This window comes from Homarus americanus, unplaced genomic scaffold (genome assembly GCF_018991925.1).
Source record: "Homarus americanus isolate GMGI-L3 unplaced genomic scaffold, GMGI_Hamer_2.0 scaffold25013, whole genome shotgun sequence".
Classification (NCBI taxonomy): Eukaryota; Metazoa; Arthropoda; class Malacostraca; order Decapoda; family Nephropidae; genus Homarus; species Homarus americanus.
Window position 1 is genome coordinate 8730782 of NW_024722158.1, and position 72089 is coordinate 8802870.

The window sequence follows — 72089 nt, forward strand, 5'->3', positions numbered from 1 at the left end:
AGCTGTTATTGCGCTTATTTACTGATGTAAGTTGAGTAGTTCAAGGCTGATAGACGGACCTGGCGCTTGAGTGAAACGGGAATATTAGATGTTACCTATAAGCTGTGTCTTGAGAAAAAAATACCCCCTTTTAATACCGAAGCTGAGACCATCCAGATTAAAGTAGTGAAGGATTGGTAAACATTAATTGGTACTTCACAATATATTAGTTCGACTCCTGATGATGAAAACAAGTGAAGGTGGTGAGCGATAGATTAATTTCCAACACTTAACACATTGATCTCTTCTCTGTACAGTTTCCTCGACGGCTTTACATCATCAGTGACAATAAGGTTCTTTCATAGGCTCTTTAATGATGAGTACAGATTTCAACATAGGAGCGTGTGGTCCAGGGTGCTCAAAGATGACATGATGCTGCTTATGGAGTTGTGTGTGTGTGTGTGAGAGAGAGAGAGAGAGGTGTGTGTGTGTGTGTGTGTGAGAGAGAGAGAGAGAGGTGTGTGTGTGTGTGTGTGTGTGTGTCCAGTAGGCTTTAATATGTCTTTATAGGACAAAAATATTACAGACGTCATATTAACAGTGAACCATTAAGGTGACTCCCCACTCCATGTATATATTTTCACGCTAACCTAACCTAACCAAACACTCCCCTCAGGTAACATCAGGTGAGACAGATTAGGGTGCCAAATATTCAGGTGATTCCATTAACATTCTCATAAATGCTTTGTTTTTGTAGTGCACATAGCTCTCAGTTCCCGGGTATGGTCTCATGAACTAGGTCGCCCGCCACCAGCCTCACTGACTTTTAAACCTTCCCGACCTTCACATAATTTTCCTGTAGAGTTTATGGTAGTAAAATAAATCCGGGTTATCGAGAAGGCTGAGTCTTGCTTCACCGAGTCGTGAGATATTTGTAACGTCGTATACCGTGTGTGTGTGTGTGTGTGGCGTCCTGCTCCTACCGGCGGCCCCTGGTATTGTAAACTCCTAGTGCTGGTCCCTTGTATTGTAAACCAACGTACTGTCCTCTGGTTTTATTGTTTTTGCTTTCTATTTTACTTTCTATAAACTAAAAATCTAAAAAAAGGGAAAATATCGGTTTAGTTTTGATTTACACAAAAAGTAAAACAAATAATAATCCGGCAACTCACTTTTCTTGTTTATGTTGATGACGTCACGGCGTCATCCACGCTCCTGTAGAAACTGTTTTATGTAAATTTAATTGTGAACAAGTGTTTGTATGGTCATGATTTATTGTTAAGAAAATAATGTAGCACCTCATATGTAGCAACTCATATGTAGCACCTCATATGTAGCACCTCATATGTAGCACCTCATTCGAAACACTCACTCGCAACAACCTCACTCACAACACCTCACCACAACACCTCACATGTAGCACTCACTGCAACACCTCACTCACAACCTCAATCACAACAACTCACTAGCATCTCACTCACAACACCTCAATCACAACACCTCAATCACAACGCCTCACATGTAGCATCTCACTCACAACACCTCAATCACAACAACTCACATGTAGCACCTCACTCGCAACACCTCACTCACAACACCTCAATCGCAACAACTCACATGTAGCACCTCACTCGCAACACCTCACTCACAACACCTCAATCACAACAACTCACATGTAGCACCTCACTCGCAACACCTCACTCACAAGACCTCACATGTAGCACCTCACTCGCAACACCTCACTCACAACACCTCACTCACAACACCTCACATGTAGCACCTCACTCGCAACATCCATAAGAACATAAGAATGGAGGAAACTGCAGCGGGCCTATTGGTTCATACTGGGTAGTCCCGTTTACACCCAACCCCTATCGCTCACATATCCACCCAACTTGTTCCACTCGTCCACTACTCTATCTCCAAGCCAGTGTTTACCTATTTCGCGCCTAAATCTAAATTTGTCTAATTTAAAATCATTGTTACGAGTTCGCTGCTGGTTGGATAGTTTTGAGTACCTTTGTAATGTCCCCTTTGTTTAGCCCTTACTTCCATTTATACACCTCGATCATATCGCCCCTCGCTCTACTTCTCTCGAGGGAGTGCAAATTAAGATGCTTTAACCTGTCTCTGCACTCAAGGTTCCTAATGCCCGGGATTAGTCTTGTTATTCTCCTCTGAATTCTTTCCAAGGATTCTATATCCATTCTGTAGCATGGTGACCAGAAATAACTGCGTAATCCAAGTGAGGTCTCACAAGCGCAAGATATAGTTTTAGGATGACCTCGCTAGTCTTGCAACTAACACTCCTTTGTATGAACCCAAGTCCCACTCACAATGCCTCGCTCACAACACCTCACATGTAGCACCTCACTCGCAACACCTCACTCACAACACCTCACATGAAACACCTCACTCACAACACCTCTCTCACTGTGTAAAGTCCCATGTTGACACTAACTTTTTTGTCTCCCGGGTGTGTTTGTGACAGTGAGAGCCCCAGCCAATATTTACATCCTATACGTGTTGATGTTATTCACCCCTCACGATACTTGATTACTCTTGCTGCCGCTCTGTCAAGGATGGAAACATGTCCTGAAAAAAAAAAAAAACAGACTCCGGGTCATCTCAACTTTTTCTTTTCTGTTCACCTGTTGATTAAATACTCTGATGCTACGTGAGATGCAGGGGTAGGTTAGGTTAGGTTAGCTTTATGTTAGGTTAGCGTTATATTAGATAAGATTTATGTTATGTTACGTTATGTTAGGTTAGGTTAGGTTAGATTAGCTTCGCCATGTTAGGTTAATTATGGTTTGGTTAGGTTAGCGTTATGTTTGGTTAAGTTAGGTTAGCTTTAGGATAGTTAATCTTAAGGTGAAATAACCAGGGAGTTTATTCTTCATGTGCATCTTTAAAACTCTCCCTATGAAGATGCTGGAGGAGGAGGTGCTGAAGGAGATGCTGGTGGAGGAGGAGGTGCTGAAGGAGGAGGTGCTGGTGGAGGAGGTTCTGAAGGAGGAGGTGCTGGTGGAGGAGGTGCTGAAGGAGGAGGTGGTGCTGGAGGAGGAGGCGCTGGTGGAGGAGGAGGCGCTGGTGGAGGAGGAGGTGGTGCTGGAGGAGGTGGTTCTGGTTATGTTAGGTTAGATTAGGTTACATTAAGGCAGGTTAGGTTAAGTTAATAGGTTATGTTAATTAAGTTAGATTAAGTTACATTGACAGGTTAGTTTACGTTAGCTTACATTAAGACAGGTTAGTTAGGTTAATTTGGTTAGATTAGATTACGTTAACTTAGGTTAGTTAGGTTTGGTTAGAATATATTAATTAGGTTAGGTTAGTTAGGTTAGGTAAGATTATGTTAATTAGGTTAGGTTAGATTTGCGTTAGAGCGGTCAATCTTCAGGTGATGTTAAAATACCCCAAAATAAATCAGATATAAAACTTCCAATAAAAGGTAATATTTTACGATGAATTTACAGAGTTAATAAAAAATAAGTGAACAGAAACCCACAAGAGCCACTAGGATGGGCCTCAGGTGTGTTGATATTGGTTTTGTTGTGAGCGATGCTGCTGAAAAAAGAATCACCCGGCCCGGCACGCTTCCTTTTTTCTTTCCCAGGACCAATAAGAAACTCGAGCGCGGAGATAAATCTTGGGAGCCAGTTATTGGTGTCAATACTGGGGAATAAAAGTGAGGTCGGCCTCTCAATATGCAGCGGGAGGTGTGTTGGGAGGGAGAGAGGGGGTGGTTGGGAGGGAGAGAGGGGAGGGAGAGAGGGGGTAGTGGGGAGGGAGAGAGGGGGTAGTGGGGGAGGGAGAGGGGGGGTAGTGGGGGTGTGGAGAGGGCGGCACTAAGATAAAGAGTAGAGCTGGGAGCTTCATTTCCCTCCTTTATGTATTCTTCACAGCTAACACTCCGATAGCCCTCCAGGGACTCTCGTGTTTCCTCCCTGGTGCTGCTTTTTGGGGGAGAGATATTCACCCAGTAGTCTGACGATACTTTACTCCTACTACTATTACTACTTACTATTACTACTTCAACAATAACTACTACTACTTCTACTACTTTTTTCTAATGTGGCCCCCAGCCTCTCTTTATAGCTACACCTTCCCCACCATTTTATTACCTTAATATCCTAATGCAAAAGTAACTACTACTATTACGACTACTACTACTACTACTACAACTACTACTATTACGACTACTACTACTACTACAACTACTACTATTACGACTACTACTACTACTAAAAAAAAAAAAAAAAAAAACGTGGCCTCCAGCCTCCCCCAATAGCCACACCTTCGCCACCATTTATTTACCTTAATATTAAATATCCTAATACATAAGAAACTATCCTATCTGTGTTAAATTAGTTGAGCCGCAGATCCATGCGGCATTCAGTGACTGTAGCCTCATAGTCGATATCTGCAGCAGTTGTCGGAGTAGGGGCAGAAGCTCTCGTTCCCCTGAGGCAGAGCAAAGCCGACCGAAGGAGAGAGAAGGACAGTCGACATCTCATCCAGGCTGTGACATAACTTCTGGGCTGCTGCTTCTGTTCGGAGATCAGCTCCGCGAGTCTGGCGTAGAAACATCTTGCACTTGGGCCCATCCCCCCAGAGGTTGTGAACACTAGAGGAGTGAAGCTGCCTTGATCAACATTTTGAATTCTCTCCCCATATGCCCTTCTCTTGTCGTTCTCGTTCCTCCTATGTGCAGCATCAAGAGCTAGGTTACGGTGACAAGCGGCCATGGGATCAAAAATCCTGATGTCGAAGAAAGCTCGCTGTCCCCGCGTCCAGAATCCTCGAGCACTGACGTCCACGCGGGCTTCGTTAGATGTGTTTGAAGTCCTGTGTTGGAAGATCTCGCCATCCAATGGAAGGAGAGTCGGTTCTACCATGACGTCCCGGCAGATTTCCTTCAACATATTTGCTGTGAGATCCCTTACCTCGTCATACCTCATGCATATAAGCCCCCCTTCTTGCAAACCATGGCGTGATCGCCATCATAAAGAATAGCCACACACGCATTGGGAGGGCAAACCATCTACTGGCCAACCGTACTTGCCTTAGAGCAATGGCATCTATAGGGTCTTGTTTGTTAAGGCTGGAAACCATTTGCCCTTATCGGTAACGTAGTTAGCCAGTTCGAGCGCCCACACTCCTGCGCCTACTACTACTACTACTACTACTATTACTGCTGCTACAAAATTAATGATGATGATGATAATAATGGTAGCGATGAATTTAATAGGGAGTTTTGAACATGGGGCGTATTTCTCTGACGTAAGACACCAAACGCACGACATATTAACTTGGGAGGTGTCAGGTCATCAATGGGATAAATCTAAAATTAGTTATATATTCAAACACGCTTTAAAAACTACTTCGCAAAATCTAATGTGGAAGTTTGTCAATAACTCTCTCTCTCTCTCTCTCTCTCTCTCTCTCTCTCTCTCTCTCTCTCTCTCTCTCTCTCTCTCTCTCTCTCTCTCTCTCTCTCTCTCTCTCTCTCTATCTAATTATCTATTATCTATCTATCTATCTTGTCTGTATATACTATCTTTCTCTCATGTCTCTCATATCTCTATTTACTCTTTCTCTCTCTCTCTCTTCTGTCTCTATCTACTCTCTATTCACTCTATCTCTATCTTTCTACTTTATCAACACACTCTCTCTCTCTCCCACCATTAACACACACCACCAACCTCTCTCACGTAATACCAATGACAACAAAACATCACTAATATACCTATGTGATCCTGTTAAGCATCAACACCCAGGGCAAAGATAGTATTAGTCGCAGCTGAAGACATTTGTGCTCTAAGTGAATTATTTAAATGTATGTTGATATGTTAATTTTATCGATTTGTAGAGTTTAAATTTTTTGGGGTATTTTTGTATATTATTATTATTTTTTTCGATCTGACTACAGGGTGTATGACCTGGCCACGGGGGTGTATCATCTGGCCACGGGGTGTACGATAAGGCCATGGGGTGTACGACTTGGCCATGGGGATTACGACCTGGCCACGGGGTGAACTCCATGGCCACAGGGTGTACGACTTGGCAATGGGGTGTACGATAAAGATATTGGGTGCACGACTTATGCATGGGGTGTACGACTTGGCCATGGGATTACAACCTGGCCATGGGTGTACCATCTGGCCACGGGGTGTACGAGACTTGGCAATGGGGTGCATCGCCTGGGTGAGACAGCAGTGACATGGGTGAGGACAGTGACATGGATGAGGACAGTGACATGAGGAGGACAGTGACATGGGTGAGAATAGTGACATGGTGAGGACAGTGACATGAATGAGGACAGTGACATGGGTGAGGACAGACATGGGTGAGAACAGTGACATGAATGAGGACAGTGACATGAGTGAGGACAGTGACATGGGTGAGGACAGTGACATGGGTGAGGACAGACATGAATGAGGGCAGTGACATGAGTGAGGAGAGGACATGGGTGAGGACAGTGACATGAATGAGGACAGTGACATGAGGAGAGAGGACATGGGTGAGGACAGTGACATGGGTGAGGACAGCGACATGAGTGAGAAGAGAGTGACATGGGTGGAGGACAGTGACATGAGTGAGGAGAGTGACATGGGTGGAGGACAGTGACATGAGTGAGGAGAGTGACATGGGTGAGGACAGTGACACGAGTGAGAACAGTGACATGAGTGAGGAAGACAGTGACATGGGTGAGGACAGTGACATGGAGTGAGGAGAGTGACATGGGTGAGGACAGTGACATGATTGGAGGAGAGAGTGACATGGTGAGGACAGTGACATGAGGAGAAGAGTGACATGAGGAGGACAGTGACATGAGTGAGAACAGTTACATGAGTGAGGACAGTGACATGAGGAGGAGAGTGACATGGGTGAGACAGTGACATGGGTGAGGACAGTGACATGGGTGAGGACAGTGACATGAGTGAGAAGAGTGACATGAGTGAGGGCAGTGACATGAGTGAGAATAGTGACATGAGTGAGGACAGTAACATTTGTGATGGTGACGGTAACACTAATGGTGCTGACAGTAACAGCTGTGATGCTGATAGTAACCTTATGGTGCAAAAAGTAACAGTTATGGTGCTGACAGTAAGTTATGGTGCTGGCAATGAGTTATGACGCTGATATTAACAGTTATAGTGTTGTCAGCAAGTCATGGTGCTGACAGCGACAGTTATGTGTGCTGACAGCGACAGTTATGATGCTGGCAGTAGTAGTTGGGGGTGCTGACAGTGACGGTGCTGACATATGACGAGCTTATGTTGTGTTTTTGTGTGTACAGTGTGTGTTTATATCAGTAAATGTGGGTGCCTATGTATGTATGCATGTTTGTATATGAGCATACGTGTACATGTAACGTATGTCTGTGTGTATGTAAATAAATGTGTGTGTATGAGTATGTGTATTATATATGTATGTCTATCGGTATATGGCGATTATATTAAATATCTGTCTAGCTATATATCTTGTAGTCACCAGTTGGGTTTAAATATCCCGCCAAAATCACCGTCACATGATTGGTTTTTAAAGTTGCCAGATTTGTCAAGAAAATAATTCATTTAGTCGTTCAGTGGCAGAAGGTGAAGGACGTACAGAACCGCGTGTGCATTTTTTTTTGTCTCACAACTCATTGACGGATCATACTTATGGAGCCGTGAGGAAGACTGTGGTTGATACTGGTAGTGAGAGACGACACAAGGAATGAGAAAATTGTTTGTAGACAAGACCTGGTGGATGCTGGCGGCAAGTGACAACACCAGGTTAGGAGGAGAGTCGAGCTCGGTGTTTAAATCCCCTCTTTGTGATGTTTGTGTATAGTATTAGGTCACAGTTATTTTATGAATGAATGTTGGTGAAAGTTTTGTGTTACGATATTTCGAATATCAATAATGGAGGGTAAAAAGGCATAGCGTAAGCCTGGATTTAGCAAAGGAAGAATTTCGAAACTAGCAGTTTGGTACAGCTCACCCAAAAGTTCGATAACTCTCCCAGCCAGCTATTGCTGCGCTGCCTGCTTCAGATATTTGAAACTGTCTCAGTACCAACCAGAACACGAAACCCATACGAATGAATCTAAAGGTTCGAAGTAACAGACTCAAGTTCATACATCTGAAGCAGGCAGTGCACCAACAGCTGGCTGGAAGAGTTATCGAACTTTTTGGGTGAGACTGTACTCCTCCCCGTCCTTAGTGGTTGTTCAACTGCGTGTAAAAATGACAACAACTTTCATATGGCCTAAGGAATTTTTCATAGAGGATATAGAATACTAAAATTAGAGTGATGAACCCCGAGATTCAGACTCGTGAACCCAAAGCAGTAGACACTGATACGTTATTCTGTCCATAAATGCTTCGGATTCAAGAGTCTGAATCTCGGGGTTCATGGTTCGCGACAGGACTTTTTTGGGTGACTGTACACATAAATATGAACACCGGATCACGTGAAATTAGTATTCATCGCAGCTTATTTTACCTTACGATTAATAATAATAATAAAAATTGTTGTTGCCCCTCGTGAAACGAGGATGGCTGGCGTAAATTTGTTTAAGGTGTAGAAGCTGTCGCCAACACAACAACCACACCCTAAGTTAACGAGCTGCAGCCTGCATGACCCAGTGTCAAGGAATAGTTCGAGAAGACCGGACAACTCACCTACTGCACTGGCTAACCATTACCCTGGAATACGATCAGCAAATCGATTAACATCTAGGTTCCCAATTACTGCTGGGTAAAAAGAGGCAAAAGGCGTAAAATAACTTGCCCCATGGTTTCACCCTGCCCGGGGATCGAACTCTGTCCGCTCGCTTGCGAGGGGAGCACACTGAACATTGCACCACGTGACTGATATCTTAATAAAAACTTCTAAGATTATTTATTGTATTGAGGAGTGGTGAGCAAGTTAATGTTTTAAGTTTTAGATCACCCGAAGGTAAGACACCCTAGTTTATTTCACCTGAAGATAAACCACCCTAAGGGAGCCACGAATTACCCAAAAGTACCCAAAAGTACCCAAAAGCACCCAAATGTCAGTATAGTACAATCAGTAATCTTAACGAATATCTGTTATACATACACAAAACATGTCTAATAATATTTTAGTGTAATTTTGTAAAAATAATTTGTAAGATGAAATAATAAACAGCGAAAAACCTTTCAGTATTGGCGAACGCTAAATTCCAAAGAGCTCGTGAACAAGGGAGATAACTCAGATCCATCGGATGCACTTCGCTAACCTAACCTAACCTAACCTAACCTAACCTAACGAAAAGTAAATCCTACGGCTATATGTAAATACCCCAAAAATAACAGAAACATCGGTAATTATATTCCATTTTGGATAGGTGACTCTTTGGAATTTAGCGTTTTTCGCTGTTTATTATTTCATTATTTTGACTACATTTCAATGAAAACATTATTAATCAGGTTTTATTGATGTAAAACATATATTCGTTAAGATTTTACCCTGATTTAATATACTTTTGGGTACTTTTGGGTACTTTTGGGTAATTCGTTGGACCGCCACCCTAACGCTACTGGGAAAGGTCAGATTATTATGGAGAGTAGGTTAGCGTCAAGGTCGTTAATCTTCAGGTGAAATAAGTTGTGGGTCTAATCTTCAGGTGATCCTAAAAATCATGTTTCATTATCGGCAAGAGGGATGCCGGGGTACTTAAATACCAACTGGTGTTAAGATTGTTTGCACCTTTTAACACGTAATACTGGGTGATCTAAAAGTCCCTATACACCTGCAGTAATTAAAAATCCTGTAATATAGTTGTTCCTTGTTATACCTACAATGTGTTTTACCTTGTTCTACTTAGAGCAAATATTGAAAATGGCCAGAGTAAATGTTGGTAGATGATACCATTTGTAATAGTTACTGTAAGTAGAACAAATTGTATAGTAATGTAGGTGTAACAAGGAACAATTGTTAAATGTTTTAGGGGCACATGGACTTTTCGATCACCCTACATTACTGTATATATAATTAATTCGTCAGGGTTTAATATGTTTACACAAGCAAAGGGTTTTATCGTCATCACAGGTCAGCGTCTTTATTATGAATTTTCAAAAGTCGTTTGCGGTAGAAGCCAAGACCGAGTGACCTGGCAGGACCGTGCTATAAGACCAAGTGACCTGGCAGGACCGTGCTATAAGACCAAGTGACCTGGCAGGCCGTGTTATAAGACGCTGAGTCCTGGCAGGGCCAAGCTATAAGACCAAATGACCTGGCAGGGCCGTGCTATAAGACCAAGTGACCTGGCAGGGCCGTGCTATAAGACCAAAGTGACCTGGCAGGGCCGTGCTATAAGACCAAGTGACCTGGCAGGAAGTGCTATAAGACCAAGTGACCTGGCAGGGCCGTGCTATAAGACCTAGGGGAACCTGGCAGGGCCGTGCTATAAGACCAAGTGACCTGGCAGGGTAGTGCTATAAGACCAAGTGACCTGGCAGGACGTGCTATAAGACCAAGTGACCTGGCAGGACCGTGCTATAAGACCAAGTGACCTGGCAGGACGTGCTATAAGACAAGTGACCTGGCAGGGACGTGCTATAAGACCGTGACCTGGCAGGGACGTGCTATAAGACCAAGTGACCTGGCAGGGTAGTGCTATAAGACCAAGTGACGGCAGGCCGTGCTATAAGACCGTGACCTGGCAGGACCGTGCTATAAGACCGAGGGACCTGGCAGGGCCGTGCTATAAGCCAAGTGACCTGGCAGGGCAGTGCTATAAGACCAAGTGACCTGGCAGGACCGTGCTATAAGACCTAGGGACCTGGCAGGGCCGTGCTATAAGACCAAGTGACCTGGCAGGGCCGTGCTATAAGATCAGGCGAACTGGCAGGGACGTGCTATAAGACCAAGTGACCTGGCAGGACCGTGCTATAAGACCAAGTGACCTGGCAGGACGTGCTATAAGACCAAGTGACCTGGCAGGACCGTGCTATAAGACCAAGTGACCTGGCAGGGACGTGCTATAAGACCAAGTGACCTGGCAGGGTAGTGCTATAAGACCGTGACCTGGCAGGGACGTGCTATAAGACCGAGATGACCGCAGGGCCAAAAGAGATCAAGTGACCTGGCAGGACCGTGCTATAAGACCAAGTGACCTGGCAGGTAGTGCTATAAGACCAAGTGACCTGGCAGGACGTGCTATAAGACCAAGTGACTGGCAGGGCCAAGCATAAGACCAAGTGACCTGGCAGGACGTGCTATAAGACCAAGTGACCTGGCAGGGACGTGCTATAAGACCAAGTGACCTGGCAGGGTAGTGCTATAAGACCAAGTGACCTGGCAGGGACGTGCTATAAGACCAAGTGACCTGGCAGGGACGTGCTATAAGACCAAGTGACCTGGCAGGACCGTGCTATAAGACCAAGTGACCTGGCAGGGACGTGCTATAAGACCAAGTGACCTGGCAGGACCCTAAGACCAGTGACCTGGCAGGACCGTGCTATAAGACCAAGTGACCTGGCAGGGACGTGCTATAAGACCAAGTGACCTGGCGGACGTGCTATAAGACCAGTGACCTGGCAGGACCGTGCTATAAGACCAAGTGACCTGGCAGGACATTGCTATAAGACCAAGTGACCTGGCAGGGACGTGCTATAAGACCAAGTGACCTGGCAGGGCCGTGCTATAAGACCAGTGACCTGGCAGGACCGTGCTATAAGACCAAGTGACCTGGCAGGGCCGTGCTATAAGACCAAGTGACCTGGCAGGACGTGCTATAAGACCAAGTGACCTGGCAGGGCGTGCTATAAACCAAGTGACCTGGCAGGGCCGTGCTATAAGACCAAGTGACCTGGCAGGGACGTGCTATAAGACCAAGTGACCTGGCAGGGGCGCTATAAGACCAAGTGACCTGGCAGGGCGTGCTATAAGACCAGTGACCTGGCAGGGCGTGCTATAAACCAAGTGACCTGCAGGGACGTGCTATAAGACCAAGTGACCTGGCAGGACGTGCTATAAGACCGTGACCTGGCAGGGCCGTGCTATAAGACCAGAAGTGACCTGGCAGGGCCGTGCTATAAGACCAGTGACCTGGCAGGGTAGTGCTATAAGACCAAGTGACCTGGCAGGGACGTGCTATAAGACCAAGTGACCTGGCAGGGCCGTGCTATAAGACCAAGTGACCTGGCAGGGACGTGCTATAAGACCAGAGTGACCTGGCAGGGCCGTGCTATAAGACCAAGTGACCTGGCAGGACCGTGCTATAAGACCAAGTGACCTGGCAGGGCGTGCTATAGACCAAGGTGACCTGGCAGGGCCGTGCTATAAGACCAAGTGACCTGGCAGGACCGTGCTATAAACCAGTGACCTGGCAGGGACGTGCTATAAGACCAAGTGACCTGGCAGGGACGTGCTAAGACCAAGTGACCTGGCAGGGCCGTGCTATAAGACCAAGTGACCTGGCAGGACCGTGCTATAAGACCAAGTGACCTGGCAGGACCGTGCTATAAGACCAAGTGACCTGGCAGGGCCGTGCTATAAGACCAAGTGACCTGGCAGGGCCGTGCTATAAGACCAAGTGACCTGGCAGGGACGTGCTATAAGACCAAATGACCTGGCAGGGCCGTGCTATAAGACCAAGTGACCTGGCAGGGACCGTGCTATAAGACCAAGTGACCTGGCAGGGCGTGCTATAAGACCAAGTGACCTGGCAGGGCCGTGCTATAAGACCAAGTGACCTGGCAGGGGCCGTATAAGACCAAGTGACCTGGCAGGGCGTGCTATGTATAAGACCAAGTGACCTGGCAGGGCTATAAGAAGACCAAGGACGGCAGGGCCGTGCTATAAGACCAAGTGACCTGGCAGGACCGTGCTATAAGACCAAGTGACCTGGCAGGGCTGCACAAGAAGACCAAGTGACCTGGCAGGACCGTGCTATAAGACTGGAGGACCTTGGCAGGCCGTGCTATAAGACCAAGTGACCTGGCAGGGCTGCGCTATAAGACCAAGTGACCTGGCAGGACCGTGCTATAAGACCAAATGACCTGGCAGGGCGTGCTATAAGACCAAGTGACCTGGCAGGGCCGTGCTATAAGACCAAGGACGGCAGGCTATAAGCAGGACAAGTGACGCGGCAGGGCTAAAAGAGAAGACCAAGTGACCTGGCAGGACTGTGCTATAAGACCAAGTGACCTGGCAGGACCGTGCTATAAGACCAAGTGAGACCTGGCAGGGCTGCATATAAGACCGCGGAATGGCAGGGCCGTGCTATAAGACTGGCGGTGCAGGCCGTGGCTATAAGACCGAGGACGGCAGGCCGTGCTATAAGACCAAGTGACTGGCAGGCCGGGTATAAGACCAAGTGACCTGGCAGGACCGTGCTATAAGACCGTGACCTGGCAGGGCCGCTATAAGACCAAGTGACCTGGCAGGGCCGTGCTATAAGACCGGAAGTGTGGCAGGCCGTGCTATAAGACCCGAGGACCTGGCAGGGCCGTGCTATAAGACCGTGACCTGGCAGGGCCATAAGATAAGACCTGGATGGCAGGGCCAAGATAAGACGGCGGACCTGGCAGGCCGTGCTATAAGACCAAGTGACTGCAGGGCCATGTTATAAGACCAAGACCTGGCAGTACTGTGCTATAAGACCAAGTGACCTGGCAGTACTGTGCTATAAGACCAAGTGACCTGGCAGTACTGTGCTATAAGACCGAGTGACCTGGCAGGGCCGTGTAAGACCAAGTGACCTGGCAGTACTGCGTATAAGACCAAGTGACCTGGCAGTACTGTGCTATAAGACCAAGTGACCTGGCAGTACTGTGCTATAAGACCAAGTGACCTGGCAGTACTGTGCTATAAGACCAAGTGACCTGCAGAGACGTGCTATAAGAGAATTGAATATACAGGACAGGGGTGGGGGAGTAAGGGTGATACCGGGACGCAAGTGTCGTGTAGCGCTGTTGTGACACGGGCACCTGTGTGTCTGTCGGGGGGCAGCCTCTCCCGGAAATAGTCTACTACTCTAGTGTATTCTTGGCATTGAATATTATACGGAGCACCTGAAGCTTAGACACTCCAGCTTATTTCACCTGATGATTAAACACCCTAACGTTGCGTGGAGGTTATGTTATGCTTTGTTATGGTTGGTTCGATACGGTTAGGTTAGGTTAGATGAGGTTAGGTTATGCTAGATGAGGTTAGGTTAGGGTGTTGAATCATCTCGTGAAATAAACTGGGGTGTCTAATCTTCAGGTGATCCGTCTAGTGTACTGTATACTAGGTATTAATTATGAAAAGTTAGACTCATTAAAAGACGTCAATCTCAGTGGTGGTGAACACATAGTAGTGATTCCTCCCAGCTCACACACCCCAGTTATTAACCCTCGACGTTCAGCTGGTTACCAACCCTCTATAAGGTGTTAACAGAACCAACGGGGACTGTGATGTTTACATGTGTGTGGAATATGACTGAAGTAATGGTGGATGACAGGTACCCGGGTTGTCTTGGCTTTAAGGAAGGGGAGGGAAGGTTGGGGGGCATCCAGGAAGCAGCGGTGCGTGTGATTTAGGAGGATGGTGATGAGGTGTGTATGGTGATGGATTGTGTATGGTGATGAGTGTGTTTTGATGTTAGTGTATGGCAATAAGTGTGTTGTTGTGATAATGGTGATTAGTTGTATCTGTCTCACCTTCTGCCTGTCTGTCTGTCTGTTTTATTCTTTCGCTCTATCTATCTGTCTCTCACTGGGGTTGAGTTAAATATCAGTGATAAACAAAAGCAAAAGTTAACCAGAATATGTTTACATCCACGTCATCTTTTCCCAGGATGAACTAGAGTTACTAGACTAAACAAAACCTTCATCCTGGTTAAAAAAAAAGTCCACGTGTAATAGCCATGTGTTGTTGGTAGTAATGAAAGTTTGTTGTGCTGTCAGCTGATGCTCGCCTCCCTGAACACCTGAGTAACATCTGCTTTACATTTATTTACATTTTAATTCACGAGTCCTGCTTGGCAATCTGTTGAACGTCCAGCGAGACTCAGAGTGTTCCTTCTTATACGTCAGAATGTACACTGTAGCCAGAGCGTTCGGATATGATAACTGTGAAAATCAATGCTGTGCAAATGCTGACTAATGAAGGGGTGGACAGTGAAAGAAGTGTGTAAATATGACTGTGATAAAAGACAGAGTAGAGAGTACGAGGAGGAGGATGATGATGCTGGCGTGAGGGAGATAATGAAGATTATTATTTTATTTTATTGCATCAATGGCCAAAGGTGTACGACTGTCTCTCCTGAAGGCGTCTCCTGTAATCAGCATTAAGAGGAACGTTATTAAACTAGGTACTTTATATACTTAGTTGATGGGAGTTTCTCAGAGCAGATGCTGTGGTTGTGAAGGTGTTGTAGGCTGTAGAGGTTGTATATCATAAAGGTGAGGGTGTTGTTGGTTGTAGAGGTTGTACATGGTGGGAGCTGATAGTGTTGTAGGTTGTAGAGGTTGTACAAAGAAATATGGATATATTCCTATTTTAACTATTTCATTGTGTGCGCGTGGTGTATGAAGCATGGCCGTGTAGGGAGGAGGAAGAGGGTGATAAATACCCGTGCATCATCCAACACTTCCTGCAACAAACACACAACATAAACCCAACCAAGGAGAAAGTTTTGTTTGTAGAGAATGAGAAATAGATTGAGAAAGTGCGGTGCTTCAAGATGTCCCCCTGAGCAAGTAGAGTATGAAACGAGCAACTTTCACTGAAGCACCGAGGAGGAGGAGGGAAGGGGGAGGTGATGGATGTTGATGCAGGTTACCGAGGAGAGGAGCAGGAGGGGAGGCGAGGTGACGTGATAAGTTGATGCAGGTTACCGAGGAGAGGGAGCAGGAGGGGGGAGGGGAGGTGAGGATAAGTTGATGCAGGTTACAGAGGAGAGGGAGCAGGAGGGGGAGGGAGGTGACGGACAAGTTGATGCAGGTTACCGAGGAGAGGGAGCAGGAGGGAGGAGGTGACGTGATAAGTTGATGCATGTTACGAGGAGAGGGAGCAGGAGGGGGAGGAGGATGACTAAGTTGATGCAGGTTACGAGGAGGGGGAGCAGGAGGGGGAGGGTGACGTGATAAGTTGATGCAGGTCCGAGGAGAGGAGCAGGAGGGAGGCGAGGTGACGTGATAAGTTGATGCAGGTTACTGAGGAGAGGGAGCAGGAGGGGGAGACGAGGTGACGTGATAAGTTGATGCAGGTTACCGAGGAGAGGGAGCAGGAGGGGAGACGAGGTGACGGATGTTGATGCAGGTTACCGAGGAGAGGGAGCAGGAGGGGGAGGGAGGTGACGTGATAAGTTGATGCAGGTTACGAGAGGGCAGGAGGGGAGGAGGTGACGATAAGTTGATGCAGGTTACCGAGGAGAGGGAGCAGGAGGGGGGGAGGGGAGGTGATGTGATAAGTTGATGCAGGTTGAGGAGAGGGAGGAGGAGGGGGAGGGAGGTGACGGATAAGTTGATGCAGGTTACCAAGGAGAGGGAGGAGGAGGGGGAGGAGAGGTGACGTGATAAGTTGATGCAGGTTACCGAGGAGAGGAGCAGGAGGGGGAGGCGAGGTGACATGATAAGTTGATGCAGGTTATAAGACAGTTCTCTTGTAGTCTGGACCAACACAAACATCACCCACTCATGGACGGACGGAATGGTAAGGTTGGGAAGTGTTTTTTTCCTCTTACTATTTAAGAATGTTCCTTCTTACCCAAACAAGCGGCTCGAGAAAAAACAAACTTGGAGTAACTTTTCGTAATGTGTTTGGGAAGTGTTTTAAGTGTGTGTGATGGTATTTTGTTGGTAATTCTTTGTTGGATAAAGCTGACGAGGATATTTCTACACTTTTTTGTTTGTTTGTTTACTTTTACTGATGCTGTTTTCATATTTGGATCACGTGAAGATTAGCCACCCCAGCTTATTTCACTTGATAATTAAACATCCTAATGCTAATTTAACCTGGCCAAACCTAACCTGGCCAAACCTGGCCTAACCTAACCTAACCTAACCTGGCCAAACATAATCACACAATCTAACTTCAACCAATCTAACCCAACCCAACCTAGCCTAACTTAACGTACTGTACCTACCTGACCCCACCCCACCCCACCCCACCCCACCTCACCCCACTCCCCACTCACTCCACCCCCCTCTCAACACAGACCAGCTTAACGACATGATACAATATACAGGATAACTCGTTGTTCTGGGTCGTGTTTCACCCAATTAATGCGACGACTGACGTGATAATGTGTCCTGAACGGCGGCAGTGTGAGCATAGAGTGCCACGTGACGTCACCTACAGCTACAGCTAATACAACAATAACAACAACAGTAACAGCTAATACAACAACAGCAACAGCTAATACAACAACAGCTACAGCTAATACAACAACAGCAACAGCAAATACAACGACAGCAACAGCTAATACAACAACAGCAACAGCTAATACAACGACAGCAACAGCTAATACAACAACAGCAACAGCTAATACAACAACAGCAACAGCTAGTACAACAATAACAACAAATACAACAACAGCAACAACAGCAACAGCAGCAACATCTAATACAACAACAACACTAACAAATACAACAACAACAGCTAATGCAACAAGAACAATAACAAATACAACAACAACAGCTAATGTAACAAGAACAATAATAAAAAATACAACAACAGTAACAGCTAATACAGCAACAACAATAGCAAATACAACATTAACAGCTAATACAACAACAACAACAACAACAAATATAACAACAGCAACAACAGCCAATGCAACAACAACAACAAATACAACATTAACAACAACAAATACAACGTTATTAACAACAACAGCAAATACAACATCATTAACATCAACAAATACAACATTATAATCATTAACATTAACAGCGACAAAAATACAGCAACAATAATATTTACAAGAGTACTAAAACAACAACAAAAACAGTAAATACCAAAAAATACAAAAACAAATAGAATACAACAACAACATCGATTTGCTTTATTCTGACGTCATCACGCTATAGCTAAAGGATTATAAATGTTGGTTACGTCACTTATTACTACAGTATAAGTATCTTGAAGTTGCTAAGGATGATTCAGTAGTACGCTATATGTACTTATAAGTAATAGAGCTCACTTAACAGCTCACTAGATAGAAATATAAGTTCCTTAGGACGTTTTATCGATGTTTTAATTGGTGTTATTTAGGACCCCAGTCACTAAGATATTAATAACGTTGAAATACTTAAGAGGCATCATTATAAGTACGGTAACTATAAGTGCTTTAGGTGCATATCATCATCCCATAAGTGATTACAAGTAGTTTAGGCTACTTAGAACAGCGAAATGAGTACTTATAAACTACTTAAGACGTGTGAACCGTCAGCATATTGTAGTAATTATAAGTTTTACTGTGTATATATTTTTTATGCTCTTATATTCAAGGATGACGCAAACAGTATGGCTTGAGATGGTGTCGTCCGTCCTGGGATAAAAATAACAAGCGATATATTTCTCCCAGGAAGGACAACTCAGCCAGGCTACACAATAAGTATCTATATGTTTGAGGTGGTGTCGTTCGTTCTGGGATAAAAATAACAAGCGATATATTTCTCCCAGGAAGCACGACTACCAGCCAAGGTACACAACACGCCCGAGGTGACGGAAGCTCGTCAGTTTTCAGAGTTTCGAACACAAGAAACTTTACCCTGGAGTATTCTTTTACTATTGTCGGGGCTGGATGTTGCTGGTGAGTGTTGGGGAGGAGGTTGGTGTTGGTGGGTGATGTTGGAGAAGGTGTTGGTGGGTATTGGGGAAAGGTTGGTGTTGGTGGGTGATGTTGGAGAAGGTGTTGGTGGGTATTGGGGAAGGAGGTTGGTGTTGGTGGGTGATGTTGGAGAGAAGGTGTTGGTGGGTATTGGGGAGGAGGTTGGTGTTGGTGGGTGATGTTGGAGAAGGTGTTGGTGGGTATTGGGGAGGAGGTTGGTGTTGGTGGGTGATGTTGGAGAAGGTGTTGGTGGGTATTGGGGAGGAGGTTGGTGTTGGTGGGTGATGTTGGAGAAGGTGTTGGTGGGTATTGGGGAGGAGGTTGGTGATGTTGGAGGTTGTCTAGGGCCATTGTGTTCTGTGTGTCCCGCCTGATGCTGCCTATGTTGTGGTACACACACTCTCTCTCTCTCTCTCTCTCATGTAACACAGTGAATGCTGGAACTCAAAGTATACCGTATGCCTCCTACGTCATTTGTTGCTATATCCGTCATTTCATGTTTTACAACTGTTAATTCAGTTCACAAAGTGTCATATATTGGCCCTCATACATCACCACCAACCTTTGGGCCTGAAAATACTGTAATAATAATAACATCAAAAGCTTTATTGACAAGACTAACACAGATAGTTCATGAACATATTTACCTTCAGTAAATAGGATTATTATAATATGGCAATTTATATAACTAGCTTAAGAGGATTCAATTACAAAATGCGTATCGTAAAAATTGTTGAAAATTAGAATAAAAACACAAGGCTCATTAAAAAAAATAGTACACATAAGGGATTGTTTATTTATTTTTTAATATTTGAATTTTTGTTATTTGGGGAACAATGGGCGGTGAGGAGGGAGGTGGTGAGGGAGGTAGGTGGTGAGGGAGGAGGTGATGAGGGAGGGAGGAGTGGTGAGGGAGGGAGGTGGTGAGGAGGGAGGTGGTGAGGAGGGAGGTGAGTGAGGGAGGGAGGTGGTGAGGGAGGGAGGGTGGTGAGGGAGGGAGGTGGTGAGGGAGGGAGGTGGTGAGGGAGGAGGAGGTGGTGAGGGGAGGGAGGTGTGGTGAGGGAGGGAGGTGGTGAGGGAGGGAGGTGGTGAGGGAGGAGGAGGTGGTGAGGGAGGGAGGTGGTGAGGAGGGAGGTGGTGAGGGAGGGAGGTGGTGGGGAGGGAGGTGGTGAGGGAGGGAGGTGAGTGAGGGAGAGGGAGGTGGTGAGGAGGGAGGTGGTGAGGAGGGAGGTGGTGAGGGAGGGAGAGGTGAGTGAGGAGGGCAGGAGGTGGTGAGGGAGGGAGGTGGCGAGGTGGGAGGGAGGAGGTGGTGAGGGAGGGAGGTGGTGAGGTGAGGGAGGTGAGGAGGTGGAGGGGAGGAGGGAGGTGGTGGGGAGGGAGGTGGTGGGAGGGAGGTGGGTGAGGGAGGAGGTGGTGAGGGAGGGAGGTGGGTGAGGGAGGAGGGGGAGGGGAGGTGGTGAGGGGAGGGAGGTGGTGGTGAGGGAGGAGGGAGGGAGGTGGGAGAGGGAGGTGGGAGGGGAGGGAGGTGGTGGAGGTGAGGGAGGTGGTGGGAGGGAGGTGGTGAGGGAGGGAGGTGTGGTGAGGAGGGAGGTGGTGGAGGGGAGGAGGTGAGGGAGGGAGGGTGGTGGAGGGAGGGAGGTGGTGAGGAGGAGGTGGTGAGGAGGGAGGTGGTGAGGAGGGAGGTGGTGAGGGAGGTGGGAGGGGAGGGAGGTGGTGAGGGGAGGGAGGTGGGTGAGGGAGGGGAGGGAGGTGGTGAGGGAGGGGGGAGGAGGTGGGGAGGGAGGGGAGGGGGAGGGAGGGGGAGGGGAGGGAGGAGGTGGGAGGGAGGGAGGTGGTGAGGAGGGAGGTGGTGAGGGGAGGGAGGGAGGGAGGGAGGAGGTGGGAGGGAGGGAGGTGGGTGAGGGAGGAGGTGGTGGGGAGGGAGGTGAGGAGGAGGTGGTGAGGGAGGGAGGTGGAGGGGAGGGAGGTGGGTGAGGGAGGGAGGTGGTGAGGGAGGGAGGTGGTGAGGGAGGGAGGTGGGTGAGGAGGGAGGTGGTGAGGGAGGAGGTGGGGAGGGAGGGGAGGGAGGGAGGGGGAGGGAGGGAGGTGGGAGGAGGAGGTGGTGAGGGAGGGAGGTGGTGAGGGAGGAGGTGGTGAGGAGGGAGGTGGTGAGGGAGGAGGTGGTGAGGGGTGAGGGAGGTGAGGGAGGGAGGTGGTGAGGGAGGGAGGTGGTGAGGGAGGGAGGTGGTGAGGGAGGGAGGTGGTGAGGGAGGGAGGTGGTGAGGGAGGGAGGTGGTGAGGGAGGTAAGTAGCGAGAGAGTCAGCGGGTCACAAGTGCCGTGTAGCTCTGATGTAGTATCATTTTAGGCACCCCGGCTTATTTCACCTGCTAATTAAACACTTTAAACCGAACTTAACCTAATCTAACCTAATCTAACCTAACCTAACCTAACATAACCTAACCTAACCTAGCCTAACCTAACCTAATCTAACTTATCCTTTCCTAACCCAGCCTAACCTAACCCTCCCAGGTAACATTAGGGTGTTTCATCATCAGGTGAGATAAGTTTTGATAAATTATGGGGTTACATTTCACGTGATCCCAAAGCCTTGACCACGAACCTTGATCTTTATTGAGTTGGAGTACAGGAAGACAGGTTCAACACACACACACCAAGTTAGGGAGAGTGAAATATTTAAGAGTGGGTAGACTTCCCAGGCGGACGAGACTTCTCAGGCGGGGTTATAACTTAAACCATCCTCATCAAAGGGTTATAACTTAAACCATCCTCATCAAAGGGTTATAACTTAAACCATCCATCAAGGGTTATAACTTAAACCATCCTCATCAAAGGGTTATAACTTAAACCATCCTCATCAAAGGGTTATAACTTAAACCATCGTCATCAAAGGGTTAACTGGCGCTGGGGGTAACATCAACAAATCGAGTGATGAGAACTATCATATAGGAAAGTGAAAGAAGTCAAACAGTTTGATCTAAAAATCTTTATTATTTGTATAAAGTGACGAATGCAACTGTGTTTTAATGATGGAGTCGTGAGAGTGTTGGCAATATTGACTTTATTATTGGTTAAAGCACAGTGACATGCCATTTGGATATTGTCGATTAAATTAATGTGAAATTAATCGACCACGTTTGTTCATATATGATTCCTTTACCTAAAAAAAAAATTCCCATGATGCATGACCTATGGGACACCCTGTACATAAGCTTATACCAGTAAACCTCACTGCAGGAATATCATCACCTGGTGTCGCATCCGTGAGTAAATGTTTCAGATGTAGTCTATTTTGTAAAACCTTTATGGGGTTAAGTCATTCAGGTCACCCAGAATAGCCAGGTTGAGGTCTTAAAGGTGGGGTATTGTTAACGTTTGGGGAGAGAAGTGTGGTGAGGGGACCTGGGTATGTGGTGTATGTGGTGAAGGGACCTGGGTATGTGGTGTATGTGGTGAGGGGACCTGGGTATGTGGTGTATGTGGTGAGGGGACCTGGGTATGTGGTGTATGTGGTGAGGGGACCTGGGTATGTGGTGTATGTGGTGAGGGGACCTGGGTATGTGGTGTTTGTGGTGAGGGGACGTGGGTATGTGGTGTATATGGTGGGGGACCTGGGTATGTGTGTTTGTGGTGAGGGACCTGGATATGTGGTGTATGTGGTGAGGGACCTGGGTATGTGGTGTTTGTGGTGGGGGACCTGGGTATGTGGTGTTTGTGGTGGGGACCTGTGTGGTGTTTGTGGTGGGGGACCTGGTATGTGGTGTTTGTGGTGGACCTGGGTATGTGGTGTTTGTGGTGGGACGTGGGCATGTGGTGTTTGTGGTGAGGGACGTGGGTATGTGGTGTTTGTGGTGGGGACGTGGGTATGTGGTGTTTGTGGTGGGGACCTGGGTATGTGGTGTTTTATAGTGAGGGGGACCTGGGTATGTGGTGTATGTGGTGGGGACCTGGGTATGTGGTGTTTATGATGAGGGACCTGGGTATGTGGTGTTTGTGGTGAGGGGACGTGGGTATGTGGTGTTTGTGGTGAAGGGACCTGGGTATGTGGTGTTTATGGTGAGGGACCTGGGTATGTGGTGTTGTGGTGAGGGACCTGGGTATGTGGTGTTTGTGGTGAGGACGTGGGTATGTGGTGTTTGTGGTGAAGGACCTGGGTATGTGGTGTTTATGGTGAGGGACCTGGGTATGTGGTGTTTGTGGTGAGGGACCTGGGTATGTGGGTTGTGGTGGGGACCTGGGTATGTGGTGTTGTGGTGAGGGACTGGGTATGTGGTGTTTGTGGTGATGGGACCTGGGTATGTGGTGTTTATAGTGAAGGGACCTGGGTATGTAGTGTTTATGGTGGGGACCTGGGTATGTAGTGTTTGTGGTGAGACCTGGGTATGTGGTGTTTGTGGTGGGACCTGGGTATGTGGTGTGTGTGTGGTTGTGTGGTGGAAGGGACCTGGGTATGTGGTGTGTTGTGGTGAAGGGACCTGGGTATGTGGTGTTTGTGGTGAAGGGGCCTGGGTATGTGGTGTTTGTGGTGAGGGGACCTGTGTATGTGGTGTTTGTGGTGAGGGGACCTGGGTATGAGGTGTTTGTGGTGAGGGGACCTGGGTATGTGGTGTTTGTGGTGAAGAGACCTGGGTATGAGGTGTTTATGGTGAGTGGACCTAGATATGTGATATTCAGAAAGGGTAGTGCATCACAATCCAATACTGTAATGCATCACACCCAACACTATAATACATCACACCCAACACTATAATACACCACAACCATCACTATACAACACAGCACCAGGATGATGCTTCCCCCTCACCTACACCACCTCAGAAAAGTTGTCAGAAGTATCATTCCTCAACCACGTCGACCCACACTCCACCTCCCCCATCTCCTTCATGTTAGAGAATATATATTTTTTTATCTAATTTGTTCTCGAGGATGTAATAAAAGAACTATTCACGGTATGTATATAATAATATCTTCAAATTTTATCAAGGGGGATTTTCAGTAATAGAAGAGCACGTAGAGGAAAACACGAAGTTAATATAGAACGATAAGACGCCACGATACAACAGCCAAAGCCCCTGGGTCGTGTTTAACTAGACACTTTAACATGGAGTAGAACAAAGTCTCCAGAAAATATATAGTTAACAAGGGCGGTGTGGCATCAGAACTAAAACTACATTAACTACCAGATATTAAGCTCAAATGAGACACTAAACACAAAAAAGCCAGGGAATAAAATAAAACAAATTACAGCATCAAGAAAAAAATATTACTGGGACCTCCGAGCACACGTACACAGCCTTTATGAAACCATTATAAAACAATGAGCGCCACAGCACCGCTTAGTTCATGGTGTATGTAGTAATACCGGGTGGGTCCTCTCTCTTACACACACACACACACACACACACACACACACACACACACACATACACTAACTTATTGTACCTCTCTCTCTCTCTCTCTCTCTCTCTCTCCCCACGGTAAATGATCCTTCACGTTACGTAGGTCATAAACTCGCCATTTTTCCCTTTATATGTTTCATATCACCGCTGATACCATCGTCACCATCACCACCACCATCGTCACCATCATCATCGTCACCACCACCATCGTTACCACCACCATCGTTACCACCACCATCTTCACCACCACCATCGTTACCACCACCATCGTCACTACAATCATCGTCACCACCAACATCACTACTACCACCACCACCACCACCACCACCACCACCACCACCACCACCACCATTATTCCATACAGCATTAATATTTTACATGTTTGACGTCAAGGGAGGAATTAAATACATGGTCGGAGACTTGGTGTGTCCTGTGTGATTTTGAACCTTGACGGCTACTTTCTATCTGGGTACTTTCTGCCTGAGTACTTTCTTCCTGGATACTTTCTGCCCTGGTAATTTCTTGCCCGGTACTTCCTTGTTGGTTAGTTCCTTACCTAGCACTTCCTTGCCTAGCACTTCCTGTCCGGATAGTTCCTTGATGAGTACTTCCTTCCTGGTACTTCCTTCCTAGGTACTATCTTTACGGGTACTTCCTTACCGAGTAGTATTTCCTCACTGGATACGTCTTCCCACAACAAAACGCCACGCCACACCACGCCACACAACACAACACAACATCATCCCATCATCCCACGTCACGTCACGTCACGCCACACCACACAACATCACCCCACGTCACGCCACGTCACACAACACAACACAACACAACATCAACAATTCCCCACGTCACGTCACGCCACACAACACAACACAAAACACAACATCACCCCACGTCACGCCACGCGCCACACAACATCATCCCAATGTCACGTCACGCCACACAACACAACACAGCATCACCCCACGTCACGTCACACCACACAACACAACATCATCCCACGTCACGTCACGCCACACAACACAACAACATCACCCCACGTCACGCCACACCACACAACACAACATCATCCCACGTCACGTCACGCCACACAACACCACACAAACACAACACAACATCACCCCAATACGTCACGCCACACCACACAACACAACATCATCCCACGTCACGTCACGCCACAACACTTATTACCAACACAACACAACATCACCCCCACGTCACGCCACACCACACAACACAACATCATCTCAACACGTCACGTCACGCCACACAACACAACACAACATCACCCCCACGTCACGCCACGACACACAACACAACACAACACAACATCACCCCACGTCACGCCACGACACACACAACACAACAACACAACATCACCCCACGTCACGCAACACACACACACACACACACACACACTACATCCTTGACCACCGAAGGGTCAAGACGTACCTGGCGCTCCTCTCGGAGCAGCCAGGTCAACTGCGGTCAAGACGTACCTGGCGCTCCTCTTGGAGCAGCCAGGTCAACTGTTATGTTGGCCCATACCAACTCCCTCCCCTGAACCCTCCTCCCCACCGGAATATCAACAAGTTCACACCAGAAGTTACTATTTCATTTAGGAAAGAAATGGAACCAGTGTTAAACAGAGGTGAACAGTGGTGAACAGTGCTTAAGTCAGTGAGAACAACTCAACAGTAACAGTGGTACCCAAGTTGACCTTTCACACAGTGAGGTCCCAGGTACCCAGTGATAACGGCCTGTGAGACCCAACTACCAGCGATGTGTTAATCCGTCTACGAAAGGAAGGCCTGGAACCACACCTCACTCATATAACACCATCTGTGAGGGAATTACTACACCATGTGAGGCCCCTCATAACACCATATGTGAAGGAGTTACTACACCACGTGAGGCCCTTCATAACACCATCTGTGAGGGAATTACTACACCACGTGAGGCCCCTCATAACACCATCTGTGAGGGAATTACTGCACCACGTGAGGCCCCGCATAACACCATCTGTGAGGGAATTGCTACACCACGTGGGGCCCCTCATAACACCATCTGTGAGGGAATTGCTACACCACGTGGGGCCCCTCATAACACCATCTGTGAGGGAGCTGCTACACCACGTGGGGTCCCTCCTAACACCATCTGGGAGGGAGTTACTGCACTGCGTGTTTGCTGTTCAAACACCTACATTAATCTGTATGTTCACTGTATGTTCCTTTACCTTTCTCTAATGAAGGCTTTTGTTAAACCACCAATGTATGTAATAAGTCATTTATGCCCAATGTATATTTTCAGCCTTCGGGCTGCTGGTTAATTATTGTGTGTGTGTATTAACAGTGCTGACTGAGAAAATATATCAGCTCGCCTATAGTATATACTTGGCTCACAAAACTCACTGCCTGTTAGTGATGCGACTGTTGTGGTATTATAATGAACAGGTCCACCGTGTTTGGTGTTATAATGAACAGGTCCACCGTGTTTGGTGTTATAATGAACAGGTCCACCGTGTTTGGTGTTATAATGAACAGGTCCACCGTGTTTGGTGTTATAATGAACAGGTCCACCGTGTTTGGTGTTATAATGAACAGGTCCACCGTGTTTGGTGTTATAATGAACAGGTCCACCGTGTTTGGTGTTATAATGAACAGGTCCACCGTGTTTGGTGTTATAATGAACAGGTCCACCGTGTTTGGTGTTATAATAAAAAACAGGTCCACCGTGTTTGGTGTTATAATGAACAGGTCCACCGTGTTTGGTGTTATAATGAACAGGTCCACCGTGTTTGGTGTTATAATGAACAGGTCCACCGTGTTTGGTGTTATAATGAACAGGTCCACCGTGTTATTTGTGGTATATAACATAAAATATGGTGTTATAGATCGCCGTATTACTTATGTGTTATGATTTACTACTAAGAGCAGTTCACCCGTGTCGTGTTATGATTTACAACCAAAGAACAATTCTCCCCTTTGTTATTGGTGTGTTATAAAATACGACTAAAAGGTGGGAGGGAAGTAGAGCCGACACACGACAAACAGGTCCCCTTAAGGCACTGAAAAAAATAAAGCAAAAGTGGTGCACTAAAACTGACCCACCGCTAGAGGGGTCGTCGACGGTGGTGTGGGGGTGGTGGGGACGAAGAGTGGTGTAGGGATGGTGGGGAAGAAGGATTTTGGGTAGGAGGGAGGAGTTTAACCCCTTCCTCGTCAGACATAGACCCCCCATTCCCCTCTCAGACACAGACACCCAGTACCAGACCTAGAATTCCTCCGCCACTTAATACATTTAAAGGTAGACAGACATATCCTTGACATATGTCTTTTCCAACACCTGAAAAAGTTTGTTTTATGAAGATTTGTGGCGAAAACTTGAGTACTTCAGGGTAATGGTGGAGAGGGAAACGTTGTGAGAGGTGTCTTAGTGGTCCTTGTGTCTTAGTGGTCCTTGTGTCTTAGTGGTCCTTGTGTCTTAGTGGTCCTTGTGTCTTAGTGGTCCTTGTGTCTTAGTGGTCCTTGTGTCTTAGTGGTCCTTGTCTTAGTGGTCCTTGTGTTTTAGTGGTCCTTGTGTCTTAGTGGTCCTTGTGTCTTAGTGGTCCTTGTGTCTTAGTGGTCCTTGTGTCTGCATTTTGTGTCTTAGGTGGTCTTGTGTTCTTTAGTGGTCTTGTAGGCTGGAAGTGGGTCCTTTGTGTCTAGTGGTCCTTGTGTCTTAGTGTGATCCCTTGTGTCTTTAGTGGTCCTTGTGTCTAGTGGTCCTTGTGTCTTAGTGGTCCTTGTGTCTTAGTGGTCCCTGTGTCTAGTGGTCCTTGTGTCTTAGTGGTCCTTGTGTTCAGTGGTCCTGTGTCTTAGTGGTCCTTGCGTCTCAGTGTCCTTGTGTCTTAGTGGTCCTTGTGTCTTAGTGGTCCTTGTGTCTTAGTGGTCCTTGTGTCTTAGTGGTCCTTGTGTCTTAGTGGTCCTTGTGTCTTAGTGGTCCTTGTGTCTTAGTGGCCCTTGTGTCTTAGTGGTCCTTGTCACCTATAACTTATTATCAGTATAACTAAGCACATTAACTGTGTCTTGGGGACCATTAACTGCTCATCAGGGCCGGATGTTTGCACACAATGACTTATGTAAAGTTAATACACGTATTAGTTATTGTATATTTTAGAATTTATACTGAACTTATACACTAACCTTCCATTGGTTCATTATACAGCTTGTTATATCTACCACATTTCTTGTTAGGTCTACGGTTAATACCAAGGAGTAATTATATATCCGTCAAGAATCATAACGCCTAAGGTGTAATGGTCCAGGGTAGGATCCCCGGGCAGGGTGAAACTATGGGCAAGGTTCTTAGGCCATTTGCCTCTGTCTATCTTGCAATAGTTGGAAACCAGGATTTGTGGATCGTGTTCCGGGGTAATGCAGTTGGCGAGTTGTCCGTCTTTCTTGGATTATTCCTTGACACTGGGTCATGCAGCTCGTTAACTCAGGATGTGGTTGTTGTGTTGGTGACAGCTTCTACACCTAGATGGCACTTGGGCCGGCCATCATCGATCATGAGGGGCAACCCATTTTATTATTATTATTATTATTATTATTATTATTATTATTATTATTATTATTATTATTATTATTATTATTATTATTATTATTATTATTATTATTATTATTATTATTTTCATAACTCATTTTTGTCAATAAACTGATTGACAATACGAAATATTCTGAACCAGATAATGTTTTTGATAATGACGGAAACAGCAACGTAAATTGAATTATTAATAGAAAGTTTTATGAGCCGTAAGATCCCCACTGCCAGAGCTCACCCGCTGCTCGAGGGTGTGACATGTTTAATGGCTGGACACAACCATAAAGGCGGGAGGTCAGATGATGTTTATGTTGTGAGCAGCACTTTCTCACCCGGATGGTTTAGGGTTAAAGGTTCGATCCCTTTTAGGTCATTGGTTAACTTAGGGTTCAGTGAGGTTTCAGGTCAGTAAACATACAATTTGAACTCTGTTACTACCCCTAACCCCCGTCCCCCGACCCCAGAACCCCGACCCCCGACCCCAGAACTCCGAATCCCGAGCCTCGGCCTCCGAGCCTCGGCCTCCTCACCTTCTGCCGCTGTCTCTGATGTCTGTTTTATCTTCTGCATTTTGTTTATTTTGATACATCGTCTTCTTCGGGCTGGAGGTCTGCCACACCTCCTTCAGTATAGTTTGAGGAGAATTATTGTTGACATTAAGCTGCCAGTTTTATTTTATCTACTTCAGTGTACAAGCGTTTGTTTTGATGATCCTTCGACTGTGTCTGTATATTAAGATATTAGCTAAATAATACCCGACTCTTTTTATTCGAGGAAGGAAACTTGAGAAATTCCTGAGAAACTACAGGGCATTATCAGACTGACCATCACCGGTAGGTTGGATTATGGTAACTGTTAACCACATAAGTCAGGGCTAATTTTCCCTGTTATGTGACCGCCATGACTGAGGTTGTTGGGGAGTTTACTCTAACAGTCATCTTCGTCAGTGTTGATAATAATTCGTTCACAATGAAACGCGTTCTTAGACTGACTGTCAGATCTGTCTGGTCTGGTTCCTGCCTTTCACGTTTTCATTAACTTTTATCTCACACCCGAAGGGGTTTGTGGAGTATTGGAATGACGTGTGAGTGCAACAACATCAACGACAACAACAACAACAACAACAATAATAATAATAATAATAATAATAATAATAATAATAATAATAATAATAATAATAATAATTAGCGGTTTATTAAAAAAGGACGCAGCCAAAAGCTGAAAATCCTACACTGGACATAAATAAGATGTTACGTTCAGTCACACGGGGGAGTGAGTCATTTAACAAAAGCGTTCATGTGTATCAGTGTGTTTCCGCACCGCTGTCAATAATGTAATGAAGCATAACTCAGCCATATCTGACCAAACGTCAAGAAGGAACTACCGTATGTTGGTATACAGTAAGTACTGAAGTTTTTTGAGGAGGTCAGCGTCGAAGGTCAAGGTCATGGTCATCGAAAATTCCAAAATTATATTTTTTCGCGATAACTCTGGAAAAAAGTATCATATAAGGATGGAAGTTGTTGCATTAATACCTCGGTGGAAGGTTCACCAAAAATGTAAATGACGTTTTTTCTGTATCGTCACTTTTTGCCAGGTGATGACGTCAAAAATTACGAATTTTCAACAAATACGACATGAATGTAAAAAAAAAATGTTACAAACGTCACAAATCAAATCTGCCAAAGACAAAATTAGACTTGATAGTTCAAAGACAAAGGTCACAATCCCCCCCCATAAAGTTTAAATGATCATATCTCAGAAATTGCTGAATAAAACCTCTTTAAATTTGGTATGGGGTCTTCTTCAGCTTCTAAAATAACAACATGAGCGGACAGTGAAAGGACTTCGCAAGCCTGGAGGGGTTCCTGTTCCAGTGGCCGTGCCGCGGCTTGGGGGGGGGGGGGTGACATCATTTGATTGTGTTGTTCTTAAAGTTTCTTATGATGACGTGATGTTCTCTTATGAATTAAGGCCATGTGTAATGTGTTCCGTCACTTTTATTGACTTACTAATTCACCAGTTTCCATTTTGTTCACCAAATGATTTTTTTAATGCTCGCCTTGTAATGAGTAGAAAGTTACTTTAGGAAATTGAAAATGAAGGAATAATTCATGAGACAATACCGGTATAGTTCGGGGACGTGAACATTTATCAAGTTACCTCAAAGAGTCAGGTGTTATAAGTGATGCTGTTGATGATAAAGTTTCTCAATACACGTGTCCTTATAAGAGTATATCCGCCAAGGTTACACTACTTAAACTGAATAGCTCCTGGAAAATTACGATGTTTGCAACGCTTCTTACTGAGAACCAACCCATTCACACGATAATTAAAATGCTTTGCTAGTTTGCCGTACAAATACTAAACAAAAAAGAAATATTAGCTTATAAACTAATAGTTTGTATGATACTGTAAACAAGCAGGACTACATCTTATAAAAGGTACATATTGAAATAGTACGTGTAACTTAAGGCCAAGTCACAGCCACATAACGAACACAGCTGCAATCTTCAGACCGCCGACTCAGACTTCACATGCCTGAGATGGAGTATTTGTTTACGCTCGTCAGCTGATCACTGGAGCGAGCATAGCAAAAAATTACCCGAATTCACTTTTCTGTGTATTGTCTATTTTTCAGAATACAACTTATTTGTATCTTAGTATATATTTTTATGACTATGGCAATAACTAGATGGTATTTGATAACTATATTTTATTTTACCAACTCACCGTAAGTAAAATATTAAAAGGAAAATATTAACCAGACCAAGAATATAACGTTGATATGTGTAGTAAAAGCGTCACTCACTGTGTTCGTATCCCAACCCATTGACCTTAGTTACTATAAAGGACAGAATGTTATTTATTGTCTTAATTACGAAAAATATTAGAACCTGACATATTTTATATATTAAATTTCACGTCATTTTCTTCGTTGAGTATTTTAAGGTTTGCATTAAATCAAGTTGACACCCTAGGATTATTTTCATCATAGTTCCCACACACATAGAATATTATTAAAGAAAATGAATGTTAACTAAGGTACGTAATATAATCCTAGGATAACACCCCCAGCATATTTCAACACCTTACGTTACTTACATACTTCCCTGGATCAGCCGTTTACCATCCTCATGATCCAAGCCACCAGGGACGAGGTTTATTCTCTTATGACAGCAAAAACCTTCATAATAATATAGTATAGTATACCCTGATTATATTACATTTCCATTTTATAATATATTTCGGATATTCGTTTTCGATGACTGGGTATATTTGGAATGGCAATATAGTGATGAAACTTAATTTTGTTTGTTAATATCACTGTTTAATTTTCCTACAAAAATATTATATTTTTAACTATTTTTTTGCATAATTAATTATGAACTAGAATAATGTTTTTGAGTCCAATGTAAAGAGTTTTTTTTTTAGTTTTTATACATTTTATAGAAATTTCGTTTTTGGTTATAAATTATGATGTAGATCTGTTGAATTACCATTGATAACAACTGTACGTTATAAGGTTATGTGATGCTAATAACGTTATCGTGCAATTACGTCATTATATGTTGCAATAAACACACTCCTACCGTCTATATGTCCGTCTGTCCGTCCCTCTGTCCTTTCTTCCGTCCGTCCTTCCTTCAGTCCGTCCCTCCGTCCTTCCGTCCGTCCCTACATCCTTCCGTCCGTCCCTCCGTCTGTCCTTCCTTCCGTCCCCCGTCCTTCCCTCTGTCCTTCCTTCTATCCCCCCCTTCCTTCCCTCTGTCCGTCCGTCCGTCCGCCCTTCCGCCCTTCAGCCTTCCGTCCCCCTTCCTTCCCTCTGTCCTTCCTTCCGTCCCCCTTCCTTCCCTCTGTCCTTCCTTCCGTCCCCCCTTCCTTCCCTCTGTCTGTCCTTCCTTCCGTCCCCTTCCTTCCCTCTGTCCTTCCGTCCGTCCCCGTCCTTCCTCTGTCTGTCCTTCCTTCCGTCCCCCTTCCCTTCCCTCTGTCTGTCCTTCCTTCCGTCCCCCTTCTTCCCTGTCTGTCTTGCCGTCCTTCCGTCCGTCCCTACGTCCTTCCGTCCTTCCGTCCGTCCACCCGTCCTTCCCTCTGTCCCTCCTTCCGTCCCCCCATCCCTTCCCTCTGTCCTTCCTTCGTCCCTTCTTCCCTCTGTCCTTCCTTCGTCCCCCCTTCCTTCCCTCTGTCCGTCCGTCCTTCCGTCCGTCCCCCCGTCGCCCCTTCATCCTTCCTTCCAAATTTGTCCTTCCCTCTGTCCTTCCTTCGTCCCCCGTCCTTCCCTCTGTCCTTCCTTCCGTCCCCCTTCCCTCTGTCTGTCCGTCCTTCCGTCCGTCCCTACGTCCTTCCGTCCTTCCGTCCAATCCACCGTCCTTCCCTCTGTCGATCCGTTCGTGTCCCCCTTCCTTCCCTCTGTCCTTCCTTCGTCCCCTTCCTTCCCTCTGTCATCCTTCCGTCCCCCCTTCCTTCCCTCTGTCTGTCCGTCCTTCCGTCCGTCCGTCCCGTCCTTCCGTCCTTCCGTCCGTCCACCGTCCTTCCCTCTGTCCTTCCTTCCGTCCCCCCCTTCCTTCCCTCTGTCCTTCCTTCCGTCCCCCCTTCCTTCCCTCTGTCTGTCCGTCCATCCGTCCGGGCCTTAGTGAATCTTTCCAGCTTATAATATTCACGTTCTAATTGGACCACCGGAGATTAGACACCTTAGATTATATCACGTAAAGATTAGCCACTCTAAACGGTCCCTAGGGAAGGGTTAGGTTAGGTGAGGTTAAGTTAGGTTAGGTTAGGTTAGGTTAGGTTAGGTGAGGTTAGGTTAGGTTAGGTTAGGTGAGGTTAAGTTAGGTTAGGTTAGGTTAGGTTAGGTGAGGTTAAGTTAGGTAAGAATAAGTTAAGTTAATTTAGATCAGGTTCAGTTAGATTAAGTTACGTTAGGCTTGATTAGGTTAGGTTAGGTTAATGTTAAATTAGACTAGGTAGATTAGGTTAGATTAGGTTAGTATCAGGGGTGTTTAAGCTTCAGGTGATCCTTCCGAGTCTCTACAAAGTATATACGCGTAATGTGACCTGAGAATGACCTCTGGGGAGTGAATTACCTGAGAGAGAGAGAGAGAGAGAGAGAGAGAGAGAGTAGTAGAGGGCCTTGTGACACAGTCCTTCCTGTCATTATGTCACCTTAACTACGCTGTTAATGGTCTCTGGTGTAAACAGTTGTAGGGAGTCCTTATTTAACTCTCGGTGTGGTGGTTCGGGTGGTGTGGTGGTCCAGGTGGTGTGGTGGTTCATGTGGTGTGGTGGTCAGGTGGTGTGGTGGTTCATGTGGTGTGGTGGTCCAGGTGGTGGGGTGGTCAGGTGGTGTGGTGATTCATGTGGTGTGGTGGTCAGGTGGTGTGGTGGTTCATGTGGTGGGGTAGTCCAGGTGGTGTGGTGGTCCAGGTGGTGGGGTGGTCCAGGTGGTGTGGTGGTTCAGGTGGTGTGGTGGATCCAGGTGGTGTGGTGGTTCATGTGGTGTGGTGGTCAGGTGGTGTGGTGGTCCATGTGGTGTGGTGGTCCAGGTGGTGTGGTGGTTCATGTGGTGGGGTGGTCCAGGTGGTGTGGTGGTCCAGGTGGTGTGGTGGTCCAGGTGGTGTGGTGGTTCATGTGGTGTGGTGGTCTATGTGGTGTCAATATCTATGTTATATATGGTCATTATGTATTAGAACAAGGGCATATTAGGACTGGGGTCTACTTGGCTGGGGCCAATTAGGACTGGGGCCTACTGGGACCTACAGCCAGCAGGTCTGTCTCAAGAGGTTCCCCTTTATAATAACCTAATTAGGATCTACGTCTCCACAAGGGAATTAAGACTAATTATGTGCCTGTCTCTTGCCCTTAGGTTTGCTAATTACTTGCCAACGAGGTCATTATACCTGTGATGGTGTTGTTGTTTATATACACTAATTACTGCTGAATTTTTGAAGATTCGGGATCCCAGTTTATTTCATCTATCTACTAAACAGCTTAAAGCTTACCTAACCTAAGCTTACCTAACCTAACCTAACCTACCCCAACGAAATGTAACTTAACGAAATCTAACTTAACGTAACCATATTTAACTTAACCTTCCCAACGAAATCTAGCTTAACCTAACCAAATCTAACCTGACCTAACCTAGATGAACTTAACCTAACCTAACCCCCAGGTAGCCTTCAGGTGTTTAATCCTCAGGTGAAATAAGCTGGGGGGGGGCTAATCCTCACGTGATCCATTCCCACTCTCTTTACCATTTACACCATTACTACTATTTACAAAATCATTAGACACTGGAGTTGAACCAGACTTGTGGAAACAGGCAAATGTAGTAACCATATTCAAAAAGGGAGACAGAGCATCAGCGTCAAATTACCGGCCGATCAGTTTGACGTCAGTAGTGGGGAAATTTCTTGAATCAATTATAGCAGATAGCATCCGATCGCATTTAGAGAAAAGCAAATTAATCTACGACTCTCAACATGGGTTTACAAAGGGAAAATCTTGTCTAACAAATCTGCTGACGTTTTTTAGGAAAGTCTTCGAGGTAGTAGATAATGACGAAAATTACGATGTTATTTACTTAGATTTTAGCAAAGCATTTGACAGAGTACCACATCAGAGGCTTCTGAGAAAAATTAAGGCTCATGGTATCGAGGGGAAAGTCTTAAATTGGATAAAATCATGGCTCACCGATAGAAGGCAGAGGGTCAGCGTAGATGGTGTTAAATCTGAGTGGGGCTGTGTAACTAGTGGGGTTCCCCAGGGGTCAGTACTAGGCCCACTCTTGTTCATAATCTACATGAACGATCTAGATACTGGGATCAGCAGTGACATAAGCAAGTTTGCGGATGACACCAAAATGGGGTGGCAGATTAATTCAGGGCAGGATGCAAATGCACTACAGGAGGATCTAAATAAACTGCAGGGGTGGTCTGAAAAATGGCAAATGAAATTCAACACCAGCAAGTGCAGCGTACTTAATATTGAAAGAACAAATACTGTCAAGGTATACAGCCTTAACAACATCAACCTAGAGAAGTCGACTTGTGAAAGAGACCTAGGGGTACTTGTAAGCCCGGACCTACGGCCTAGAAAACAGTGCGTTAATGTTCGAAATAAGGCAAACAGAGTATTGGGTTTTATATCTAGAAGTGTAGTAATAAGAGTGCAGAGGTCTTATTGCAACTATATCTTGCGCTAGTCAGGCCGCACCTCGATTATGCGGTTCAGTTCTGGTGCCCCTATTATAGAATGGATATAAACTCACTAGAGTCGGTGCAGCGAAGAATGACGAAAATGATTCCGGGACTTAGAAACCTTCCATATCAAGATAGGTTAAAGAAACTAAACTTGCAATCCCTAGAAAGACGAAGAGTGCGGGGAGATATGATAGAAGTATTTAAGTGGGTGAAAGGAATCAATAAAGGGGATATAGATAAAGTTCTTATAATATCCGAGCAGGATAGGACTCGGAGCAACGGATTCAAGTTGGATAAGTTTAGGTTTAGGAGGGAGATAGGAAGAAACTGGTTCACAAATAGGGTGGTCGACGAGTGGAACAAGCTTAGCAACTTTGTAGAAGTGCTGTAACGCTGGAAAGTTTCAAAAGAAGGCTAGATAGATTCATGGATGATAGAGAGTGGTAGTAACTCCCGACAGGAGCTGCCATACACAGGCCAACCGGTCTATTGCAGACTCCTTATTTTCTTATGTTCTTATATTCAAATATACAGCTACCATGATTACCACCACTAGACCTACTACAGCTACCATCATTGCCACCACTAGACCTACCACTGTTACCACCATTACCACCACTAGACCTACCACTGCTACCACCACTACCACCACTAGACTTACCACTACAACCACCATTACCACCACTGGACCTACTACAGCTACCATCATTACCACCACTAGACCTACTACAGCTACCATCATTACCACCACTAGGACCTACCACTGCTACCACCATTACCACTGCATACCATCATTACCACCACTGACCTACCACTGCTACCACCATTACCACCACTAGACTTACCACTACTACTACCATTACCACCACTAGACCTACCACTCCTACCACACCGTTACCACTACTAGACCCTTACCACTACTAGACCTTACCACTACTACCACCATTACCACCACTTAGACCTACCACTGCTACCACCATTACCACCACTAGACTACCACTGCTACCACCATTACCACCACTAGACCTGCTACCACTACTACCACCATTACCACCACTAGACTCTACCACTACTACCACCGTTACCACTACTAGTCCCACTACTACCACTACCACCATTACCACCACTAGACCTACCACTGCTACCACCATTACCACCACTAGACTTACCACCACTAGACCTACCACTGCTACCACCATTACCACCACTAGATCCCACCACTGCTACCACCATTACCACCACTAGACCTTACCACCACTACCACCATTACCACAACTAGACCCACCACTACTACCACCATTACCACCACTAGACCTACCACTGTTACCACTATTACCACCACTAGACGTACCACTGCTACCATCATTACCACCACTAGACTTCTAACATCTCACCACCATCACCACCACTAGACCCACCACTTCTACCACTATTACCACCACTAGACCTCACCACTACTACAACCATTACCACCACTTTAGACCTACCACTACTACCACCATTACCACCACTAGACCTACCACTACTACCACCATTACCACCACTAGACCTACCACTACTACCACCATCACCACCACTAGACCTACCACTACTACCACCATTACTACCACTAGACCTTACCACTACTACCACCATTACCACCACTAGACCTTACCACTGTCACTACCACCATTACCACCACTAGACCTACTACAGCTACCATCATTACCACCACTAGACCTACCACTGTTACCACCATTACCACCACTAGACGTACCACTGCTACCATCATTACCACCACTAGACTTAACACTCCTACCAATTACACAGACCTACCACTACTACCACCACCACCACTAGACCTTTACCACTACTACAACCATTACCACCACTAGACCTACCACTACTACCAGACCTTTATTACCACCACTAGACCTACCACTACTACCACCATTACCACCACTAGACCCACTACCACTACTACCACCATCACCACCACTAGATTCCTACCACTACTACCACCATTACCACCACTCAGACCTTACCACTACTACCACCATTACCACCACTAGACCTACCACTACTACCACCATTACCACCACTAATTAGACCTACTACAGCTACCATCATTACCACCACTAGACCTACCACTGTTACCACCATCACCACCACTAGACCTACCACTACTACCACCATCACCACCACAAGACCCACCACTACTTCACCACTAGACCTCCACTCCTACCAGATCCTACCACCACTAGACCTACCACTCCTACCACCATTACCAATTACACTAGACCTACCACTCCTACCACCATTACCACCAATTATTACTAATTCACTAGGCCTACCACTCCTACCACCATTACCACCACTAGACCTACCACTACTACCACCATTACCACCACTAGACCTACCACTACTACCACCATTACCACCCCACTAGATCTTTAACCTACTAATCACCAGAATCCAATAGTCCAATTCGCGAAATACATAAGGATCATACCACACTACTACCACCACTTCCCCCGCCATTCTTCTACATTTACTACAACTCTCTCTCTCTCTCTCTCTCTCTCTCTCTCTCTCTTCTATTAAGAGTAACTAGATGACAAGATATTACTAGGTATTACTACACGGTCAAACTATATGACCTATAACAAACATATCCACCAATCACGTTCATCGTTACACAACCAGTACCCAATCACTCACAAATACTTATAATACTACTGTGACGTTGCTGTTAGGAGTCACTGGTTACCACAGGGGGGGTAGGGGTGTCGTAGGAACACATTTATGCAACTATACCATCGTAGGAACACATTTATGCAACTATACCATCGTAGGAACACATTTCTGCAACTATACCATCGTAGGAACACATTTCTGCAACTATACCACCGTAGGAACACATTTCTGCAACTATACCACCGTAGGAACACATTTCTGCAACTATACCATCGTAGGAACACATTTCTGCAACTATACCACCGTAGGAACACATTTCTGCAACTATACCGTCGTAGGAACACATTTCTGCAACTATACCACCGTAGGAACACATTTCTGCAACTATACCATCGTAGGAACACATTTCTGCAACTATACCACCGTAGGAACACATTTCTGCAACTATACCATCGCAGGAACACATTTCTGCACATTTCTGCAACTATACCACCGTAGGAACACATTTCTGCAACTATACCACCGTAGGAACACATTTCTGCAACTATACCACCGTAGGAACACATTTCTGCAACTATACCACGTAGGAACACATTTCTGCAACTATACCATCGTAGGAACACATTTCTGCAACTATACCACCGTAGGAACACATTTCTGCAACTATACCATCGTAGGAACACATTTCTGCAACTATACCGTCGTAGGAACACATTTCTGCAACTATACCATCGTAGGAACACATTTCTGCAACTATACCATCGTAGGAACACATTTCTGCAACTATACCATCGTAGGAACACATTTCTGCAACTATACCACCGTAGGAACACATTTCTGTAACTATACCATCGTAGGAACACATTTCTGTAACTATACCATCGTAGGAACACATTTCTGCAACTATACCACCGTAGGAACACATTTCTGTAACTATACCATCGTAGGAACACATTTCTGCAACTATACCATCGTAGGAACACATTTCTGCAACTATACCACCGTAGGAACACATTTCTGTAACTATACCATCGTAGGAACACATTTCTGCAACTATACCATCGTAGGAACACATTTCTGCAACTATACCATCACCAGTAAAGCAGTTTGTATTGTCGAGTTATTACCCTAATATTTACTAACCTCCTGTCCCACTCGGCCTTGTGATTAGTGCCATGATTACAGGGATACAAATAATCCTGTAATTTTGTAATGAAAATTGTGGGTAAGTTCCTCGATTATAGAAAACTAGAGGTAAAACTGGAGGTGTAATTATTGTAGTACGGGATCACCTGAAGATTAGGCATCCAGGTTAGGTTAGGTTAGGTTACTTGAGGATAGATTAAGTTTGGTTAGGTTAGGTTACTTTAGGACAGATTGTTTGGTTAGTATGGGTTAGGTTAGGTTAGGTTGGTTAATCTTACGGTGAAATATGCTGGGAAAGCAAATCTTAGGGTGAAATAAGCTGGGAGGGCTAATTTTCAGGTGAAATAAGCTGGAAGGACAAATCTAGAGAAGAAATAAGCTGGCAGGGCTAACCATGAGAAAAAATAAGCTGGGAGGAGCAATCTTGAGGTGAAATAAACTGGGATGGGTAATCATGTGGTAAAATAAGCTGAGAGGGACAATATTTAGGAAAAATAAGCTGGGGGTCAAATTTTAGTCGAAATATGCTGGGAGGGCAAAACTTGAGGTGAAATAAGCTGGGGGCTAATCTTGAGGTGAAATAAGTTGGGAATGCCAATCTTGAGTCAGACAGGTGTATAGGGAAAATATTCACTAAATACGTCAGGTCAGCAAGGAAAATATTCACTAAATCAGGTAATATAGGGAAAATATTGACTAAATCAGGTAATATAGGGAAAATATTCACTAAATCAGGTAATATAGGGAAAATATTCACTAAATCAGGTAATATAGGGAAAATATTCACTAAATCATGTAATATAGGGAAATTATTCAACAATTCCGTCATGTCTTAAAGGAAAATAGTTATGAAAAAAGAATTAACTTCTCTCCGCCAGGTAATGTCACAATAATTAATTTCTCAGGTATCTCGGGAATGGGGTTTAATGATGTCAGGTATGTGTTTAGATCTGTGTTCGGTATACAATGTTGACAATCTTGAACATGAGTATTTTTTTAGTTTTTAATTATTTTTATATTTTTTTTGTGATTGTCATTTTACTGTACTAATTTACACTATTTACTGGTTCCATAAATGAGGTTATCTGAAAATTAGGCATCATTGTATAGTCGCCTGGGGATTAAATAACCTAACCTGACCTGACCTGACCTGACCTAATCTAATCTAACCTGACCTAATCTAATCTGACTTGACCTAATCTAATCTGACCTGACCTAATCTAATCTAACCTGACCTAACCTGACCTGACCTAATCTAACCTAACCTGACCTAGTCTACTCTAACATAACCTAAATGGCATAACCTATACAACCCAACCCAACCCAACCCAACCCAACCCAACCCAACCCAACCCAACCCAGGTAACCATAAAGATAAAATAAACTAGGGTGCCTAATCTTCAGGTAGTTCGATAAATGTCAGGTAAAGACTAATACATTTTCTCAGGTAGTGCAGGTAATTGCGTATTGATTAAGGCGTAGGTAATGAATGCCATCTGTGCGTAATTCTCCCCTCGGAAGGTAAAACATAAAGTGATATTCTCAGCTGCCAGATTATTGTGAAGTGTTGGCGTATCTTAGGTGATTAGGACTGGCTGGAGTGTGTTGTAGTGTGTTGCTGTGTGTTGGTGTGTTGCTGGGTGTTGTAGTGTGTTGGTGTGTGTTGTAGTGTGTTGCTGTGTTGCTGTTGTGTATTGTGGAGTGTTGCCATAACTTAGGTGTTTATGACTGGCCGGAGTGTGTCTGTGTGTTGCTGTGGTGTAGTGTGTTGCTGTGTGTTGTAGTGTGTTGCTGTGTTGCTGTTGTGTATTGTGGAGTGTTGCCATAACTTAGGTGTTTATGACTGGCCGGAGTGTGTCTGTGTGTTGCTGTGGTGTAGTGTGTTGCTGTGTTGGTGTGTTGCTGTTGTGTATTGTGGAGTGTTGCCATAACTTAGGTGATTATGACTGGCCAGGTGTGTCTGTGTGTTGCTGTGGCGTAGTGTGTTGCTGTGGCGTAGTGTGTTGCTGTGTGTTGTAGTGTGTTGCTGTGTATTGCTGTGTTGTAGTGTGTTGCCTTGTGTTGCTGTGTGTTGTAGTGTGTTGCCTTGTGTTGCTGTGTGTTGCTGTGTGTTGTAGTGTGTTGCTGTGTGTTGTAGTGTGTTATTGTGTATTGCTGTGTTGTAGTGTGTTGCCTTGTGTTGCTGTGTGTTGCTGTGCTGCTGTGTGTTATAGTGTGTTGTGTGTTGCAGTATATTGTTGGATGATGTGTATTACCGTGTATTGCCGTGTAATTGCCTCATATTGCAGCATATTACCGTATTTTTCCGTATTTTATCCCTGAAAAATTACTGATCGCCTTTCACTCTGTTCTTATTTGGTAAACTCTATTAATTATCGTACTTATGGGGTTAAGTTATCTTACTTATGGGGTTAAATTATCGTATTTATGGGGTTAAGTTATCTTACTTATGGGGTTAAGTTATCGTATTTATGGGGTTAAGTTATCTTACTTATGGGGTTAAGTTATCGTATTTATGGGGTTAAGTTATCGTACTTATGGGGTTAAGTTATCGTACTTATGGGTTATGTTATCGTACTCAGTGTTAAGTTATGATACTCAAAGGTTTAAGGTATTACACTCAAAGGGTTAAGTTATCATACCCAAAGGATCAAGTTCTCGTACTCAAGGTTAATGCTATCGTATTCAAAGGAATGAATTATCGTACTCAAGGTTTGTCTTCATACTAAAGGGATTAAATTATCGTACTCAAGATTTATCATCATACTCAAAGGATTAAGTTTTCGTATTCAAGGTTAATATTATCGTACTCAAGGTTAATGCTATCGTACTCATATGGTTAAATTATCGTTCTCAAGGTATATGCTATCGTACTCATGGGGAAAAATTATCGTACTCTAGGTTAATGCTATCGTACTCATAGGGTTAAATTATCGTATTGAAGGCTTATGCTATCGTACTCATAAGGTTAAATAATCGTACTCAAGGTTAATGCTATCGTACTCAAGGAATATGCTATCGTACTCATAGGGTTAAATTATCGTACTCAAAGTTAATGCTATCGTACTCATAGGGTTAAATTGTCGTACTCAAAGTTAATGCTATCGTACTCACAGGGTTAAATTATCTTACTCAAGGTTTGTCATCATAACTCAAAGAATTAAATTATCGTACTCAAGACTTATGCTATCACACTCCTAGGGTTAAATTATCGTACTCAAGGTTAATGCTATTGTACTCACAGGGTTAAGTGGTTTCTGAAAGTCGGGCTCATAACCCGAGTTTAAGTCTACGTTAAGCACAACCACGAGTTGACTTAGTAGGTGAAGGAGTTGGCACAGTGAGAGTCTTGGCTGTATTATTTACCGGTGATGGGGCCAGTGTGTAATGATCACCCGAAGGTCAGTCACCCCGAGATTGTTTCATAAGAAGATTAGAGACCTTAATTCCAACCTAATCTAACCTAACGGTACCCTAACCTAACCTAACCTAACCTACCCTACCATAACCTAACCTAACCAAACCTGACCTAACTTAACCTAACATAACCTGAAGCTACCTAAACCTAAAAATACCTTAACCTAACTTTACCTAATTAACCTAACGTAAACTTAACCTAAACTAACCAAACATAACCTAATCCAACCTAACTTAACCTAATCTATCCTAACCCAACCCAACCTCACCTCACGTCACCTCACCTCACGTCACGTCACGTCACCTAACCTCACCTCACCCCTAAGGTATTGAATCATCAGGTAAAACAATCTAGAGGGGCGAATCTCCAGGTGACCCCAGAATATATACCTGTATTATGTTTATTAATAATCGTGTAATATATTCTTGTTAGTATTAATTAATCAAGAAAGGTAACACAGGTGTCTCTCTCTCTCTCTACAGGTAAGGTGCCGGAGGTGAACGAGTCATGGATCCTCTTCGTGAGTACATTATTATTTTCCCCAGTATGATCACGGACAAGCTCCATCACTCGTTATTTTTCCCAGGACGAGTGAGAAGCTGCTCGGTTAAATACTTTTTTTTTCCAAGGATGATTAGAAAACCTATCCCGTTCGTTATTTTTCCCAGGAAGAATAAACCTTCCCCATTCGTTATTTTCCCCAGGACTAGTGAGACGCAGGTCGGTTAATTTTTTTCTAAAGGACGAACAAGAACAAGTTTAACAACATATTACACTTTCAAGGACGACCGAGAGTTGACAAGCTACTCGTTACTCGTTTTTCCCCAAGGACGAACAGCAATAAGCTCGGTCAGCCGTTTATCTTTTTCCAGGATGAACGGTGACATCTCAAGTCCGTCCTGTGATTAAAAGGGTCATGTTAATATACTGAAGGTTGTGGTGTTAAGTCGTTTCATTAGTGGTAATTTTAACATACTGAGGATAATGTTAACGTATACAAGTATTTTGACTCAACATAGGATATTTGTTTTCGTATTTAGATCACCTGAAGATTAGCCACCCCAGCTTTTTATAACCTGATGATTAAACACGCAAATGCTAACCTAACCTAACCTAATACTAACCTAACCTAATGCTAACCTAACCTCAGGCTAACCTAACTTAACCCAACGTCGCCTAACCTTTACAAACCTAACCCTATGCTAACCTATCCTAGTCCACCCAACCCAACCACCCTCCACCACCCCCCCCCACAGGTAGCTTTAGGGTGCTTAATAATCAGGTGGAATAGGTGTGAGGAAGGTGCTAATCTTCAGGTGATCATCATAGCACCGTCACTCACCTCACTTAAGTTTCAATAACTGGCCCCGGACATGTTTACCACTTGGGCTGGACAGTTCCTTAAGTGAGTCCAAACTTAGGAGGAGGGACAAGGGTTGGTGATATTTTAACCTTGTCTTTACCGAGTGAGGGAGAACTGCTGGTGTCCTAGATGGTGTCCTTATCCTAAACGGTGTCCCCATCCTAAACGGTGTCCCCATCCTAAACGGTGTCCCCATCCTAGACGGTGTCCCCATCCTAGACGGTGTCCCCATCCTAGATGGTGTCCCCATCCTTGACGGTTGTCCCCATCCTAAACGGTGTCCCCATCCTAGACGGTGTCCCCATCCTACATGGTGTCCCCATCTAGACGGTGTCCCCCATCTGACAGTGTCCCATCCTAGAATGGTGTCCCCCATCCTAAACGGTGTCCCCATCTAAACAGTGTCCCCCATCCTAGATGGTGTCCCCCATCTGACGGTTGTCCCATCCTAAACAGTGTCCCCATCTAGACGGTGTCCCCATCCTGGATGTGTCCCCATCCCTAGATGGTGTCCCCATCTAGACAGTGTCCCCATCCTAGATGGTGTCCCCATCCTTGACGGTTGTCCCCCATCCTACAGTGTCCCCATCTAAACGGTGTCCCCCATCCTGGGTGTCCCCATCCTGGATGGTGTCCCCATCCTTGACGTTGTCCCCATCTAGGTGTCCCCATCCTAGATGGTGTCCCCATCCTAGATGGTGTCCCCATCTAGACGTGTCCCCATCCTAAACGGTGTCCCATCCCTAGACAGTGTCCCCATCCTAGACAGTTTGTCCCCCATCCTAGACGGTGTCCCCATCCTTGACAGTGTCCCCATCTAGACAGTGTCCCCATCCTTGACAGTGTCCCCATCCTGAACAGTGTCCATCCAAACGGTCCCCATCCTTGACAGTGTCCCCATCCTAGACAGGTGTCCCCATCCCAAGCTTCCCATCCTTGACGGTGTCCCCATCCTTGACAGTGTCCCCCATCTAGATGTCCCCATCTAAACAGTGTCCCCATCCTTGACGGTGTCCCATCTAGACGGTGTCCCCATCCTAAACAGTGTCCCCCATCTGTGTCCCCATCCTTGACGGTGTCCCCCATCCTAAACAGTGTCCCCATCCTGGACAGTGTCCCCATCCTAAGCAGTGTCCCCATCTAGACAGTGTCCCCATCGGTGTCCCCATCCTAGACGGTGTCCCCATCCTAAACGGTGTCCCCATCCTAGACGGTGTCCCCATCCTAAACGGTGTCCCCATCCTTGACGGTGTCCCCATCCTAGACGGTGTCCCCATCCTAAACGGTGTCCCCATCCTAGACGGTGTCCCCATCCTTGACGGTGTCCCCATCCTGACAGTTGTCCCCATCCCAGATGGTGTCCATCCTAGACGGTGTCCCCATCCCAGACGGTGTCCCCATCCTAGACGGTTGTCCCCATCCTAGATGGTGTCCCCATCCCAAACGGTGTCCCCATCCCAGACTGTCCCCATCCCAGATGGTGTCCCCATCCCAGACGGTTGTCCCCATCCAGATGGTGTCCCCATCCTAAACGGTGTCCCCATCCTAGACGGTGTCCCCATCCAGACGGTGTCCCCATCCCAGACGGTGTCCCCATCCCAGATGGTGTCCCCATCCTAGATGGTGTCCCCATCCCAGATGGTGTCCCCATCCCAAACGGTGTCCCCATCCCAGATGGTGTCCCCATCCCAGACGGTGTCCCCATCCTAGACGGTCCCCATCCTAGACGGTGTCCCCATCCTAGATGGTGTCCCCATCCTAGACGGTGTCCCCATCCTAGACGGTGTCCCCATCCTCGAGATTGTCCCCATCCCAGACGGTGTCCCCATCCTAAACGGTGTGCCCCATCCCAGACGGTGTCCCCCATCCTAGACGGTTGTCCCCATCCCAGATGGTGTCCCCATCCCGATGGTGTCCCATCCCAGATGGTGTCCCCATCCCAGACAGTTCCCACCCTAGACGGTGTCCCCATCCTAGACGGTGTCCCCATCCTAGACGGTTGTCCCCATCCTAGATGGTGTCCCCATCCCAGATGGTGTCCCATCCCAGATGGTGTCCCCATCCCAGACGGTTGCCCCATCCCAGATGGTGTCCCCATCCCAGACGGTTGTCCCCACCCCAGACGGTGTCCCATCCTAGACGGTGTCCCCATCCCAGATGGTGTCCCCATCCCAGACGGTGTCCCCATCCCAGACGGTGTCCCCATCCCAGACGGTGTCCCCATCCCAGACGGTGTCCCCATCCCAGACGGTTGTCCCCATCCCAGACGGTGTCCCCATCCTAGACGGTGTCCCCATCCTAGACGGTTGTCCCCATCCCAGATGGTGTCCCCATCCTAAACGGTGTCCCCATCCCAGACGGTGTCCCCATCCCAGACGGTGTCCCCATCCTAGACGGTGCCCCATCCTAGACGGTGTCCCCATCCCAGATGGTGTCCCATCCCAGATGGTGTCCCCATCCCAGATGGTGTCCCCATCCCAGACGGTGTCCCCATCCCAGACGGTGTTCCCATCCTAGACGGTGTCCCCATCCTAGACGGTGTCCCCATCCCAGATGGTGTCCCCATCCTAGACGGTTGTCCCCATCCTAGATGGTGTCCCCATCCCAAACGGTGTGTCCCCATCCCAGACGGTGTTCCCCATCCTAGACGGTGTCCCCATCCCAGATGGTGTCCCCATCCCAGACAGTTGTCCCCATCCTAGATGGTGTCCCCATCCTAGACTGTGTCCCCATCCCAGACGGTGTCCCCATCCTAGATGGTGTCCCATCCTAGACGGTGTCCCCATCCTAAACGGTGTCCCCATCCTAGACGGTGTCCCCATCCGACGGTGTCCCCATCCTAGACGGTGTCCCCATCCTAGACGGTGCTGGGGGTTACTGCTAGTTACATACTGCACCCCTCCGCGACACCTTCCTTGTATTTAGTATTGTGAACCGAAAAATAAGTATTGTTCTACAGTGTGCTATATCCACCCTGCCCGTAAAAGAACTCCACCACCACCTCCCACAATCTGTTCCAATATTTCGGTGAAGAAATTTTTTTTTTACTCAATTTATATTTACACATTGTTTATTAAAAATCTCATTACATAATTCACAAAGTATTTATTAACTGTTTGACACGACAAGTTAGAGCGGGATGAATTGATATAGTTGTTTAGCGTAAATATTATTAGTGATGCCTACACACAGCTGATTGATGATGTTGATCATGAGAGCAGGTTAACGGCTGTCCTCTTGTGACGAAGATCATTTGTTGACATTATTATTGACTGTTTAGTTTTACCTTAACTGTTGAAATAGTAACATTTTACCAGCGGGGGGAGGTGGTCGTTATGCTGATGTGTGAGAGAAATTAGAGTCATGGACAATTAGACACCCTAGTTTAGTTTCACATTTAGATTAACTCCACTCTAATTCCACCTAATCCAACCTAACCTAACCTAACGCTCCGAGATAGCTTCAGGTCTTAGGTGAAATAAACTGTATAATTCCAGGATCCGGAAACTGTAGAAGAGGCAAACAGACGACCGTGTGGAGGTGTAGCAGATGTAGGTGTAGGGTATAGGGTAGGTGTGGTGTAGCAGTAGGTGTGTGTGTGTAGGTAGGTGTAGTGTAGGTGTGTAGGTGTAGTGTGTGTGTAGTGTAGGTGTAGGTGTGTTATGTGTTAAGCGTAGGTAGCGTAGGCAGGTGTAGCGTGGGGTGTAGTGTAGTGTAGGTGTAGGTGTGTGTAGCGTAGGTGTAGGTGTGTAGTGCTGGTGTAGTGTAGGTGTAGGTGTATGTAGGTGAGATGTGTAGTGTAGCGTAGTGGTGTGTGTAGCGTAGTGCAGGTGCAGGTGCAGGTGTGTGTAGGTGCAGGCTTGCGTAAGGTGTAGTGTAGTAGAAGTAGGTGTAGGTGTAGGGGTGTAGGTGTAGTTGGTAGCTGGCATAGGTAGTGTAGGTGTGTAGTGTAGGTAGGTGTAGGTGTAGTAGGTGTGTGTAGTGTTGTGTAGGTGTAGTGTGCAGGTGTGTGGGTGTAGCTTACATAGTAGCGTGGTGTGAGGTATAGCGTAGGTGTAGGTGTGTAGCGTAGGTGTAGGTGTGAAAGGTAGGTGTAGGTGTGTAGGTGTAGGTAGCAGGTAGGTCTGGTATAGTAACTGGAGGTGGGATGAAGAGTAACACCTTTATTTCTGACACTAATTAGTACGTGAAACATGACAGTACTGGCACCATCTGTTGGGTGAAACAAGACAGATATGAGTCTGTTGGGTGAAACAAGACAGTACTGGCACCGTCTGTTGGGTAAACAAGGACAGTACTGGCACCTGGTGAAACATGACAGTACTGGCACCGTCTGTTGGGTGAAACAAGGACAGTACTGGCACCATCTGTTGGGTGAAACAGGACAGTACTGGCACCGTCTGTTGGGTGAAACAAGGACAGTACTGGCACCATCTGTTGGGTGAAACAAGGACAGTACTGGCACTTGTCTGTTGAAACAAGGACAGTACTGGCACCATCTGTTGGGTGAAATAAGGACAGTATGGCACCGTCTGTTGGGTGAAACAAGACAGTACTGGCACCGTCTGTTGGGTGACAGAGGGCAGTACTGGCGCCATCTGTTGGGCATGAAAAGAACGATACCACTTTTTAAACCACACCACACCACACCACACCACACCACACCACACCACAACACAACACAACACACCACAACACACCACACCACAACACAAACACAACCCACACCACACCCCACACCACACCACAACCACACCACACCACACCACACCACACCACACCACACCACACCACACCACACCACACCACAACACACACACCACAACCACATCACACCACCACACCACACCACCACACCACACCACCACACCACACCACACCACACCACACCACAACACACCACACCACAACACCACACCACACCACAACACAACACACCACACCACCACCACACCACACCACACCACACCACACCACAACACCCACCCACCACAACACACACCACACCACAACACATCACCACAACACACCACCACACCACAACACACCACACCACACCACACCACACCACCACACCACACCACAACACACCACCACAACACCACCCACACCACAACACATCACACCACAACACAACCACATCACACACAACACACACCACACCACAACACAACACACTCACACCACACCACACCACCACACCACACCACACCACACCACAACACACCACACCACAACACATCACACCACACCACACCACACACCACACCACACCACACCACCACACCACACCACACCACACCACACCACACCACACCACACCACAACACACCCACACCACAACACACCACCACAACCACCACATCACCACCACACCACAACACACCACACCACAACACATCACACCACCACACCACAACACACCACACCACACCACAACACACACACCACACCACAACACAACACACACCACACCACACCACACCACACCACACCACACCACACCACACCACAACACACCACACCACACCACAACACACCACAACACACCCAACACACCACACCACACCACAACACACCACAACACACAACACACCACAACACACCACACCACACCACAACACACCACAACACACCACACTACAACACACCACCACAACACACCACACCACACCACAACACACCACAACACACCACACCACACCACAACACCACCACCACACCACACCACACCACACCACACTACAACACACCACAACACACCACATCACACCACACACCACACCACAACACACCACACCACAACACACCACCACCACACCACACACCACACCACAACACACCACCCACCACACCACACACCACACACCACACCACAACACACCACACCACACCACAACACACCACACCACACCACAACACACCACACCACACCACACCACACACCACACCACACCACACCACAACACACCACACACCACACACCACCACAACACACCACAACACACCACACACCACACCACACCACATCACACCACACCACACCACACCACACCACAACACAACACATCACCCACACCACACCACACCACACACCTCCACCACCACACCACACCACACCACACCACCACACCACACCACCTCACCTATGTGCTTGTCTCCCTTAGTGGTATTGCCAGTTCATGACACACACACACATCAGTTCAGGTGCGTCAACTCGCAGGTAAATAATAAAGAACCTTAATTACATGACATATTAGTGAAGAATTATCTAAGATCAATTAAGATAAAGGTAATTACTCGAGGGTGTGGTCGGCCTTCAGGTATTTGTGTTTATTAAGAGTTTTATTTATTGTGGCGGATTGTCAAGGTGTGAGAGTGGGCTAGAGGCACTTATAGCAATGTATACGGGTCTACAAGGGGTGTATGGGGTTCTTACGAAAGTGTATGGGGCTCTAAGGTGTATGGGGCTCTACAAAGGGTGTATGGGGCTCTAAGGGGTGTATGGGGTTCCTACAGGGGTGTATGAGGCTCTACAAGGGGTGTATGGGGTTCTCAGGGGTGTATGGGGTTCCCCAGAGAGTGTATGTGGTTCTACAGGGGTGTATGTGGTTCTACAGGGGTGTATGGGGTTCTACAGGGTGTATGGGGCTCCTACAAGGGTATGGGGGCTCTACAAGGGTGTAGGGTTCTACAGAGGTGTGTATGTGGTTCTACAGAGGTGTATGTGGTTCTACAGATTGTATGGGGCTCTACAAGGGGTGTATGGGGTTCTACGAGGGTGTATGTGGTTCTCAAAGGTGTATGGGGCTCTACAGAGGTGTATGGGGCTCTACAAAGGGGTGTATGGGATTCTACAGAGGTGTATGTGGTTCTACAGAGTGTATGTGGTTCTAGATATGTATGGGGTTCTACAGAGGTGTATGGGGCTCTACAAAGGGGTGTATGAGATTCTACAGAGGTGTATGTGGTTCTACAGAGGTGTATGTGGTTCTACAGAGGTGTATGTGGTTCTACAGGGTGTATGTGTGGTTCTACAGAGGTGTATGTGGTTCTGCAGGTGTATGTGGTTATACAGATGTGTATGGGGTTCTGAAAGGTGATGTGGTTCTAGATGTGTATGGGGTTCTAGAAAAGTGTATGTGGTTCTGCAGGTGTATGTGGATTCTCAGATGTGTATGGGGTTCTACAGAGGTGTATGTGGTTCTACAGAGGTGTATGTGGTTCCTGAGGTGTATGTGGTTTCCTACAGGGTTGTATGTGGTTCTAGAGAGGTGTATGGTTCTGCAGGGGTGTATGTGGTTATACAGATGTGTAGGGGTTCTACAGAGGTGTATGTGGTTCTAGGTATGGGGTTCTACAGAGGTGTATGTGGTTCTGCAGGGTGTATGTGGTTACAGTGTGTATGTGGTTCTACAGAGTGTATGTGGTTCTACAGAGTGTATGTGGTTCTACAGGGGTGTATGTGGTTATACAGATGTGTATGTGGTTCTGCAGGGTGTATGTGGTTATACAGATGTGTATGGGGTTCTACAAGTGTATGGGGTTCTACAGAAGTGTATGGGGTTCTACAGAAGTGTATGGGTTCTGCAGGGGTGTATGTGGTTCTGAAGAGGTGTATGTGGTTTCTACAGGGGTGTATGTGGTTATACAGATGTGTATGTGGTTCTGCAGGGTGTATGTGGTTATACAGATGTGTATGGGGTTTAAGTGTATGGGTTCTACAGAAGTTACTGGGTTCTACAGAAGTGTATGGGGTTCTACATATGTGTATGGGGTTCTACATATGTGTATGGGGTTCTACATATGTGTATGGGGTTCTACGAATGGGGTTCTACATATGTGTATGGGGTTCTACAGAGGTGTATGTGTTCTAGATGTGTATGGGGTTCTACAGAGTGTATGGGGCTCACAAGGGTGTATGGGGTTCTACAGGGGTGTATGGGATTCTACAGAGGTGTATGTGGTTCTACAGAGGTGTATGTGGTTATACAGATGTGTATGGGGTTCTACAGAGGTGTATGTGGTTCTACAGATGTGTATGGGGTTCTACAGAAGTGTATGGGGTTCTACAGAAGTGTATGGGGTTCACAGAAGTGTATGGGGTTCTACATATGTGTATAGGGTTCTACATATGTGTATGGGGTTCTACATATGTGTATGGGGTTCTACAGATGTGTATGGGGTTCTACAATGTATAGGGTTCTACATATGTGTATGGGGTTCTACAGATGTGTATGGGGTTCTACAGATGTGTATGGGGTTCTAGTGTGTATGGGGTTCTACAGATGTGTATGGGGTTCTACATATGTGTATGGGGTTCTACAGGGTCATTTAGATATCTACAGTGATATGGATTGTAAAGGGTTTTATAGGGACTTTTAGAGTTCTTCAGGTCCGTATAAGGTTCTAAAGAGACGAAAGGGTTCTATAGTGACTTGCAAGATTCTACAAGGGCGTGCCGTATAGGTTCAGCAGAGACTTAAAGGGTTTTATAAGGACGAATAGGAACTCTGTTACACCTAGTAGTCACCAGCTGAGACGATACTCCAGCTGTGTGGGACAAACGTCACCAAGTACTCTTATCAGGTGGTGTGCTGCCAGTGCCACGCTGTTAACCTGTGATCACAGCCAATACACTTACCCACCAACGTCGATAAGGTCATCAGGATGGGAGGAGAGAGAGGCATGACACCATGTTAAAAGGAAAGGTGGAAAATGAGAAGGAATGAGATGTAGTTAAAGGAAGGTGGAACAGAGGAGGAATGAGATGTAGTTAAAAGGAAAGGTGGAACAGAGGAGGAATGAGATGTAGTTAAAAGGAAAGGTGGAACAGAGGAGGAATGAGATGTAGTTAAAAGGAAAGGTGGAACAGAGGAGGAATGACACGATGTTTATAGGAAAGGTGGAATAGAGGAGGAATGATATGTAGTTAAAAGGATTATAATATATATCCGTGTTATATTATAGAGAACTCGTAATGTAACCTGGACTAAAAATAAATCCAGCCTCTGTAACCCTGAAAATGCATGTCCACATATTATATTAAGTTATACGGGTTATATAACAGAGAAAGAGAGAGAGAGAGAGAGAGAGAGAGAGAGAGTATCACCTTACAATTCCTTAAAAGTTAAAGGTACAACTGATAGCCAAAATCTCTCTGGACATTTTTGCAAAGCTTAAGAAAGTTAAGGATTAAATATGGAGCTTCTGCCTTGTGCCTATCCGAGTTTTATTCACAGGATGGTACACTCCATTATTCTTCCTAGTGTTATTTCCAGCCCAGTCCAGTTTACATTCCAGGATTTGGCTTTAGGATTTACACTTGTTGAATTTTATTTCCAGGAAAGTTCAGGATATTTCACCTGTCAAGTTTTATTTCCAGGAAGGGTCGGGACAGTTCACATTTCGGGGTTTTTATTTCTAGGAGAATGTAAGGTATTAAGCTTGTCGGATTTTATTTCCAGGAAGAGTTTCAGGATATTATGCCTGTTGAGTTTTATTTCCAGGATGCCGTAGAACATTATATTTTTTTCGGATTTTCTTTTCCAGGAACGTTGAGGACATTTCAATATTGAGTTTTATTTCCAGGATGGTGCAGGTCAATATTTTGGTTGGAATTTTATATCCAGGACAGTTTGCGACATTATACTGATTGAATTTGATTTCTATGAAGATTTAGGACAAGAGTTTGGTTTGATTTTATTTCCAAGGAAGGTGTAAGAGTTTTAAAAAGATCATGTTGTCAAAAAGTCGAGACAACATGTGTCCTCGTCTCTGTTAAAACAACCTGCAATGTTTTATTTGGTATTAAAACTCTCGAAACTTTATACCACGAGTGTGAGCAGTGAGGCTGATTTGGTCTTGTTCATCCTAGAAATAAGCGAAATGCTACACTTCGTTGTCCTTGAATTATTATTAGACCACGTGAAGATTAGCCCCTCCACCTTAACTTCACCCGCGAAGAACAAACACCCTAACTTTACCTGGCGGAGTTAGGTTAGGTTAGGTTAGCATTAGGATGGTTAGGTTAGGTTAGGTTAGGTTGGGTTAGCATGGAATGGTTATCTTCATTAGATTAACTGGGGTGTTTAATCTTCACGTGATCCTTCACGTTAATACTGTTAAATATTTCATTAAATTATACTCGCAAAAAGTTTCAGGACGGTTCAGTAAAGAATAGATTCCCGATTATATATCTAAAAGTTTCTGTAAACAAAGGCTGTTGGATTTTATTTCCAGGAGCAATAGGAACCAAGCGGCGCCAAAGTTTTAACGAGCCAACAATCCCTCATAATTTGCTGCTGTAAAAAAAGTTTGCAGAATTTGGAGGGGCGATAAGACAGTCTTGTTTATATTGTTAAATCTTACGATACTTAACTGCTGGTGGAGGCGAGAGTCAACTGTGTCAATGACCCTGAGGGTCCAGAACACACGAGTCACCTGAAGATTAACCTAACCTAACCTGTCTTAACCTAGCCCTAGCACAACGCAATGTAGCCTGGCCTAACCTGTCTTAACCTAACCTAACCTGTACTGTCTTAATAACCTAACCTAACCTGTCTTAACCTAACCTAACCTAACCTGTCTTAACCTAACCTAACCTGTCTTAACCTAACCTAACCTAACCTGTCTTAACCTAACCTAGCAACCCAATCAACACCGACATCATCTGATTTTTGGTGAGTGGATGAAGTTAAGGAAATTTGTAGTCCGGTCCAGGTGATGTTGACAGTGAGTGATGTAGGCTGTAGTGGGTGTGTCGGCTTGAGGCTCCTGTAGTGAGGGGAAGAAACCAAGATTTATGAGGAGTGGAATTGAACATTGAAGCTTATATAACACGTAGCCGGAAGTGTACCTAATAAGATGATCCATAAAGACTACTTAGCATGCGTTCGTAAATAGCCTTAGCAAGAGTTCGTAGCCTTAGCATGTAGTTTATTAGTTCGTGTAATAGTAATTTTTCAGTAACCGTAGGAAGTGATGAAGAATAAATATAAGGTAATGTATAAGTGAATAATAAGCGCGGGGGTCTCTCTGATAACTGATAGAAGTGTTTATGAACAACATATTGTAAAGTGTGTATCATGCTCTTACACTGTCGTCACTGACTGGAACTTGAACCGGTGCAACACCGTTTCATCTTTCAGGCAGGTGTGTTGTGACCCAGACACCTGCCCACTGTCATGTTGAGACACAGGTGTTACAGGTGTGAGACAGACTCAGGAAATATGCAAGATCAGTCGCTGGATATGACCAGGCTGCGTGGCCAAGCAAGTGAGGGCGACATGATCGGATTAATTCCTACAGTGGGCTGTGTGTTGACTCTTAGCTGTTGGTGACTCACAAAGTTGAACCAGTGGAGACCTTCAACTCTTTGTTGTTTTGTCCTCCCACTTGACCGTCAGCCTTGATGGTTAGATTTCCTCATCCATGACAACGTTGAGTGACGGGGACAACTTACATACATCAACACATTTACCCAGATCTCTTAGACTGACTGACCTATAAAGGGTTTCTACCTCACCCTCTGACTACAGTGCGGTGCATGATATCTAATACCGAGTTAAAAAGGTCAGATGGTTCCCGTGTACACAACAATGTCTGTGTACAGCAACACTAGTATCTGACCTGAGCTTCTGTGACACACCAACGCCGAGACCTTTGGTATATCTTCCATAGGACGTCTAGACCAACACTATCGACGGCGGCATAAAAGCGACATAAACTAAAATAAAAGGTCAGAAAAATGTAACGTTATTTACACCTTATTTCTCTTGGAAAACTCAGAGTGAGGAGAGAGTCATTGTCCTTCTGCCTGGAATCGAGTCTTTAAAGTCTTTTGTTGGAGTCAGTTTAGTGTGACGAGGACGGACGGATACACTGCGGTTATGTGGACAAAGATCTCCAGGAAGAAAGTAACAATAGTGATTTTCTGTAAGTTTAACCTTCCCAGAGAACCAGTTACAGAAACTCTCACAGGACGTCCAAATACGGAGACAGAGAGAGAGAGAGAGAGAGAGAGAGAGAGAGAGAGAGAGAGAGAGAGAGAGAGAGAGAGAGAGAGTGTTTCTTTACGCCATTTGCCTCTGTCTATACCCATCAGTAATTAGAACCCTGGATGTTGTCGATTTGCGGATTGTATTCGGGGTAATGGTTGTGCCAGTGCAGTTGTGGATTGTCCCGGTCTTCTCGGACTATTCCTTGACACCGGGTCATTCAACTCGTTAACTCAGGGTGTGGATTTATTTGTGTTGATGGCTTCTTCACGCTTAAAACAAATTCACGCCTGGAGGTGGCCCTTATTGCCGGCCATCCTCGTTACAGGAGGGGCAACCATTATTTTGTGCTCTAAACCGCCCCCTGTGCTTATATATGAAGCGGTTTGGGGGAGCCATAAGTCCTTCTTCCTCTGGAACTTCCCCCAGCTTCTTCGTAATGTTATTTCCGCGTTCTGTAATGTGACTCATCCGGAATAAGGGTGAAACCTGAAGGGATATTGTTCACAACACCACCAGTAAATGTAAGGTAAAGTCACCCTTGCCGAGGTCCGGTGTCGCCAGTAGTATTCCTACTCTGCGAGGTCCGAGGTCCAAAATTTTTCGGGGATAAATCGGATAACTTTTAGATTACGACTTTTGGCATAATATCGAATACCATAAAAAAATATTCCTTGAATTCGACATTTTTTTTTGTACTGGTGTTTCTCCATTCAATTATGTCACTTGTGAGGTGCTGCCGGGGCCTGGGATCACCCGAGACAACAGTAATCTTGTGGGCCGCTGTCAGCTGGATAGGTAACGAGGGGAGAGATAAGCAGACCTCACCACTGTTGACTCTGGTGTCCACAGGGAGACATTAAGGAAGACTCATCACCCTGACTCACGGGAGGGAGCCGCCGCTACACCCACGCGGTCATCAGCGCACATTAACACTCAGCTACACATTATGCGGCAGTCCACCACGATACACGTTATCCAGGTATCATCTTCAATATCACACCTGAAAGCCTACAGTCACCAGGAACAGGTCACAAAAACCCGCTGTACTCACGCACTGTGTCGGTGGTGTAACACAAGTGTAACCAACACTGTCATGACAAGAGATTTCCACCCTTATGTTCACTTCGCGCTGTGCACAGGGAACTTGCACAGAGTAAGGTGTGTGTGTACTGTGCCATCACCCCACCACACTGGGTCCACAGCTGGCACGGTGCTTTAAACTAAATCTCAGCACTGCTCCAGCGGTGTACAGTGCCATATCACAGATGTGAAAATCCCTGTTCCTCTGGTCCCTCACCTGACGAGTTTGAAGCAAATCCATAATGGTTGTTCTGATAGCCATTGGGCGTCAGACACCACCTGCCGCCCATGACACGTGTCTTGGCCAAAACAAACAAATAGACATTTAGACACACACTGACAATAAACAGGAGTCAAGACACACTGACAGACAAACAGGGTCAGACACATGACAGACAAACAGGAGTCAAGATACACAGACAGACAAATGAGGTCAAGACACTGACAGACAAACAGAGGGTCAAGACACACAGACAGACAAACAGAGGTCAAGACACACAGACAGACAAACAGAGGTCAAGACACACACTGACAGACAAACAGAGGTCAAGACACACAGACAGACAAACAGAGGTCCAGAACACACTGACAGACAAACAGAGGTCAAGACACACAGACAGACAAACAGAGAGTCAAGACACACACAGACAGACAAACAGAGTCAAGACACACTGACAGACAAACAGAGGTCAAGACACACTGACAACAGACAAACAGAGAGGTCAAGACACACTGACAGACAAACAGAGGTCAAGACACACTGACAGACAAACAGAGAGGTCCAAGACACACAGACAGACAAACAGAGGTCAAGACACACAGACAGACAAACAGAGAGTCGAACACACAGACAACAGACAAACAGAAGGTCAAGACACACAGACAGACCAAACAGGGTCAAGACACACAGACAGACAAACAGAGGTCAAGACACACTGAAACTTAGACAAACAGAGGTCAAGACACACTGACAGACAAACAGAGGTTAAGACACACTGACAGACAAACAGAGGTCCAAGACACACAGACAGACAAACAGAGTTTAAGACACACAGACAGACAAACAGAGGTCAAGACACACAGACAGACAAACAGAGGTCAAGTACACTGACAGACAAACAGAGGTCAAGACACACAGACAGACAAACAGAGTCCAAGACACACTGACAGACAAACAGAGGTTAAGACACTGAACAGACAAACAGAGGTTAAGACACACAGACAGACAAACAGAGGTCCAAGACACACAGACAGACAAACAGAGTCCAAGACACACAGACAGACAAACAGAGGTCAAAGACACACTGAGAGACAAACAGAGGTCAAAGACACACGGAACAGACAAACAGAGGTTAAGACACACAGACAAACAAACAGAGGTCAAGACACACAGACAGACAAACAGAGGTTGAACACACTGACAGACAAACAGAGGTCAAGACACACAGACAGACAAACGAGTCAGACACACAGACAGACAAACAGAGGTTAAGAACTTACACTGACAGACAAACAGAGGTCAAGACACACGAACAGACAAGCAAGAGTCAAGACACACAGACAGACAAACAGAGGTTAAGACACACAGACAGACAAACAGAGTCAAGACACACTGACAGACAAACAGAGAGTTAAGACACACTGACAGACAAACAGAGGTCAAGACACACAGACAGACAAACAGAGGTCAAGACACACAGACAGACAAACAGAGGTCAAGACACACTGACAGACAAACAGAGGTTAAGACACACTGACAGACAAACAGAGGTCAGACACACGAACAGACAAACAGAGGTTAAGACACACAGGCAGGCAAACAGAGGTCAAGACACACAGACAGACAAACAGAGGTCAAGACACTGACAGACAAACAGAGGTCAAGACACACAGACAGCAGACAAACAGAAGTCCAAGACACACTGACAGACAAACAGAGGTTAAGACACACAGACAGACAAACAGGAGTCAAGACACACACAGACAGACAAACAGAGGTCAAGACACACGAACCAGACAAACAGAGGTCAAGACACACTGACAGACAAACAGAGGTCAAGACACACTGACAGACAAACAGAGGTCAAGACACACAGACAGACAAACAGAGGTCAAGACACACAGACAGACAAACAGAGTTGAACTTGCACTGAGCAGACAAACAGAGGTCAAAGGAACCGCACAGACAGACCAAGAAACAGAGGTTAAAAGACACACTGACAGACAAACAGAGGTCAAGACACACTGACAGACAAACAGAGGTCAAGACACACTGACAGACAAACAGAGGTCAGAACGCGCAGACAGACAAACAGAGGTCCAGACTCACAGACAGACAAACAGAGGTCAAGACACACAGACAGACAAACAGAGGTCAAGGAACACACAGACAGACAAACAGAGGTTAAGACACACAGACAGACAAACAGAGTCCAAGACACACAGACAGACAAACAGAGGTTAAGACACACAGACAGACAAACAGAGGTCAAGACACACAGACAGACAAACAGAGGTCCAAGACACACAGACAGACAAACAGAGGTCGAAGACACACAGACAGACAAACAGAGGTCAAGACACACAGACAGACAAACAGAGGTCAAGACACACTGACAGACAAACAGAGTTAAGACACACTGACAGACAAACAGGAGTCCAGGAACACACAGACAGACAAACCAGAGGTTAAGCAAGACACACAGACAGACAAACAGAGGTCAAGACACACGAACCAGACAAACAGAGGTCAAGACACACAGACAGACAAACAGAGGTCCAAGACACACTGACAGACAAACAGAGGTCAAGACACACAGACAGACAAACAGAGGTCGAACACAGACAGACAAACAGAGGTCAAGACACACACAGACAGACAAACAGAGGTCAAGACACTGACAGACAAACAGAGGTCAGACACACTGACAGACAAACCCAGAGGTTAAGACGCACAGACAGACAGAAACAGAGGTCAAGACACACAGACAGACAAACAGAGAGTCAAGACACACTGAGAGACAAACAGAGGTCAAGACACACAGACAGACAAACAGAGGGTCAAGACACACACTGACAGACAAACAGAGGTCAAGACACGCGAGCAGACAAATGGAGGTCAAGACACAGACAGACAAAACAGAGGTCAGATACAATGCCAGACAAACAGAGGTCAAGACACACAGACAGACAAACAGAGGTCAGACACACAGACAATTAAACAGAGGTCAAGACACACTGACAGACAAACAGAGGTCAAAGACACACTGACAGACAAACGAGGTTAAGACACACTGACAGACAAACAGAGGTCAAGACACACAGACAGACAAACAGAGGTTAAGACACACAGACAGACAAACAGAGGTTAAGACACACTGACAGACAAACAGAGGTCCAAGACACACTGGCCCAGACAAACAGAGGTCAAGACACGACAGACAAACAGGAGTCAAGACACAGACAGACAAACAGGGTCAAGACACACAGACAGACAAACAGAGGTCAAGACACACAGACAGACAAACAGAGGGTTAAGACACACAGACAGACAAACAGAGGTCAAGACACACAGACAGACAAACAGAGGTTAAGACACACAGACAGACAAACAGGTCAAGACACACAGACAGACAAACAGAGGTCAAGACACACACTGACAGACAAACTGAGGTCGAACACACAGACAGACAAACAGAGGTCAAGATTTACAGACAGACAAACAGAGGTTAAGACACACAGACAGACAAACAGAGGTCAAGACACACAGACAGACAAACCGGTCCAAGACACACAGACAGACAAACAGAGAGGTCCAAGACACACTGACAGACAAACGGTCAAGAACGCGCAGACAGACAAACAGAGTCAAGACACACTGACAGACAAACAGAGGTCAAGACACACTGACAGACAAACAGAGGTCAAGATACAATGACAGACAAACAGAGGTCAAGACACACAGACAGACAAACAGAGGTCCAAGACACACTGACAGACAAACAGAGGTCAAAGACACACTGACAGACAAACGAGGTCGTTAAAGACACTGACAGACAAACAGAGGTTAAGACACACTGACAGACAAACAGAGGTCAAGACACACAGACAGACAAACAGAGGTTAGACACACAGACAGACAAACAGAGGTTAAAGACACACTGACAGACAAGCAGAGGTCAAGACACACTGACAGACAAACAGAGGTCAAGACACAGACAGACAAACAGAGATTAGGAACACACAGGGTGAACAAACAGAGGTCAAGACACACAGACAGACAAACAGAGGTCAAGACACACAGACAGGCAAGCAGAGGTTAAGACACACAGACAGACAAGCAGAGGTCAAGACACACAGACAGACAAACCAGAGGTTAAAGACACACAGACCCAGACAAACAGGTCAAGACACACAGACAATAGACAAACAGTCAAGACACACTGACAGACAAACAGAGAGGTCAAGACACACAGACAGACAAACAGAGGTCAAGACACGGGTGTAAACAGAGGTTAAGACACACAGACAGACAAAACAGAGGTCCAAGACACACAGACAGCAGACAAACAGAGGTCAAGAACACACAGACAGACAAACAGAGGTCCAAGACACACTGACGACAAACAACAGAGTCAAGAACGCGCAGACAGACAAACAGAGAGTCAAGACACACTGACAGACAAACAGAGGTCAAGACACACTGACAGACAAACAGAGGTCAAGATACAATGACAGGCAGGCAGAGGTCCAAAGAAACAACAGGCAGACAAACAGAGGTCAAGACACACTGACAGACAAACAGAGTCCAAGACACACTGACAGACAAACAGAGGTCAAGACACACAGACAGACAAACAGAGGTCCAAGACACATAGCCAGAACAAACAGAGGTCAAGAACCTGAACAGACAAACAGAGGTCAAGACACGCTGACAGACAAACAGAGGTTAAGACACACAGACAGACAAACAGAGGTCAAGACACACTGACAGACAAACAGAGGTTAAGACACACAGACAGACAAACAGAGGTTTGAACACACAGGGCAAGACCAGCGAGGTCAAGACACACTGACAGGAACAAACAGAGGTGAACACTGACAGACAAACAGGGTTTAAGACACACTGACAAGGGCAAACAGAGGTCAGGAACACACAGACAGACAAACAGAGGTTAAGACACACAGACAGGGCCGAAACAGAGGTCCAAAGAGACACACAGACAGACAAACGGTCAAGACACACAGACAGACAAACAGGGTCAAGACACACTGACGAACAAGCAAGAGAGGGTTAGAACACACAGACAGACAAACAGAGTTAAGACACACAGACAGACAAACAGAGGTGGGCACTGACAGACAAACAGAGGTCAAGACACACAGACAGACAAACAGAGGTTAAGACACACTGACAGACAAACAGAGGTCAAGACACACTGACAGACAAACAGAGGTCAAGACACACTGACGAACAAACAGAGAGTTAGACACACAGACAGACAAACAGAAATTCAAGACACACAGACAGACAAACAGAGGTTAAGACACACAGACAGACAAACAGAGGTCAAGACACACTGACAGACAAACAGAGGTTAGACACACAGACAGACAAACAGAGGTTAAGACACACTGACAGACAAACAGAGAGGTCCAAGACACACTGACAGACAAACAGAGGTCAAGACACACAGACAGACAAACAGAGGTCAAGACACACAGACAGACAAACAGGGTCAAGACACACTGACAGACAAACAGAGAGTTAAGGGCACAGACAGACAAACAGAGGTTGAACACACTGACAGACAAACAGAGGTCAAGACACACTTTGACAGACAAACAGAGAGGTCAGACACACAGACAGACAAACAGAGGGTCGAACACGCGACAGACAAACAGAGGTTAAGAACACACAGACAGACAAACCTTAGAGGTTAGACACACAGACAGACAAACAGGGTCAAGACACACTGACAGACAAACAGAGGTCAAGACACACAGACAGACAAACAGAGGTCAAGACACGCGACAGGCAAACAGGGACAGAACACACAGACAGACAAACGAGAGGTTAAGACACACAGACAGACAAGCAGAGGTCAAGACACACAGACAGCAGACAAACAGGGTCGACACACTGACAGACAAACAGAGGTCAAGGCGCGACAGACAAATGAAGTTAAGACACACACTGACCGGGCAAACAGGGTCAAGCACACAGACAGACAAACAGGGGTTAAGACACACAGACTTGAACCAAACAGAGGTCAAGACACACAGACAGACAAACAGAGGTCAAGACACACTGACAGACAAACAGAGGTCAAGACACACAGACAGACAAACAGAAGGTCCAGACACACTGACAGACAAACAGAGGTTAAGACACACAGACAGACAAACAGAGGTTAAGACACACAGACAGACAAAACAGAGTCAAGACACTGACAGACAAACAGAGGTCAAGACACACAGACAGACAAACAGAGTCCAAGACACACTGACAGACAAACAGAGGTTAAGACACACAGACAGACAAACAGAGGTTAAGACACACAGACAGACAAACAGAGGTCAAAGACACACTGACAGACAAACAGAGGTTAAGACACACAGACAGACAAACAGAGGTCAAGACACACAGACAGACAAACAGAGGTCAAGACACACACAGACAGACAAACAGGAGTCAAGACACACAGACAGACAAACAGAGTCAAGACACACAGACAGACAAACAGAGGTTAAGACACGCGACAGACAAACAGAGGTCAAGACACACTGACAGACAAACAGAGGTCAAGACGCGCGAACCAGACAAACAGAGATCCAAGACTCACAGACAGACAAACAGAGGTCAAGACACACACAGACAAGACAAACAGGGTCAAGACACACAGACAGACAAACAGAGGTTAAGACACACAGACAGACAAACAGAGGTCAAGACACACAGACAGACAAACAGAGGTTAAAGACACACTGACAGACAACAAACAGGGTCAAGACACACTGACAGACAAACAGAGGTTAAGACACACAGACAGACAAACAGAGGTCAAGACACAGACAGACAAACAGAGGTTAAGACACACAGACAGACAAACAGAGGTCAAGACACACAGACAGACAAACAGAGGTCAAGACACACAGACAGACAAACAGAGGTCAAGACACACAGACAGACAAACAGAGGTCAAGACACACTGCAGACAAACAGAGGTCAAGACACACAGACAGACAAACAGAGGTCAAGACACACAGACAGACAAACAGAGGTCAAGACACACAGACAGACAACAAAGCAGAGTAAGACAATTTTCTTACGAGGATTTATCAGATAACCTTCACTCAGACAGCTCATTACTGTCTTTATTGTCTTGTTTTATTATATTTTTCTTTAGTTACTTGATTTACTTTTTCTTATCTTCAATTTCTTTATCATCTTCTTTTCCTCACCTTCATTTACCTCATTATCATCCCTTGTTAAATTAACTTCATTTTCTCACTCAATAACATGTTAAATTACAGTGAAAACCTCTATTTACCGGACTATAGTACTGTACATGGAGAGGAAAATCCGTTATATCGAGAGTCCGTTAGTTGTAACACCCCATTTAACGGATTATATGGAGAAAGAAGTACGTTATATGGACGTTTCACTGACTATTGACAAGATTAAAGGTTAGTAGCATAAAGATACACCAACAATAACTAACTTGACAACAAAAACAACAAACAAACAACAAAACTATGAGAGAGAGAGAGAGAGAGAGTGTACATGCAGGCTACAATAAACTCAACACAAAGAATATTCCTGACACTCTCGTTTTCTTCAGGGTTTCTGGGCTAAAATTCTGCTCCTGATTCACCTCTTTGAAATAGAAATGATTTAGAATTAGATTTACATTTATGGCGGGGAGAGGTCACAGCCCCACACACACACACACGCACACACAAACACACACTGCCAGCTATATCCGAGTTGAGTTGAGAAAAGGTTACATTGTGGTTGACTCACCTCACCCAGTACAATAAGGTGGGAGGCAGGTAGGAGGGAGGCAGAGAGTGGGTAGGCAGGTAAGTGAGAGGGAGGGAGGCAGGTAGGGAATGGGGAGGAGGAGGAGACAAGTCTTCACAGATTATGGACCAATTTACCTTCAGTTCTCATCTATCAGGATTATCTTTTACCCATTATACAGCCAAACTCACCTCCAGACACCTGAATATTAACCACCTTAACGCTAACCTAGCCTAATCCACGCTAACGTAACCTAAACTAAGCTCATCAAACCTAACCTAACCAAATTTAACCTAACCTAGTACAACCTATCCTAACCTAACTTAACCTAACCTAACCTAGCCTAACCTAACTTAACCTAACCTAACCTAGCCTAACCTAATACAACCTAATTTAATCCCCAGACAGCGTTAGGGGAGGGGGGTTAAATTTCGAGTGAAATAAACTGGGGTGTGGGGTGTCTAATCTTCAGGTGATCCTAAACCTTAATATTGTCGACAACGCGAGTGGAGGAGGTCTGTCGGAAGCTGTTCCCGTTCACCGTGTAGGCGAGGTTAACACGGTCGGCCAGCTGCTGTTGATTACACTCTGCTGGAAATGCTGGTTAAAGGCGGAGACTCTGTCGTGGCCGTACACACACACACGCACACACCACACCACCCGGTGTCTCCATGACCACGTGAGGTCCTTCATATCAACACCTACAGACGAGTTACTGCACCACGTGAACACCACACCACCTGGTGTCTCCATGACTAGAACATAAAAACATAAGAAAATAAGGAGTCTGCAATAGGCCGGTTGGCCTGTGCATGGCAGCTCCTGTCGAGAGTTACTACCACTCTCTATCATCCATGAATCTATCTAGCCTCCTTTTGAAACTTTCCAGAGTTCCCGCACTTACTACAAAGTTGCTAAGCTTGTTCCACCTGTCCACCAACCTATTTGTGAACCAGTTTCTTCCTATCTCCTCCTAAACCTAAACTTATCCAACTTGGAACCGTTGCTCCGGAGTCCTATCCTGCTCGGATATTATAAGAACTTTATCTATATCCCCTCTGTTGATTCCTTTCACCCACTTAATACTTTCTATCATATCTCCCGCACTTTCGTCTTTCTAGGGAATGCAAGTTAAGTTTCTTTAACCTATCCTGATATGGAAGGTTTCTAAGTCCCGGAATCATTTTTGTCATTCGCTGCACCGAATCAAGTGAACTGATATCCATTCTATAATAAGGGCACCAGAACTGAACAGCATAATCGAGGTGCGGCCTGACTAGCGCAAGATATAGTTGCAATAAGACCTCTGCACTCTTGTTACTTACACTTCTAGATATAAAACCCAATACTCTGTTTGCCTTATTACGAACATTAACGCACTGTTTTTTCGGCCGTTGGTCCGGCTAAATACCCCTAGGTCTCTTTCACAAGTCGACTTCTCTAGGTTGATGTTGTTAAGGCTGTATACATTATAAGTGAGGTCCTACATATCAACACCTATCGGACGAGTTACTGAACCACGTGGCCTATGTGACCTCACACAGTATGACAAGAGACTAGCCCGGGCCATCAGCTGCAAACTATAATAATTTGTATGAACTCTCAACGTCATTATCTTTACCAACATGAATAAAACTTTAACTGTACGTAATGTTAGTGGGATGGATCTATATTTTCTACTTATCAATTGACTATCATCAGGGTGGAGGAGGGATGAGTGAAGGTGAGTGAGGCTGAGTGAAGGTAATGACAGCGGTGTTCAATCTTTTAAGGAGAATAACGGGAATCCTGAGAATATTTATCGTCCATGAAGGCGTTATTTTACGTTTCTTGATTAAGCTTAGAATTTAGGAATGTTGCCACGGGGAGGAGGTCAGAGCGTGTTTGGGCGTGTCAGGACGTGTGAGGGCGTGTCAGGGCGTATGGGGGCGTGTTAGGGAGTGTTAGGGAGTGTCAGGGCGTGTCATGGAGTGTGAGGGAGTGTCAGGGTGTGTTAGGACGAGTCAGGGAGTGTCAGAGCGTATTTGGGCGTGTCAGAACGTGTGGGGGCGTGTTAGGGAGTGACAGGGCGTGTTAGGGAGTGTCAGGGCGTGTCAAGTCATGTGTGGGGGCGTGTCAGAGCGTGTCAGGAGTGTCAGCCGTATCAGGCGTGTCAAAGCATGTGAGGGCGTTTGAGGGCGGGAAGGCGTGTCAGGCGTGTGGATAATGACTCTACTGAAGGCTGTAAGAATATGTCCAACACCCGTAGAATTAGACTGATGGGGAAACATTCTAAAGGCTGCAGGTAAGTTGAGGTTAGGTTAGGTTGTTAGGTTAGGTTAGCTAGGGTTGGGTTAGGTTGCTGGGTTGGGTTGCTGGGCTGAGTTGGGTTGGTTTGGGTTAGGTTAGGTAGGTTGGGGCGTTAGGTAGGTTGGGTTGGGTTAGGGTAGGTTGGGTTGGTTTGGGTTAGGTTAGGTTCTTCTTCGACTGTTATGGTGTAATGTTGGGTCATTCTCCATCGACTCGTATTGTAAACTAATTCACTCTTTGTTTTATGGTTATACTGATAGAGAAATAAATGTAAAATTTATGAAGTGCAACGAGAGAAATGCTGATAGATAGATAAATAGATAGAGATATGGATAGATAGATAGATAGATAGTTAGATAGATAGTTAGATAGATAGTTAGTTAGATAGATAGAAGTTTAAAGACAGTCCGAAAACGTTTGAAGAGGTGGGCAGTAGTCACCAACCCTCAGACAGGAGGATGACACCTTAAATAATTGATCTATGCTTATTAGGGATTTTTCTGAACAATTCTCACCAATTGTACCTCGTTAGTCTGGTGTGGTAGTTTTGTCTTCTGGTCAGTCTTAGTCTCTTGTTAAGTTTGTATTTAATTATTCCAGGACTTGAGGACAATTAGGTAAATCTTATGTCTTTCTACTCCCTCCTTTATTTTTCACATGTCTGTCTGTCTGTCTGTCTGTCTGTCTGTCTGTCTGTTTGTCTCGTCTTTTGTATGCTTTTATATTTTATCGTTTTAACAATATTCCCTTCTTGAAAGTCTTGTCAGGGAATATCAGGTAATTCCAAGCTTAAATATTCTCAGGTAATGCGTGAAATGTATATTAATCTTCTCTCAACAACCTGTCCTCAGGGTGATATTACCTTGGCGTCGGTGATCTAATGCTTGTTAATATGTAAATGAGACGTTGTTTGTAAAGACTAGAAGAGGTGTTGACGTGTCTGTTTGGTTTAGTTATTTGTTGGTCACACACACACACACACACACACACACTCTCACACACACACACACACACACCACACACACACACACACACACACACACACACACACACACACACACACACACACACACACACACACACACACACACACACACATGTATCCCACACACACACACACACTCACACACACACACACACACACACACACACATACTCAGGTGTCGCTAATGAGGAGTTGTGTGGCAGTGTTGAGTACTAGAGGGTTTGTTGATATGTTTACAGTGACTCACTCTGCTGGTGACTGTCATGCAGGACACACTGGCAGGTGACTGTCATGCAGCACACTGGCAGGTGACTGTCATGCACCACACACTGGCAGGTTGACTGTCATGCACCACACACTGGCAGGTGACTGTCATGCACCACACACTGGCAGGTATTTTGTTCCTCCAGGTGAGTTAACTCTGTTATCTGTGTGTCTGTCTGTCCGGCTGTCTCTTCTCCACTATATTTTCTCTCCCAGTTGTTGTGGGTCGTAGCTTTGCTGGAACAGTATTGATCCTCCTAGTGTTACCTTCACTGTCTCTTGACATGGAAAGCGGGGCAGTTTTTCACAGATTCTGGCAGCCATCTATTTTAACACATCTCAGAATGGGAAGAATTGCCATTATCCAGAAAGAAAGAGTCCAGTTTACATACTGCATTAGTTACGTTGATGTTGGCGTCTGCCTCCAGTCATGTTCTGTACTCCTGTGAACCCAGAACAACATTTTATGTAACTATCGAGTCTTTATCTGGGTCATTTAACGTTAAGAAGTGTAATGCTCGCAATCAGGCTGGAGAATATGGTTTTGCATTAATTGTATGTTTCAACCACTACCACCCAGAGCTCTTGAGACCTTGATCATGGCCAAGGTCAGGCAGGAGTCACGTGGTTTACGAGAGACACGTGTTACCTCACTTGTCACACGTGTCCGTATCATCCCTGACTAAAGTGACAACCAGGTGTCCAGACTTTCATGGGAACTTTCGACTTTGAGACGATCCCATTTCAACTCTGAGACAGTTTGACATGTTACCAATGACTCGGCCAAACTATTATGACATAGAGGTCATTGGTTGAGGTGTTTATATGGCGGAGGAACACAATTTTAATTTAGTTAGTTTATATTCTTTTAGAAATGTTTACCTTTTAATGTTTGACTCATTTGTTAAGACATTTTTGAGAGGCTTTAGAGGAGGCAGTCTTGGCTGGCTGGTTCCTGAGTCTGTTACTGTCATGGTCATACCTGGTGAGTTGGTCATTTGTCTAGTAGCACCACAGTCCTGTGGGATTACATGAAGATAAATCACAGCTTATTTCACCTTAACATTAACAAACCTAACCTAACCTAACCTAACCTAACCTAACCTAACCTAACCTAACAAAGCATAATTTAACCTAACGCTACTCTAACCTAGCCTAATATTGCCCATTCTAACCTAACCTAACCTAACCAGCTGATCCACCCTTCTCACCCACTGATCCACACCGTTCGTTATATGATCCTACTGTACAATAAGCTCACTATAATCTCACAGTTTATTCTCAGCTCACCAGGATTTTGCTCACGAAGTCTCAGCTTATAAAATACCTGCTCAAACTCTTGACTCACAAACTTTCAACTCTCAAGGTCTCGGCTCATAAATTCTCAGCTCTCGGCTCCCAAACTCTCAGCTCTCAAACTCTCGGCTTCTGAACTCATAGCTCACAATTCTTTGGCTCTGAAACTCACAGCTCATAACCTCTCAGCTCATAGGGTCATAACTTAACCCTAACTCACAGACACTTGGCTCACAAGGTCTTAGCTCACAAACTCACACGATACTAGCATGTTCTCATCGCATCTATTCTGAGCTCACAACCTTTCAGTTCCAAGTGCAGTTTATTATCTCAGCCTACAACCCCCTGTTCGAACACTCAGTCTACAACCCCCTGTTCGAACACTCAGCCTACAACCCCCTGTTTGAACACTCAGCCTACAACCCCCTGTTCGAACACTCAGTCTACAACCCCCTGTTCGAACACTCAGCCTACAACCCCCTGTTCGAACACTCAGCCTACAACCCCCTGTTCGAACACTTTCAGCTCATAAACTCCCATGGTCGAACACATATTTCATAAACTTATCCTCACAAAATACACGAAATTGGTCGACTCTTTCTTGCCCGAGTTGTCCATTATTTTGTCGGTCATTACTTTCGCGTTACTCCCCACTTAATCTTGGTGAGAGAGAGAGAGAGGTGGTGGTGGTGTGGAGAGAGAGGCATTGATGGAGAGAGAGAGAGGCATTGGTGTGAGAGAGAGAGGCATTGGTGTGAGAGAGAGAGGCATTGATGTGAGAGAGAGAGGCATTGGTGTGTGAGAGAGAGGCATTGATGTGAGAGAGAGAGGCATTGGTGTGTGAGAGAGAGGCATTGATGTGAGAGAGAGAGGCATTGGTGAGAGAGAGAGAGGCACAGTGTGAGAGAGAGGCATTGGTGTGGAGAGAGAGGGCTGGTGTGAGAGAGAGAGGCATTGGTGTGTGAGAGAGAGAGGAGGCATTGGTGAGAGAGAGAGAGGCATTGGTGTGAGAGAGAGAGGTGGTAGTGGTGTGAGAGAGAGGCATTGGAAGAGAGAGAGAGGCATTGGTGAGAGAGAGGCATTGTGAGAGAGAGGAGGCATGGGTGTGGAGAGAGAGAGTATTGGTGTGTGAGAGAGAGAGAGGCATTGGTGAGAGAGAGAGGTGCATTGGTGTGTGAGAGAGAGAGGTGGTGTGGTGGAGAGAGAGAGGCATTGGTGTGGAGAGAGAGGCATTGGTGTGTGAGAGAGAGGCATTGGTGTGAGAGAGAGAGAGAGAGAGGCATTGGTGAGAGAGAGAGGCATTGGTGTGAGAGAGAGAGAGGCATTGGTGTGAGAGAGAGAGAGGCATTGGTGAGAGAGAGAGAGAGGCATTGGTGTGAGAGAGAGAGAGAGGCACTGGTGAGAGAGAGAGCATTGGTGAGAGAGAGAGAGAGAGGCATTGTTGTGAGAGAGGCATTGTTGTGAGAGAGAGAGAGGCATTGGTGTGAGAGAGGCATTGGTGTGTGAGAGAGAGAGGCATTGGTGTGTGAGAGAGAGAGAGAGAGGCAGTGGTGAGAAAGAGAGGCATTGGTGTGAGAGAGAGAGAGAGCATTGGTGAGAGAGA

The 72089-nt window shown here is 45.7% G+C and overlaps 1 protein-coding gene across 1 annotated transcript; it reads left to right on the forward strand.

Moving 5' to 3' along the window:
• Nucleotides 1-6882: 6882 nt before the first annotated feature.
• LOC121862044 (keratinocyte proline-rich protein-like) lies at nt 6883-46883 on the forward strand. The gene is made up of 3 exons (XM_042359975.1): nt 6883-7089; nt 45640-45935; nt 46094-46883. Exons 1-3 carry the CDS (start codon nt 6883-6885, stop codon nt 46881-46883), a joined length of 1293 nt encoding a protein of 430 aa, XP_042215909.1.
• The last annotated feature ends 25206 nt before the right edge of the window (nt 46884-72089 follow it).

Bases quoted from the DNA above. Each gene is read 5' to 3' on its own strand.
- LOC121862044 (XM_042359975.1), top strand. From the start codon at position 6,883: ATGGGTGAGGACAGTGACATGGGTGAGGACAGTGACATGAGTGAGAAG. The intron at 7,090-45,639 runs GTAAGTTATGGT...CATCCTAAACAG, and splicing joins TAACAGTTATGGTGCTGACA to TGTCCCCATCCTGGACAGTG. The intron at 45,936-46,093 runs GTGTCCCCATCC...TCCCCATCCTAG, and splicing joins CGGTGTCCCCATCCCAGACG to ACGGTGTCCCCATCCAGACG.